Source organism: Rhinopithecus roxellana, chromosome 5 (genome assembly GCF_007565055.1).
Source record: "Rhinopithecus roxellana isolate Shanxi Qingling chromosome 5, ASM756505v1, whole genome shotgun sequence".
NCBI classification, from domain to species: domain Eukaryota; kingdom Metazoa; phylum Chordata; class Mammalia; order Primates; family Cercopithecidae; genus Rhinopithecus; species Rhinopithecus roxellana.
Window position 1 is genome coordinate 153,129,976 of NC_044553.1, and position 72,089 is coordinate 153,202,064.

Below are 72,089 nucleotides of genomic sequence, written 5' to 3' on the forward strand. Positions count from 1 at the left end.
TGGTGGGATCTTCCTCCAAACCCAGAACTTCAGTCTAATCATGAGAAAATGATAGCCAATCTCAAGTTTAGGGACATTTGGCAAAATACCCCACCACTCCTACTTAAAAGTGTTGAGGTCATGAAAGGCAAGGAAACCCTGGGAAATCATCATTGGCCAGAGGAAACTAAGCAGACATGACGACTAAATGCAATGTAGAATCCTGGGACAGAAAAGGACATTAGTGGGAGAGCTGGTGAAACCCAAGTAAGTCCAGGCTGTACTAATGTCCACTTCCCAGTTCTGAGGAACATGCCGTGGTCACATGAGATATACATATTTGCATCAGTGGAAGCAGGGAGAGCGTATATGGGACCTCTCTGTACTGTTTGTATAACTTTTCTATAAATCTAAAACTGTTTTAAAATAGCTTTTTAAATGATACTTTAAGTTCTGGGGTATATGTGCAGAATGTGCAGATTTGTTACATAGGTAGACATGCACCACAGTGGTTTGCTGCATCCCCTTTTTTTAAGAAAATGTTTCAAAAAGAAAAACATTTTTTCTTTTACCTGTAGGTGATTTTTCCCTGTAGGTGAGCTCACTCCATGGGAGGGCCTGGTGGGTGTTGGAGAAGCAGCTGTGGATAGAGGTGAGCATCCTGGAAGGGCTGCGTGGAGGCATCTACTTATGTGCAGACAGAAGGGTGAGGGACAGAACCGTGTGAGTCAGCTCCTCTGCAGTGAACAAGGCGACCTCACAGAATGTTCTGTCTCAGGCTTCAGTTTGATGCAATCATGGATAAGTCAATCCTTTGTTATGCTCCCAGTCCTCACATTATGTAGCAGGGCACATAAGTGGGGTTGGGAATTGCAAAGGCAAAAGCAGGAGACCAGTTAAAGAAGAGAACGGGGCATAAGAGAGACAATCGGGAGGACCTTCCACAGCCAGGGCCCTGAGGGTCTCCTTGAGGTGGTGCCATTGAAGCTGAGTTCTGAGGGACAATCAGGTGTAGACACCGTGAGTCTCAGAAGTGGGAAAAGGGGAGTGCTGTGCACGGAATTGAGAGATGGTGCCTGTGGCAGCAGCTGGGGAGAGAAGGAGAAGGTGGGTGGGAGGCCCATTCTTTTCTTGGCCACAAGGACACTGAGTAGGGTGCCCAGACTCAGTAATAATAACAGGCAGCACTTGGAGGCTGCATCCTGTGTGTCTGGCACTCGCCTTAGCCCTTTGTGCCCATCGGCTGAGTTAATGCAGAGGTGAACTGAGAGGCACCTGGGGAAAGGGCTGGGGGACAGGAAGCAGGTGACATCTCCGGTCCTCTCCAGCTTCCTTAGACACTTCCTGGCAGACATTGGCCCCAGCAATAACCAGGTAAACAAATAAACAGAACTACAAACTATGATGACAACAATTCATCTGTCCACAGATATTCACTGAATGTCCACTGTGTGCCTGGCACTGTTCCAAGCGCTGAAGAAAAATGAAGAACACAAAAATCCCTGCCCTTGTAGAGGAGACATTGTAATGTGGAAGATAACATAATGAAAAAGAATGAAGAATAAAATAGAAAAGTCAAATGGATTGCAGGTCCACAGTACTGATCCTTCTCTGCCACCCTTCTCCAAGACCACCTTGGTGGGAGTAAGGGGCTCTAAGGTGACAATAGACACAGGAGCCAGACACAAGACACAAGACACTTTTGACTCCCAGGAGAAGCTAGTATGGGCATCCATACGCCCTTCCTGATGGTGACTTTTTATGCAGACATGCAGAGTACAGTTAACCAGCTGCTCCTGCACACGTCTGGATCTCTACTCACACATCTGTGCACATGCGTGACCGCGCGTGCACACACACACACACACACAGCCTCCTGGAGCACTGTGGATTCTGGGTGACTAACTCAGCTACAGCCTCTGGTTGTACTGAGCTGAGCACCCATTGCCTGCTGGGGTGGGGAGAGGGCGGGCACTTTCCCTGCGTGACCCCGTTTAACCCTCTCAGTGCCCCACTGAGGTGGTCCCTGTTGTCCCCAACGGACAGAGGAAGAACCTGAGTCAGGAACCCAGAGCGGTGTCTCCACTAAGTAGAAGCCTCTGTTTCTCTCCCAGCCTCTCCCAGAGGAGCTGTTCTGAAGCGTGTGGATTTGATCAGGATAATCAAGGTAAATGATCCTTGTCTTGATACATCACAAATGTTAGGGTTCAAGGTTGTGAGGGTGGAGAGTGGGTGGAGTCTCTGCTGCCCGGTATCCTGAGCTGGGTGATCGCAAGCAGACACAACGTGACCACCTCTCGGGCCACGCTGGGGGAATGAATGTAATGAGGCCAGGGTTACAGGGTTGTTGAAGGCTCAGGGGAGACCAGGCAAAAAAAAGCTATGACCTGCAACCTCCCTATAGCAGTGTTTCTCAAACTCTGATTAACGTTACTTGAGGAACTTGTTAAAAATACGTATTCCTGGCCCTGATCAGATAAATCAAGACAAGTCAGAATATTTGACGCAGAGTCTTTAAGCTCCCCCTTGGGATTCAAATGCACACAGATTTTTGGTGCTTTGCCACCTACAGTACAAGAAAGGGCAGGACTGTCCTGTTCAGTGCACTATGACCTGGGCGCTCAGGCCCCAGGAACTCCCCTACTCCCCCAGCTCCCTGCGGTGCCACCCACCTAGCTTTCTTGCCTGAGGGTGGTCCTCAGACTCCTCCTAGAACAGGCTCTTAGTTATTTAAGTATCCATTCCTCCAATCACTGCAGAGCACTCACCAGGTAACAAGCACACACGCCCAGGCGAGTTCCCCATGCTCATCCCCACGTTCATGTCTCAGACTCTACAAGTCTGCAGCTGCTGCCTAGGACTCTGTAAGTCCTTGAGGCTGGGACCCCTACCACACACAAGAGCTGGCGTGCCCTGCAGGTGGGGAAGTGCTGACCATACACACCCAGGAAGTCAGAATTCCAGATAATGAGTAACTTTTTAGCGGAATTCCAGATAATGAGTAACTTTTTAGCACAAGTACCCATGCCCTATGAATTGTGAGGTATTTTTGTTTGTGAAATCTGACAATTCTACCTGTAGGGAACAGGGATGATTGAGAAGCAGCTGCCCTGATGGCCAGAAGCCAACAGCCTTCCCTGCAGAGATGCGGGAAGTCCAGGGGAGAGCAGAAAAGGTCAGGCACTGCACTGGCAGTGGGAGTGGAGCATGGGTCAGAGGAGGGTCAGAGCCATGAGGAAGGACCCTGGGAGGCTTCCTGCTAATGTGAGGGCCAGGAGCATAACAAAGGATTGACTTATCCATGATTGCATCAAACTGAAGCCTGAGACAGAACATTCTGTGAGGTCGCCTTGTTCACTGAAGAGGAGCTGACTCACACGGTTTTGTCCAGAAAGTTGCAACCTGTGCCAGGAGTAGCCAACCTGGGAGTAGCAAAGAGGCTTTTCTACTGCAGGTTTTCCCAGAGCTCCTCTCCCTCCCTCCCCTGGCCAAAGATGAGCTCTGCAGGGAGAGCCGGCTCTAGGGGACTTGGCTCCTAGGCATCCCAGCTGCAGAGATTGGTGGCGCCAGTCCAGAAAGGGGGGTCTTCTGGACCAGGGGACGATGGAGTTGGGCCTCGGGGCACTGGGAGGCCAGTAGGGGTGCTTCAAACTGGCCAGTGACCTGAAGGACTCATATTCTTAAGGATACCCTGGTGGCCACGTAGAAAACAGTCTGGTGGGATGAGGGTGGAAGTGAGGACCAACCAGCTCAGAGGTCACTGAGGGTGTGGCCAGATAGGCTGGGGCCCACATGGGCAGCAGAGGTGGGGAGTAGGGATGTGGAGGGGGAGACCCAGCCCCACGCTGGGGGCCCCAAGGGAAGGTAGAGGCTGAGCCAGGAGAAGAGGCACCACCCACTGACGTCCTGCTTGCTGAATAACTGTGAGAAGCAGGACCAGGAGCGAAAGAGCAAGCGAGGAAGTCAAAGGGGTTATTTGGGTGCTATGCTTCATGTGAGGGTAGCTAAGTACAGGTGCCAAGGAGGTACCTGTGTCAAAATCCCAGGTCAAAATGTTAGTTACCAGACGCCTATGATAAAGACAGTGCCACAGGTAAAACGCAGCACGCACAACCCCTCAACCCTAAAATCAGAAGGCTATCTGTGTCCTGGCGAGGAGAGAAGCACAATTGACCATCCACACCACCAGGATGCAAGCCCGTTATTTCTGATGTAAAACCAGGCTCCTTCCAGGGCTGGCACAGAGAATAGCCAGAGGTGTCAGGAGGCCTCCACCTTCCCCAGCTGGGCAACCTCAGAGGGTATCTCCTTATCTCTGAGATCACTGTGTGTTCATGTCCAGGCTGGGCACAGGTCACCTGGGAGTGGAGCTGTGTTTGCAGAGAAGGAACTAGGGTGGACGTCAAAGCCAACCAGCCTGGTTCAGAATCCTGGCTCAGCTTGGCACTTACCAACAGTGGCAATGAGGCCTTGGGAATGAGCTTCACCTCTCTGCACTTCTGTTTCCTCATATCTAAAGTTGAGGGAGTGATGGGACCCACCTCAGTGGGTGTTCATGTGGATTCCATGGGCTCTTAAGCATAAAGAACAGAGCAGCTATGATGACCATCATCTATGTCACGGGGCCTCCGGGGATGAGGGAAGAAGAGGCAGATCTACTTAAGTACAAGGAAGGTGGAGGAAGGTAGTAAGGCATCAGCCATGTGGCACAGATTGTATTATGAGATTGACCGGTTTTCTTACGTCACCCTCAAATTTCCCTCCTTACCCGCTTCCCATGATTCCTGAGAGTCAAGAGGACGGGAGCTGTAGAATGTGTTAGTCATCCACTGCTGCAGAGCCAATCGCCCATGATTATCTCACGGAGTTCCTGAGAGTCAGGAATCCAGGAGGAGCTAAGCTGGGTGGTTCCAGCTCGAAGTCTCTCTTGAGCTTGCTGTCAAGCTGTTGGCCAGGGCAATCCCAGAAGGCTCACTCATGAGGCTGTTGGTAGAAGGTCTCAGTTCCTCGCCATGTGGGCTACTCACAGGGCTGCTCAAATGTGACTTAGAGAGAGAGAGAGAGAGAGAAAGAGAGAGAGAGAGAGGTTTATTTGTTTAGTGTCCAGGACCAAGAGAGAGGGCATAGAGAGAAAGCACAAAAGAGAGACAGAAAAAAAGAGAAAGGCAGAGAGAGAGATAGAGACAGAGAGACAGAGACACAGATGGTTGTTTAATGTCCAGGACCAAGAGAGAGACAAAAGAGAGAAAGCACAAAAGAGAGGGGAAAAGAGAAAGACAGACAGAGTGAGAGACAGAGAGAGAGAACCCACAGCAGAAGCAGCAGTCTTTTTATAACCCAGTCTCAGAAATGATACCCCACCCCTTCCGCCTTAGAAGGAAGTCACTAAGTCCAGTCCAATGCAAGGGGAGGTAATAAAGCTCTATCTCTTCAAGGAAGTGGTATCAGACATTTGTGGACACATTTGTAAAATGACCAGAGCATTAGAACCTCAGAATCCAGCAGAGTAATTGCCCTAATGGTAGATTATTAATATTTTTAAAAATGGATGGACTAGCTGAAGGAATAAATGAACGACAGAGTGAGAAGGATATTTCTGTCTCATTTCACACACAGGAAAGGCACCGAGCCTCAGAGCAATTAGGATATGTGTGAGGTTGTCTAGGCAGTAAGGGATGGGGGCTGGGCTGGTTTGCCAGAAATCTGAGATGAAGCATGCAGCGTGCAGCAGTTCCGAAATGGAAGCCAGGGATGGCAAGCTATAGCAGCCACTCCCTCCCGGAGGGAGAACAGACTCAATACCACTCAACACCGGGGAGGAAGGGATGACTCAGCAGCACTCAAAACAGAGTCAGGAGTTCTCCCTGCTCTTGCCAAACCCTCTGCAGGCACCTCTTATCCACACAGGGACACCACCAAAGGCCTGGTTGTGCTGAAGGAAATTTGCAACTCCTGCTTCAAATCTACAGCCAGTATCTCCTCCAGCAGCCACCAAACCAGGCAGCACAAACCCAGCCAGAGAACAACATAGGTGTCAGGCAAAAACAGGCTATGGACTCCATCTTTTTCTAACAGAGATCAGAGTCCTCTGGCCTTCCACAGAGAAGGTGGGGCCTTCTCAGGGTTCTCTGGGTCTGGGTCTGCTGGTGTCAGTCAGTATCTATTTCTTCTTCCTAAGAATTCTTTTTTTTTTTTTTTTTTTTTGAGATGGAGTTTTTGCTCTGTTGCCCAGGCTGGAGTGCAATCATGCAATCTAGGCTCACTCCAATCTCTGCCTCCTGGGTTCAAGCAATTCTCCTGCCTCAGCCTCCTGAGTAGCTGGGATTACAGGCACCCACCACCACACCGGGCTAATTTTTGTAATTTTAGTAGAGACAAGGTTTCACCATGTTGGCCAGGCTGGTTTCAAACTCTTGACCTCAGGTGATCCACCTACCTCAGCCTCCCAAAGTGCTAGGATTACAGGCATGAGCCACTGAGCCCAGCCTCCTAAGAATTCTTAAAGGAGCTTACGGTTGACAAAAGAGGTTCAGAGAGGTAAAGTAATGGCCCTAAAGTCACCCAGCAAGTAGGTGTGGCAAAGCCATGGTGCAAAAGAAGCCCTGGTGGGTGACACTCTTTGGATGGCCCCTGCCTCTCTGGAAGGCACCAGCATTGGTTTCTCTCTGCCTCACCTTCCTATGCAGGTGGGCATGCTTGTGCTTGGGCTCCTGCTGGTCCCTCTGGTTATGCCCCAGAAGTACACTCTTCCCTATCTGCAGTCCCAGCCAATGTGTGGACACAACATTTCCTAGGGTGCTCCTTAGCCCACTGCACCAAGTCAGCATTTAGGAATCAGCTGTGGCACCACAAAGGCAACAGTCATGAAAACCACAAACAGCATCACAGTGATCAAGCTTGCAGAATTCCAGTGTCTGATGGACTCTGTAGACTCTGCGTGTACCAAGGTGACTCCAATCTAGAGACAACGAGAGTCACTATTCCTCGGACTGAGCATCTGCTTGTCCCGGGTCCCAGGCGCCTTGGATGTGAATCTTGTCTCTTCGCTTTTGAGACCGGCACTTACAGCCACACTCACATAGGTCCCAAAGGCCAGTGCCATCCAGTACCTCCGCCATCTCCACTCCTGCATTCCACCAGCTTCCCTGACCTTTAGAAATAGTCTCCTGGAGGCCAGGCCTGCTGGCTCAAGCCTGTAATTCCAGCTCTTTGAGAGGCTGAGGTGCGCGGATCACCTGAGGTCAAAAGTTTGAGATCAGCCTGGCCAATATGGTGAAACTCCGTCTCTACCAAAAACACAAGAATTAGCCAGGTGTGGTGGTGGTCGCCTGTAATCCCAGCTACTCAGGAGGCTGAAGCAGGAGAATTGCTTGAACCAGGGAGGTAGAGATTGCAGTGAACTGAGATCACGCCAATGCACTCCAGCCTGGGCAACAGAATGAGACTCCATCTAAAAAAAAAAAAAAAAAAGGGAAAAGAAATAGTCCCCTGGAGCCCCTGGGCCTGACCTCCCAAAAGCCAGAGTGAACTTTCAATCTCACCATGGGCTGACTCCCTGGGTCCATTTTAAGTCAGAGGATCGTGCCTATCCACAGTCAAAAGGAGAGGATGGTGACTGGTGTGGACAAAGCTCCCATTCAGCGGAGACCCCAATCAGTAAAGAAAATCTTTCCCTACACAGATCCACAGACAACCAAAGCCTTAAAAAGGCATCAACCCTAAAGCCTGTGAAATTGTCATTTTCTGTCCTGTGCTCAAGAATGGAAATGCCTTCCTTCATTTTTAAGGAAGGAGCAGGGGATAGTGGTGAGAGTCTGGATTTGGCATCAGATTGGTTTTCCAAAGCTCCAACAGCTGCTGCATTTAACAGCTGGGGGTACGTGGGCAAATCACATGATTAGAGGTACGAAGCTTTTTTCCTCCTGCCTAACTCCACTTCCTGGAGGTTGACGCAGACCAAAGCTTGGTAAGAAAACTAAGGATAAAAGAAGGAGCAGAGGCCAGGCAAGGTGGCCCATGCCTGTAGTCCCAGCACTTTGAGAGGCCAAGGTGGGTGAATCAATTGAGCCCAGGTGTTTGAGACCAGCCTGGGCAACATGGTGAAACCATGTCTCTGCAAAAAATTACAAAAATTAGCTGGGCACGGTAGTGTGCACCTGTAATCCCAATTACTTGGGAGGCTGAGGTGGGAGGATCACTTGAGCCCAGGATGTTGAAGCTGCAAATGAGGTGAGATTGCACCACTGCACTCCAGCTCGGGCTACAGAGTGAGACCCTGTCTCAAAAAAAAAAAAAAAAAAGAGGGACAGAGATTGTTTTTCAACATCATCAGAGATGGAAGTTATACAAAGAGAGGAGACAGTCAGCAGTGGCAATGTCAAAATATTCGTTAGCCAGTACATGGTCTGCCTACAGAATTTTCCATACCTACTGAGAGGTAGGGCAGGATTTAGCAGGATCAAGAGCCCATGGGGGATGCAGAGTACAGGACAGCAATACCCAGATGGCCTCAGCCAGCCCCACTCTTCTTCCTCCCACTCTTAGCTCTTAGGATAACTGTAGAATGTGCTAAGAATGCAGTGCCCTGAGACAAGGAGAAAATGTCAGGAACAACCTGAGCTTTGTCTTCATTCCTCCTAAAACTTTTTTCAGCCATCCAAGTGACTTCTGGGATATAAAAGCCAGGGAAGGGTGTTTTTGAGGCCCCTTAGCTGTGGTGCAAAGTGAGGCACATGCAAACAAGACTCCATCTGCCGGGGCAGCTTTCCTGAGCCTGGGGAACTGGGTCATCATGGATCCTAGGCTTCTGTTGATTCTCGCTGCCTATATCTGTAATGAAGTCGGTTTGCGTGGCTTGCATAGTATTGTGTCACATCAAACTAGCAACTGGCTTTGTGTAAAACCTCTTCCCAGATCCAGGAAACTAAGCAGAAATTAGCAAGATGTTTAGAGTCCTCTCTGAGGAGCGAGGCAAGTGCACAGTGTTGGGAACGTGTTGGGAGTCCTCCCCGCAGATTGATAACCAGTGCGTGGGACTCTGCTTCCCAGAGAGAAGAAAGAGAAGATTTCAATCAGGAAGGGGGTCCCTGCAGTTTCAAGTAGGGCAGGATGGAGTTGGGAAGTGGGATGGAAGCAATGAAATTAACTTGCATTTCAAACCTCTAGGGGCAATGCATAGGCTGGAAGCTGTAATGTGAGCCTGAGCTAAAAGAGTAGGGGTGTTTGTTCACTATTCTGGACTCCATATGTATCTGATCACTTCATAGCTGCTTAAGGAGATTGTCCAGGGGTCGGCTAACTAGACCCACCAGCCAAACCCAGTCCCTAAACAGACAGTTTTTATATATTTCACAAGCGAAGATTCATACATTTTTAAAAGATTATGAGGAAGAAGGAAGAAAAGGAGAAAGAGGAAGAAGAGTAGGGGGAGAAGAGGAGACAGAGACCATACGTGGCCATCAAAGTCTAAAGCACTTACTATTTGCCCCATTATAAAAAAAGTTTGCAGATCCATGGAACATAGGTCCTGCTCCCTTCCATTAAGGCCACTGTCCCAAAACTGCAGAGACAGTGTGACTCTGAGAGTGGGAGCATTATTTGTTTTGTTTGTTGCCGGATGCCCAGTGCCTAGGATCATGCCTGGCACATAAAATCACTCTGTAAATGTTTGTGGAATAAAGGAAAAAAAATCAATGAATGAACAATGTATAGAAAAGTACGTGGTAACCTATAAAGTCCAAGTATAGGACAAATAAAAATATATACTTTATTTATTTATTTTAATTTTTTTGAGATGGAGTCTTGCTCTGTTGCCCAGCCTGTCGAGATGGGGTCTTGCTCTGTTACCCAGCCTGGAGTACGGTGGTAGGATCTCAGTCCACTGCAACTTCTGCCTCCCGAGTTCAAGTGATTCTCCTGCCTCAGCCTCCTGAGTAGCTGGGACTACAGGCATGTGCCATCATGCCTGGCTAATTTTTTTGTATTTTTATTAGAGATGGGGTTTTGCCATGTTGGCTAGGCTGGTCTTGAACCCCTGAACTCAGGTGATCCACCTGCCTTGACCTACCAAAGTGCTGGAATTACAGGCATGAGCCACTGGGCCCGGCCCACATACTATTTTAAAATCCACTGCACCTGTTCTTATTCTGGAGGAGATGCTGAACTCTGCCCTTGGACAAGGCCCTCAGTGTGTCCTGGGAGAGCCTGACTTGAAGCCACATTATGCAGAGGCAGGGCAGATCGCAACCCAGGGAGCTGGAGACAGAGGAAATCTAAAGGCAGAAACCTCCTACAGAAGTTGCTCTTCTGCTTAGCCTAAGAAGCAGTGCTTCTCAGGCTTTCTGGTGCACATAAATCATCTTGGGTTATTATTAGTATCCAAATTCTAAATTAGTATGCCTGGGCTGTGCCCCAAGAATTAGCATTTCTAACCAGCTCCTCTGTGTTGCTGCAGCTGCTGGTCCCTGAATCACACTTGCAGTACAGCAAGGATGTCAAAGCTCTCTTCCTCAAAGGGGGGAGCATCTCCTCAGACCCTAGTATCCTCCTCATTTCCTCTTTGCTTCCTTTTGTGGGGCTCCAAAAAGTCGTAGGAGTGCCCTGGGCTCTGATGAGAGAATATTCTCAAAGGATTGCTAACTCGGGAGGAAAACAGGCTCCAGCGATCCTGCAGCCACGGGCTGGTGGGGAGATGACCCACAGGACGCCCTTCCGAAAAGGATGAGCAGTGGGCCTGGAAGATTTTGGTCTTAGTGCTGCTTCACTTTTCTGTCTTAATTGCCCTGTGGTTTCATCCGGCCATGGGACTCCACAATGACATGTGCCATCCTTGTATGAATGCTGCTTGCAGAACCAAAGGAAGGGCCTGTACCAATGCCTGGGGCAAAGCAGACCAATGAAGACTTGTAAGAGTCCAGAAAAGAGGCTGAGAGAAGGTCAGGAATGGGGTACACGTGGCCTTGGAGCATCCACCTGGAGCTCCAGGTGACCAGCAGCACCCAGAACAATTCTTTACCCTCTGCAGGTCCTCCAAAGCATCCTCAGCAGGATCTGCAGAAGGTCAAAAATTTTCTGCTTTCACGAGATGGAGGTTAAGACTAAGTCAGCTCAGCTATAAGCAAAATGATGCTCTTCCCTTTGAAAACTGGCACAAGACAAGGATGCCCTCTCTCACCACTCCTATTCAACATCGTATTGGAAGTTCTGGCCAGGGCAATCAGACAAGAGAAAGAAATAAAGGGTATTCAGTTAGGAAAAGAGGAAGTCAAGTCTCTATTTGCAGATGACATGATGTATATTTAGAAAACCCCATCGTCTAAGCCCCAAATCTCCTTAAGCCAATGAGCAACTTCAGCGAAGTCTCAGGATACAAAATCAATGTGCAAAAATCACAAGCATTCCTATACACCAATAACAGACAAACAGACAGCCAAATCATGAGTGAGCTCCCATTGACAATTGCTACAAAAAGAATAAAATACCTAGGAATCCAACTTACAAGGGATGCGAAGGACCTCTTCAAGGAGGACTACAAACCACTCCTCAATGAAATAAAAGAGGACATAGACAAATGGAAGAACATTCCATGCTCATGAATAAGAAAAATCAATATTGTGAAAATGGCCATGCTGCCCAAAGCAGTTTATACATTCAATGCTATCTCCATCAAGCCACCAATGACTTTCTTCACAGAATTGGAAAAAACTACTTTAAATTTCATATGGAACCATAAAAAAGCCTGCATAGCCAAGACAATCCTAAGGAAAAAGAACAAAGCTGGAGGCATGACGCTACCTGACTTCAAACTATACTACAAGGCTACAGTAACCAAAACAGTATGGTACTGGTACCAAAACAGTTATATAGACCAATGGAACAGAACAGAGGCCTCAGAAATAGCACCACACATCTGCAACCATCTGATCTTTGACAAACCTGACAAAAACAACCAATGGGAAAAGGATTCCCTATTTAATAAATGGTGCTGGAAAAACTGGCTAGCCATGTGCAGAAAGCTGAAGCTGGATCCCTTCCTTACATCTTTTACAAAACTTAACTCAAGATGGATTAAAGACTTAAATGTAAGACCCAAAACCATAAAAACCCTAGAAGAAAACTTAGGCAATACCATTCAGGACATAGGCATGGGCAAAGACTTCATAACTAAAGCACCAAAAGCAATGGTAACAAAAGCCAAAATAGATAAATGGGATCTAATTAAACTAAAGAGCTTCTGCACAGCAAAATAAACTATCATCAGAGTGAACAGGTAACCTACAGAATGGGAGAAAATTTTTGCAATCTATCCATCTGACAAAGGGCTAATATCCAGAATCTACAAAGACCCTAAACAAATGTACAAGAAAAAAACAAACAATCCCATCAAAAATTGGGCCAAGGATATGAACAGACACTTCTCGAAAGAAGACATCTATGCAGCCAACAGACATATGAAAAAATGCTCATCATCACTGGTCCGTAGAGAAATGCAAAGCAAAACCACAATGAGATACCATCTCATGGCAGTTAGAATGGGGATCATTAAAAAGTCAGGAAACAACAGATGCCAGCGAGGATGTGGATAAATAGAAATGCTTTTACACTGTTGGTGGGAGTGTAAATTAGTTCAACCATTGTGGAAGACAGTGTGGTGATTCCTCAAGGATCTAGAACTAGAAATACAACTTGACCCAGTAATCCCATTACTGGGTATGTACCCAAAGGATTATAAATCATGCTACTATAAAGACATATGTACACGTATGTTTATTGTGGCACCATTCACACTAGCAAAGACTTGGAACCAAGCCAAATGTCCATCAATAATAGACTGGATAAAGAAAATGTGGCACATATACACCATGTGATACTATGCAGCCATAAAAAAGGATGAGTTCATGTCCTTTTCAGGGACATGGATGAAGCTGGAAACCATCATTCTCAGCAAACTATCACAAGGACAGAAAACCAAACACCACATGTTCTCACTCATAAGTGGGAGCTGAACAATGAGAACATATGGACACAGGGAGGGGAACATCACACACTGGGGCCTATTGGAGGATTAGGGGCTGGCGGAGGGATAGCATTAGGAGAAATAATATAATGATGTTATATAATTACGTCATTACAAACATAAGTGACAAGTTGATGGGTGCAGCAAACCAACATGGCACATGTATACCTATATAATAAATCTGCACATTGTGCATATGTACCCCAAAACTTAAAGTATAATTTAAAAAAAGAAAGAAAGAAAATGATGCTCTTCTGAGGCTGGAGAACTTGAGAACACTCAGGTAATGCTCTGAGGAAAGACGACTAGTCATCCCTAATATCCACTCTCTTTGCCTCTCTCATGGTAATGGAACTCTGAAGTTTTAGCTGAGAGGTGACTACCTAGAATCTTGACTGCACTGCACAACCTCCTTTGTAACTAGGTGTGGCCATGGGACACAACTCCGGCCAATGGAACACAAGTGGAAATAACAGGCAGTGTTTAAAGCATTCCTTTCAAAAGAAAGGTTGTGCCCTTCCCTTTCCCTGTGGCCCTTTCTATGGGCTGGAAGGTGGATAGCAGTAAGCCATCTTAGCCCAGACACACAGACATGGAGGGGCAGCTGAGCAGCCAGACAGGAGGATGTGGTTTCTGACAATGTGGAGCCACCCTATCAACCCACTGCCTCCAACTGGACCTGCATGAGAGGGAAATGAACTTCAGTCTCATTTTAGCCACTATTTCTTTAAGATTCTGTGTAACTTAAACATATGTATTGGCCAGGTACAGTGGTTCACACCCATAATTCCAGTGCTTTGGGAGGCTGAGGTGGGAGGATGCCTGGAGGCCAGGATTTCAAGACTAGCCTGGGCAACACAATGAAACCCTGCCTCTACAAAAAATAAAAACTTAAAAATTGGCCAGACATAGTGCCGTGCACCTGTGGTCCCAGCTGCTCGGAAGACTGAGGTGGCAGCATATCTTGAGTCCAGGAGTCAGAGTCTTCAGTGAGCAATGAGCAGTGATTGAACCACTACACTCCAGCCTGGGTGACAGAGCGAGACTCTCTCTCTCTATATATATATATACACACATACACACACACATACACACACACACACACATATATAATATATATAAAATATATAATATATACATAATATATAAAAATATATATATTATATATGTGTGTATATGTATATATAGATACACACATATATATAGACAGAGATATATAAAGATACACACACATACACACACACACACACACACATATCCAATTCTGAAACTGGGAGCCTGAAAGTCATTTAAGGAAGATGGACCCAGACAGTTATTGGTCATCTTAGTGCCTTACAGTCAACAAATATGTAAGTACTCTAAAGATACAGCACTATCACAACAGACAAACAAAAACTGCTGTCCTCGTAGAGCGTACATTTAATATAATTTCATTTCATGTTGATTACCATTTTGTCAGGGAATATTACTTTGCATCTTAGACACCAGGAAATTAAGCTGTAGAGATTTCCCATGATTAGTTTGAAGTGAGTCAGTTGGTGAGTCAGACATCAGAGATTCAAGCCACGTTGGCTGGTGCCAGAGCTAGAACCTCCCCACTGGTCCAGTGGCCTCCAAAGCATGTCCTCTAGAGAGGCCTGTCACAGCCATCGTAGATGGGGACAGTGACCATGAGGAATCAAGAAGAAGGATTTTTTTTTTTTGAAACAGTCTCGCTGTGTCACCCAGGCTGGAGTGTAGTGGCGTGATCTCAGCTCACTGCAACCTCTGCCTTCTGGGTTCAAGAAATTCTCCTGCCTCTTTTTTCTTTTTCTTTCTCCCAAGTAGCTGGGATTATATGCATGCGCCATGATGCCTGGCTAATTTTTTTTTTTTTTTTTTTTTTTTTTTGGTATTTTCAGTAAAGATGGAGTTTTGCCATGTTGGCCAAGCTGGTCACGGACTCCTGACCTCAGGTGGTCTGCTCACCTCAGTCTCCGCTGGGATTACCAGCATGAGCCACCACTCCCGGCCAAGATTTATTTATTTATTTTTTTGATGAGCCAAAGAAAGACCCCGGACTAGCTAAGAGAGAGGCCCAAGGATACCTGAAGGCCGGGGAGGAGGGACAACCACTTGTTCGGGTGAACCAATAGCAGAGGCTCAGCAGGGCAGAGGCCAAGGCTGAAGACGCCCCCACAGAGAGAGCCTGAGGACAAGGGGTTCCTCACAACACCTGTGCTCCCTGAAAGCTCCCATCCTCGCCTCTCTCTAGGTACCCTACTCTCTGGAGTTGGTGAAGGGGTGCCCAAAATGCAATTGATCTACAGAAAAATAGAGTCCTGTATTTTAAAAATTTATCTAGGTTTGTATATGGACATTCACATCACACAGACAGACACACACGCAGCCACACACACACACACACACACACACACACACAGACACCAAAGAAAAGTGCCTTAGAAATACACCAAAAAGTGGCCGGGTGCGGTGGCTCATGCCTGTAATCCCAGCACTTTGGGAGGCTGAGGAGGGTGGATCACGAGGTCAGGAGTTTGAGACCAGCCTGACCAACATGGTGAAACCCCATCTCTACTAAAAATACAAAAATTAGCCAGGCGTCGTGGTGTGTGCCTGTAGTCCCAGCTACTCAGGAGGCTGAGACAGAAGAATTGCTTAAACCTGGAAGGCAGAGGTTACAGTGAGCTGAGATCACACCACTGTACTCCAGCCTGAGTGACACAGCAAGACTCCATCTCAAAATAAAAATAAAAAATAAAAAGAAATAAAAAAGAAATACACCAAAATGTTAGTTGGGGTCCTCTCCAGGTAGCAAAGTGCTGGGGGATATTTTCCAAAGTCCTTCTTTATATTCGCTGAGTTTTTCCAAGTTCTTTTTTCTTTTTCTTTCTTTTTTTTTTTTTTTTTTGAGACGGAGTCTCGCTCTGTCGCCCAGGCTGGAGTGCAGTGGCGCGATCTCGGCTCACTGCAAGCTCCGCCTCCCAGGTTCCCGCCATTCTCCCGCCTCAGCCTCCCGGGTAGCTGGGACTACAGGCGCCCGCCACCGCGCCCGGCTAGTTTTTTTGTATTTTTAGTAGAGACGGGGTTTCACCGTGTTAGCCAGGAGGGTCTCGATCTCCTGACCTCGTGATCCACCCGCCTCGGCCTCCCAAAGTGCTGGGATTACAGGCTTGAGCCACCGCGCCCGGCCTTCCATGTTCTTTAATGAGTATTTAAAAAGCAGATAAAAACTAATATGACAAAGGATTTTTTGTGTGTTTGTTTGACGTTTTAAGGAAGAGATGAGAGCTATTCCCATAACCAGGTTATTTGAGTGGGTCCAACAAGCCAGTGTTACCAGAAATTATCATCTGGTCATTTCCAGTCTGAGAACAGAACACTTAGTTGTCCTGGCATTTCTCAAGCAGGGGGAGGAGTTCTCTGCAGGAATAAATAAGCCTCAGCATTCATGAAAATCCACCACTCCAGACAGACGGCTTTGGTATCCACCAGCTACATCCAGCTCCCTGAAGCAGGTAACCCAGGATGTTTTACATTCTGGGAGCGGAGGAATCTGTTTTTCCAGGAGAGTTTTAGGGGGCAGCCTGGAGCGTGTGAGGGGTGAGCCGAGGCCAGGAGGAGGTGTGCTCAGGTGTTAGGGGCCAGGGGACTGCTCTGGGCTGCCGCTGATTCCCCGTGCCTTTTTTAGAGGCATCCTCTGTGTCTGGGTTTTCACACCTGCAAAGGGCGGAGGTGTCCTGGGGCCTCTATGATCATTTCTGCCTTGATACTTACAGATTCTGGTTCGAGTCCGCTATGCATCTGGCCCTCAGGGAAGAGGTGCTGTCCTCTTGCCTGGAGCAGGGTGCAGCTCTCAGAACATGTGGCAGATGTGATTATTGCACTGGGTCCCTCTAAACAGAGGCCACAGGCCTCACGGTGATTTCAGGGTCTCCATGGGGCTGCCTCGGGGGCTCCACTTCCCCAGAAGGACCCCTGGCCAAGTCAACAGATGGGCTGTGTCTCTGTCCAGCAACAGAAAAAACAAACTGCTGGGAAACAGCCAGCCCTCCAACTTGCCCAAACAGAAAAGACAAGCCTTTGTCCCTGAAATAATTCTGGAGAAAAATATTGTCTGACATTTATCCAGAGAAATGGTTGCATCAGCCTGAGAGTAAACAGTTGAAGCAAACAAGCTACCTCTGTCCCTGGGCTTGGCCAAAGGCATTTCCACTGGCCTCCCCTCCTTCCCCTCCTTCCCCTCTCTCTTGCCTTCTTCTTCTTCTCCTCCTCTCTCCACCTCTCTCCCCTCCCCTCCCTTCCACTCCCCTCTCTTCCCTGCTCTTCTCCCCAGCACCCAAGCCGCTGCTTTTCTCTTCTGAATTCTAGGACTGAGTGGGTGGAGGCTGAAGGTGAATAATCTTGTTTGCTGCAGTCACCGGCTTGGAACTCAGCCCTTCCAGGGTATCTTGTGTAGTAGCTCATGGCTCTTCTCTGGCTTGTAGTTTCAGGCGTGGGGTAGTATGGGAGGTTGTGACTCCCGGTACATCTAGTATGAACCAGGTGCCTTCATTATTTATCTCACCTGAGCCATTTAACATGTTGTGCAGAGATGGAAGCAGGTTCAGAGAGGTTCAGTCACCTGCTTGCCACTACACAGCAATCAATGGCCAAAATAAAATGCTAGTCCAAGTCTGGGAGAATCCAAAGCCCTCTCTGCCTTCTCCCCACTAGGAGGCCCTTCCAGGCTTATGGTGCACACAGATGCCACGTGGCAACCTGGCAGGGGCAGAAAAGAACATTTGCCTTTCTCTGGTCTTGATGCCGACCATTGTCAGGGCCATCTAGGCTCCAGACATTGTACCGGGGACGTTCATTTCTCTCTCTCAGTCAATTCTCACTACGACCCAGCATCACACCGTGGAGGCCTGCGAAGGCCACACCACGTGTCATCTAGAGGCTGGGAGAGTCACTGTGGCCTCTGACTCTGTCTAGGGCTCCTTCATCCCTGGGTTGTACTTTGGTGGCAGTTGGGGGACTAGGGGAAGGGAGCCCCTGCTTTCTAATCCCCTAGGATGAGGTCTGCTCACCAAGCAGGAGAGGAGCAGGCATTCTGATTGGACTGAACCTCGGACCCCCCATCAGCTTCCAGACCGAGGTGCCAGGCAAATCTGGCTGCCCACTGGACTCCTTTACCTGTTTGCTGTATGGCCTTGGGCAAGCCCCCTCACCACTCTGTGCCCAGTTTTTCCACTGGAAAAAAAAAATGGCAACAATTATGGCACTTACCTCAAAGGATGAAAGGAAGCACAGTGATGTGTGTCGGGGACCCCAGAGAGCACCCACCTGAGGGAGGTTCCAAAGCTAGCAAGAGGCAGCAGAACAGGGACCAGGATGCAGGCCAGACGGGGGGCAGTGGGAGGTGGTCAGGGCTCCATCTGGCCCTCTGAGACTTAAAGAATCTTTGCTTTGCAGAGTTGAAAATGGAGAGAATGTTACCTCTCCTGGCTCTGGGGATCTTGGTGGCTGGGTTCTGCCCTGCTGTCTTCTGCCACCCTAACAGCCCACTTGACAAGGAGAATCTGACCCAGGAGGACCAAGACCGGGGAACACATGTGGACCTCGGATTAACCTCCGCCAACGTGGACTTCGCTTTCAGCCTGTACAAGCAGTTGGTTCTGAAGGCCCCTGGTAAGAATGTCATCTTCTCCCCGCTGAGCATCTCCACTGCCTTGGCCTTCCTGTCTCTGGGGGCCCATAATACCACCCTGATGGAGATTCTCAGAGGCCTCAAGTTCAACCTCACGGAGACTTCTGAGGCAGAAATTCACCAGAGCTTCCAGCACCTCCTGCGCACCCTCAACCAGTCCAGCGACAAGCTGCAGCTGAGTATGGGAAATGCCATGTTCGTCGAAGAGCAGCTCAGTCTGCTGGACAGGTTCATAGAGGATGCCAAGAGGCTGTATGGCTCCGAAGCCTTTGCCACTGACTTTCAGGACTCAGCTGTGGCTAAGAAGCTCATCAACGACTACGTGAAGAACAGAACCAGGGGGAAAATCACAGATCTGATCAAGGACCTTGACTCGCAGACAGTGATGGTCCTGGTGAATTACATTTTCTTTAAAGGTGAGTGCCTGGCTTGGGGTTCAGAAGAGGTGGATGTTTAGTTTCGAGCCTCAGGACTATTTCTGTCCTGACTCAACAACAGTGTTATTAGGCAAACTACTGTAGAGGAGAGTGCCCACGGTGTGGGGGCAGCATGGGCATCAAGGCCCCGCCCTGCCCATAGGCATCGCCGTCTCCTGTGGGGTTTTTCCAAATTACGGTTTGTCCTTCCAAGACATAACTCAGTGGGGCCCATCAGCCCTTGGTCTGAGTCAGTGTGGTGCTTTTCACTCTGATTTATACTTGTCCGGCAAACAGAAAGAAGGAGCTCTCCTTTCAAATCGCTCCAGGGCATGCAGGAGCTACAGCTCCCTCCTTGGAGGGTCGCCGCTAGACTGGGCCAGGAAGCCCCTCTCTCTGGATGCACCTGGGGCTTCCACCCTGCACATGCGGGAGGAGATGGTCCAGCCAGGGGTCTTGGTGTCTGGAGGCAGCCAGGTGGGGCTAGGGCCAGCTTCACAGGGGAAGATAATCCTCAAGGAGCCTGGCCACTTCCAAGATTCTACGATTCTGCTCTGCTATCATCTTTAACTATTTTTAAAAATGTGTCATTGACACATAACAAATGAGGGCAGAAATGGCATTGTTCCCATCTGGGGAAGAGCCTCAAGGATGGGCGGTGTCCAAGACATGGCCCTTTGCCAGATTCTAACTGGTCCAGAGCCCAATCCCACTGATAGAAACTCAACGCATGCAAATCTCAACCTGCACGCTCCGAAGGGGCGGAGTGCAAGCAGGTAGCTTCTGTCTCCTGGATCCCGCAGTCCAGATGGGGACAAAAAAAAAAAAGAGATAGGGACCCAAAGAGTGATCACTGAGCCAGAGGGTGGAAAGGTGCTTAGGAGACATGAGCTGCTTGGAGGCAGAGTCCTGCTCGGGGGCTGTTGGTTGATTCCTGGGCAAGCCACTTCATCTCCCGGGCCTGGGTTTTCATCTGTAAATGAATGCGTGGATCCAGATCTCCCTCTAAGACTACTCCATGCCTCACATGACATTTGTTCTTTGAGTTTCCTGTGTTCTCCCCTCCTACCACCCAGCCCTGTGCTAGGACTCTCCCCTCCAGGACACAGTAGCCAGCCCAGCTTTCCCTCCCCACCTGCTTCTACCAATGGGAAACAGGCAGGTGGTAAACAGGTGGGCAGTAGAGCTGGCCCCATGTCTCCAACCTTCCCTGGAAGCTCCCACTCCCCTCATTGTTCAGTGCTCTGGTCCTCCTGGAGTGGAGACCTGCAGGGCCCCTCCCTTTCCTCTGTTGACCTCTAGTCACTCTCCAGGTGCCAGTTTGGCTCCCTGTCTCAGCCTGGTTTACATACAGTGTATGTGATGAGGCTTGGTCACTGCTGGAGCCGCCCTGTAGAAGGTGGAGGGGGCTGAGCATGCATGAGCTTCAGGCTGAGACAGTCCCAGCTCAGAACCCTGGAGCACTTGTTCCCTCCCTTTCTGCTCTTCCTCTTCCACTGCACCCGCTGGACCCGCGAGCATGCGAGGATTGACTCACCCAATGATGCTAGAACTATGTATTCAGCTGAAAGTAAGAGAGAGGGGGCATCCAACCGGGGCAGAAGATGGGAATTCAAGAAAGGAAGGTTTCCACTAGAAAACTGTTTTCTTCTTTTCTCTTAAATCCAGATAGAAAAAGAAGGGAAGGCCATTACAGAAGAGATAAGTCGAGTCAAGCAGAGATCGGATACTAAAGACACTAGTCTAACCAGACATTCGGGCCCTCAGTTGAATAGTTGAGGATGTCAGAAGATGTTAAGGAGGCAGAATCAGAAAACTTGGTGACTGGCAGACAGAAATGGGGGGAGATGGGGCCAGATGTGAGAAGATTTAAAGGCTTGTAGAGCCTGGATGGTGATTTCATCCAGCAAACCTATCCCTCTCCCCATACTGGCATACAAGGCAGCAGTCGGGGTCCCCATAGCACCCGTCTTCCTGGCAGGGACCCATGCTGGAGATCTGGCCAGCTGAAAGGCCCCAGAGGAACTCGGTGCCCTGGGTAATATGAGAAGGTGCTCCATGGTACTGCCCTCACATGGCGGCCACAGAAGCACCTGAATGGCTGCTGCAGTTCATGACGGGGACACCTGTTCAACTGAAATATCTCCTACCCTGAGATGGGTCCTTGCTCCGAGGGGTCTTTACAATTAGATTTGTCCCCAGTCATTCCATGTTGGGAGGTTGCAGGGACCAGAGAAGCTGAGATGGTCTTTGGGGAGGGGGAAGGAAAGATGGACTGTTATTTTGGTCCTAAAAGTCCAAAGGTGGGGAAGTGTCAAGAAGGAAGATGAGGGCACAAGAGAATGTAAGGCCACCAAGAAGCTGGCTCTCATTACAATTATGGAAAGGAAAACCAAAATAAAGAAAGAAAGGGAAGAAGCTCCCATTTATTGAGCACCTACTCTCACCAGCCATACACATGCAATATCTTATTTAATCCTTGCAGCAGCTCTGAAAGGTGGATGGTGGTGTTGCCATTTGTTAGGTAGGAGACATGAAGTCCAGAAAAGCAAATAATTAAACATTCAAAATTGGCCTGGGCCCATTTGAAAATTCCTTTTTCTGCCTCATTTTAGCCCTTAATGTAAAGCCATTTGTGACTTTATCAGCTTTTACTAAGCACCTCCCAAAACCAAGAATGGAGGTGACAGATTGTGGAGCCCACAACCTAGAGAAAGAATTGACAATTTTTTTCTGTAAAGGACCTAGTAGTAAGTATTGGGCTGTGTGGTCCACATGAGGTCCCTTTTGCAGATTCTTCTTTTCATCTTCCTCCTCTGCTTCTTCTTCATCTTCTCTTTCCTCTTCATTTTTTTCACAACCTTTGAAAAATATAAGCACCATTCTTAGCTTTAGGTACACACAGAAATAAGCCGAGGCTGTATTGGCTTACAGGCTCTAGTTTCCTGACCCCTGTTCTAAAGGAGGAAAATAATTGTACCCAACTAAATTCATGCAAATCATGGGCCTATGTCGTAATTCCCAAAGAACGAGTTTCATGGAATTTTCAACATTTTAAATATTTTACTCCATTCTTCCCTTGCTTGCATAGTTTCTGATGAGAAGTCTGCTGTCATTTTCATCCTTATTCCTTTTTACATAAGGTGGAGTTTTCCTCCCTCTGCCCCTACCTCTACCTCTTTCAAGATTTTCTCTTTCTCTTTACTGTGGTAAATAGGCCTTTAGTGAGAGGAATTATGTCAGTCTAGCTAGGAGTCAGACTGCATTTCATGTTTGTGATAGCTAGAGGTGCCAGAGGCAGTTTCATGGAATTTTACCTTTGCAACACTGAAAACCTAGGCAGCCTCAGAGTCAGAATACCCACAATTGAATTCTCGGCCAGACAGACACCAAATCCAGGGCAAGTCTTAGCTGGATATTCATGGTCTGTAGAGGTGGACATGAGCTACATATGAGCTGAGGACCATAGCCAGCTCATGGCTTTTGTGATGTCCAAAACCCCCACCCCCTAAGATGTCACAAGTGTCCCTAGGCTTTTATTCCCATGGTCTCTCCTGGCTCTGAGTTCTATCTTCCACTAAGATTCTCCCTGTTCCTCCCCTCATTCACACTGATCGGCATCTCTTCTGTCTGCCCTCATCAACTCACATACAGAACCCAGTCTCTTTCCTCCTGTTTCCGCCCAAAGCCCTCCCACAAACCACTGTTATATGTTCACATCCCTGTAATGCCAGTGAGTAACAATTGCTAACGAAACATTTTTCCTTTTAAGGAACAAAAACTGTCCCATTTCTCCTCAAGCACCAGCCTCCCAAGTGTTGTCATGCCTCTTTCCCTCACTTTCCCTAAACCTTCTCTCTCTCTCTCTCTCTCTGTCTCTTGCACTTCTTATTCCCAGATTCCTATTGATTTCTCATTTAGCACAAGAAACTAGGTCTTTCTTTCATGGCTCTTTTCCCAATCCAAGCCTGCTGGGCTCTCCCTCACCCCCAATAACTTTTACTATTGCCAAACTACTTCTCTAAACCAAAGCAGGGTCACTTCTGTGAGGGACTCTGGGCACTTCCACTGCTAGGGAAGCAGAGTCAAGGCAGGGTGACCCTTGCACTCATACATCTCTCAACTGCTTGCTCCACCTTCAGCCAAATGGAAGATGCCCTTTGACCCCCATGATACTCATGAGTCAAGGTTCTACTGGAGCAAGAGAAGGTGGGTAAAGGTGCCCATGATGAGTTTGCAGCATGTGACTACACCTTACTTCCGGGACGAGGAGCTGTCCTGCACCGTAGTGGAGCTGAAGTACACAGGCAATGCTAGTGCACTCTTCATCCTCCCTGATCAAGACAAGATGGAGGAAGTGGAAGCCATGCTGCTCCCAGAGACCCTGAAGCGGTGGAAAGACTCACTGGAGTTCAGGTGATTCTTCCTGGCCCCCAAAGACCCCACATCTCACCAAGTCAAGGTCTCACCAATGTCCAGGGACAAGGGCATAGTGGTGGGAGAACTCGTACAGGGGCAGGTGGAATTTACACTTACTTTGCCCTGTGCTGCCTGGGTGGCTTTGGGCTTGATTTTTTTTTCTTCTTCTTCTTTAAGATGATGACATCAGACAGGACAAGGGGCTGAGGCTTCCTCTGACTCCAGTATGTTCTAAGTCATGAGAAATCTTTTGCACAGTCCCAAACACTCATGCATGGTCTCTCCTGGTCTCAGTCTCTTGAAGGGAGAGAGAAACAGAAGGAATTGTGATCAGTTGAGGGCTGTGGTGAGATGGACACTGAGAATCAGCTCTGCACTGGTGAACCACTATATTTATTCATTTGCTCAGCATTTGCTGCATGATTAACTGAGCACCTACTATGTGTCAGACACTAATTTGCACCCTGAGAGTAAATCAGTAAATAAAACACAAGATTCCCTGCCCTCTTGGAACTTACTTTGTGATAGGAGAGGAGAGAGGCAATAAATAAATATAACAAATAAGTTACGTGATATGTTAGAAGGCGAGAAATTGAGTAGGGGGATAGAAACTGAGTAGAGGAGGATGAAAGGATCAGGAAAACTGGAACTTGTGTTAGCTTGTGATTTTAAATAGAGTGGCCATTAGGTGATGTCTGAGCATCCATGTAACAGAGGGGAGGGGTGGAGTTGTGTTGGTATATCAAGGAAAAGCATTCCTGGCAGAGGGAACAGTCAGTGCAAAGCCTCTGAGGTGGAAGTGAACTTGATACGTTCAAGGAAGAGCGAGGCCAGAGTGGCTGGAGCAAAGCGAGTGAGAAGAGAGTTGAGAGAGGTCAGGAATCCCCAAAGGGGTGGAGCAGCTTATGTAGGGCCACGTAGACCCCTAGAAAACCTTGTCCTTCCTCCTCTCTGTGAAATGGAGAGCCATCAGGAGGTTTGGAGGAGTGCGACGATCCGAGTGTTGTTTTAAAATACTAATCCTGGCTGCTAAGAGGAGAATAACTATAGAACAGGTGTGGAGTCGTTGACACCTGCAGGAACCAGGCACAGACACGAGGTGGGAACCCACTGTGGCTGGGACCCAGGAGGGAGCCATGCATGTGAGAAGTGGTTACATTCCAGATAAATCTGAAGGTAGAAGAACAGGCTGGGCACATGGAATTGAGCTGACCGATTTCATGGGGACACAGTGAGGTGGCGCAGTAGTTCCAGGCCTAGACCCTGCAGTGGGCCTAGGGAGTGCATGTGGGCAACTGTGCGGGGTAGGGAGGGAGGAGCACCAGCCTTGGGTTCAGACCGTGGTGGCTGGTGTGACCTGGAGCAGGTCATTGCTCTTCTCTGGAGCTCAGCTATCTCCTGAATAGAGAGAAGTGTCCTTTCCCCACCACCCCTGTTTTCACTAGGTGATTATGAGAATCCAGTGAGATGTTGTATGTGGAAGCCGTAATAAACCACCAAGCGCGAGGAAGCTGCTTCAACACAAACTGAGGCTGCAGCCCCTGCCCCAACCACTGTCCAGAAGGCTGGAAACCTCTCGGGATTGCCTGACCCTTAGCCCCTCCTCACTCTAGACCCCAGGAGACCCCAGAACACGGGAGTCCTACCCAACCCATCCATTTACTTCCAGACTCCTTCCTCCTTTAGCACCAAATAGCCACCAGGGAGCAGGGCTCAGCAAATAGTTCTGAATGGCAAGAATTCTCCAAACACTTTAGATTTACCAAATGCTTAGATTTACAAAATGCTGTGGTCCACACACTCCTGGCCCACAGAGAATGCTCAATAGATATTGGCTGCATGAAGGATGGAACGAAGGGACAAGCATATGAATGAATGAATAAAAATAGAAATAGGACACCTTCCTCCTTCATGGGACTCAGAGTCTAATGGAAGACAAAGCCTCCTGTATGATTGCAAGACCAGGCAGACAGTGACAGGCGTCTTAAGAGGGCTATAAGCTAAGGGAGGGGGAGCTCACAGATGGGAGGTGTGACTTGGGCCTCTAACAGCTTGCTGCCTGCTCTATGCCAGTCCACACCTGGCTTGAGGGACAGTGCCCACTGGCAAGGCAAGATGGGAACCTCCAGTTGATTGTTTCAGGATCCCCAAAGCTCTTCCAATACAATCAGACTCCTCAGAGGCCCCGAGGCCCTTTTTGACCTGCCTCTGGCTCCTGGCCCACCTCATCCCTCACTACCCCGCTCCCTGAGACAGTGAGGTCACCCACCACCCTGTGGAGCAACTCCTCCTGCTCCCACCTCCTTCCAGGTTCTTCCACCTGCCTCCTGCCCACCTCTTCACCTAGCTAGCTCCCTTCCCACCTTTGGGACTCAGCCTCAATGCCACCTCCTACAGGAAGCCTTCCTGGTGCTCCCGTGAAGCAAACTGCCATGCAGCCAGTGCAGCTGACCTGGTCCAGGACTCTCAACACAATCAGGAGTCCCTGCTGGTGTGAAGGTGCTTCGACCGCATTGCAAACTGCAGGGAAAGGGCAGCACCAGGCTCGAGCAGGGCCACAACTCCAGACTTGGTGCGCTGCCTGGAGCCTTTCACACTTGCAGATCTGAATGAATAATTAGTGAACAAGAAGAGTAAAGACAGGAGTTAAGAAATTGAGGAACAGATTATTTATTTCTAGTCAGAAGGGGGTGACTGTAGAGGAAACCAGGGAAGACCATGCTGCAAGATGGGAGGCAGGTAGGCACTGATCAGCAGAGAGGTTCAGATACTTTTTATTTTTTCTCATTTTCTAGACATATAGGTGAGCTCTACCTGCCAAAGTTTTCCATCTCGGGGGACTATAACCTGGAAGACATACTTCTCCAGCTGGGCATTGAGGAAGTCTTCACCAGCAAGGCTGACTTGTCAGGGATCACAGGGGCCAGGAACCTAGCAGTCTCTCAGGTGAGTCTTTAGACTTGGGTCAATTCATCCTTTGAATCCGAACTTGAATGGTGAAGGCCAAATGGACTTTTGGGTATTCTTGAACTTGGGTTAATGCAAGTGCATTTCTCATTATACACTCACCCTGCTTGGGACACCCCCAAGCCAAGAAGAGCTAAGTGATAGCCCAGCTCCTGTTGCTGTGTTAGGGGCTGGTTCTCTACAACAAAATGTCACCCAGGCTTGGAATCAGAAAGCCATGGACACCATTCCACACTACACCATTTACTACCCATGGAGGCAAATAATTGAAGTCCTCCACCCCCAGCTTTTCATGTGTAAAATGGTAGTGATAGTTCTTGGCCAGTATCCAGTGCCTGGATACTTACTGTGGAAGCCACAAGAAACCACCAAGGGCGAGGGAGCTGCTTCAACACTCACCTGAGGTTGCAGCCGCTGCCCCAACCACTGTCCAGAGGGCCAGACGCCTCTTGGGATTGTCTGGGCAGATAATGCCAATAGGTAATAACAATGACTGTCTAGCAATTGTGATGAAAATAAGCTCAGAGTATGAGAGAAGATGACTTGGGATACTCAGTCTGTGTTACTCAAAGCAGAGGTGCCAAGGCAGGGTGGCCGTGCAGCCCTTTGCTCTTGTCTGCCCTCTGTGCTCACACAGCACTGGGTTGAGGGCTGTACTCCACCTTTCAAACAGCAAAGTAACAGAACAGTGTGTGTAGAGGAGCAGACCCATATGATTCAGGAATTCAAGGCCATGAAAAGTACTTAAAAACCCCAAAGATGTTTAAGCTAGAGCAGGAGAGATGCTGAAAGCCATGCTGACCTGGCCGAGGAGGTTTCTGCAGCAGCTTCTTGTGGTCAAGAGCTGCCAGGATGTTGCTTGGAAGAAAAATACTTTACATTGCTCTTGCTCTTCCTCCCAACAGTAGTGGCTGTTTTGGGGGCAACAGACTCTCAACTCGGACAGAAAGGGATGCATATGAGTTGCTCCATCCTTTACCTCGATGGCTCTGGGCAAATCACACACAGCATCTGGGTCTCCATTTGCATATCTAGGCATCAGTACTGTGCGAAACTAGTTGGCAGGGGAGTTGAGAGGAGCAAACATTCAACAGTGCAAAGACAGGCCAGTGCTAGGTGCTCAATGCACATTAGTCCCCTTAGCGACACACAGGCAGGTTGCTGACTTCCTGCCCATCTGTGTCTCCCTGTGAGTAATGTTCTGCTCTCCCCACAGGTGGTCCACAAGGCTGTGCTTGATGTGTCTGAGGAGGGCACAGAAGCATCTGCTGCCACAGGAGTCAAAATCACCCTCCTTTCTGCATTGGTGGACCCAACAATCACTGTGCGTTTCAACAGGCCCTTCCTGATGATCATCGTCCCTATGGACACCCAGAACATCTTCTTCATGAGCAAAGTCACCAATCCCAAGCAAGCCTAGAGCTTGCCATCAAGCAGTGGGGCTCTCAGTAAGGAGCTTGGAATGGAAGCTGGATGCTTGGGTCTCTGGGTACAGCCTGACCCCTGTGCACCGAGTGGCCAGGGTATGTCTGGCCCTGTCTGCTCATCCTTGGAAGGTGACAGCAACTGCCTGTGTAGCTCCCACATGCATAGGGGCCCTATGGACTCTTCACTCTGGAGGGTCCTGGGTCTCCTGAGAGCAATAAACAGTTTCCTTGGACACGTTGCTTGTGCCTTTCCATGCTGACTGCCAGACTCTGTACCTCTGAGGCTACTTGTGCCCCAAAGCCAAGCCCCCTGACCTCCCATGCAGGCTCAGCTCCACCCCAGAATCTGGGCTCCTTCTGCCTTCAGCTGCAGCAGCCTGCCCAGGACCACCTAAGCTTGTGACTGAGCTCACCCAGACCTCAGACCCAGGGCTGGGAGGGGAACCTACTGCTCTAAGGCTAATTCCTGCCTCCCGGGCTTCTGGGTGCCCACTTTCAGTTTCCCTCTTTCCACCCCCAGGGCCTAGGCTCCACCTGGCTGTTTCAAGAGCTCCTAGCCCTGACCACATCTAGCACAGCGCCCGGACCCCTCGCTCCTGCATCTGGGCAGGGCTTTATCATGGGACGTCCTTCTTCTGCCCTTTAGCACCCCTAATTTGGGGGAAGCAGCTACTTTCTGGGTTTCCAGACTGAGCCCCTCAACTGCCTCACCAGTTCCTAGCCCTGGCTGTGTGAATGATCTCCCTCAACAACCAGAGTGCAGAGCTGAGGACAAATGAACCACCAGCGCACAACCGCAATAAAAGCAATCATGTAGTCAGGCATTTAACCGAGGGTCTCAGGCACCTTGCAATCTCTATCACAAAGTCTATAATGATAATGTTGACAGCAGCTGAATACTTGAGGTTTTGATGCCAGACAATCTGCTAAGGTCTCTCCCTGAAATAACCAATTGAATCCTCCTGATGTCCCTATAAGATAAATGCTCTCAGCAGTCCCATTCTATGGATGAGGAAACTGAGGGACAGAGAGGCTTAGTAATTTTCCCAAGGCCATGTAGCTAGTAATTATCGCCTGTAGAATGTTAGCCTATCATTCCTGACACCAGAGGCGCCCTCTTAACCACAAAGTGATTTCCGTAGGGATTGCCTTCATGGAATGTACAACCTGATGGCAAATAGATGGTGAAACAAGTCTGTGAAAGCTGAGGGAGAGCACCAAATTCAGTTTGGGAAGTCAAGAGAAGGCTTCTTGGAGGAGGCAACTTCTGTGCTGAGGTCAGGGAAAGAGAAGGTGGTTAAGTGAACAGAGGGGACAACACTTCAGATGGAAAAAAAAGCAATGGTAGCATTCAAGAAACCAAAAGAAATCAGATGGCTCTGGGGCAAAGAGCAGAGAGGCTGAGGGGCTACAGAGAGGAAGGGGCCATGACAGAGCCGCTGGGCTGCAGAGGGGCTGGCCACTGGCAAGGATTCCTAAGTGTTTCCTTAGAGCCACTGGGAGCTTTAAGGGAGTTTAAACTCAGATGTGATGGAAGCAGCTTTGCACACTAGAAAAGTACTCTGGCTGCTGAGTAGAAAAATGATTCATAACCCAGGACAAGGATGTGGGGTGGACATTGAGGGGTCTCTGTGGGAACTGGCGCAAAATAGGTCAGAGCTGGGGAGAGAGAGCAGGGATGTTTCTATTGAAAGACTTTGAGGAGAATGGATGTGAATTTATGATTGCAGGTGGGGTGGAAGGGAGAATAACTGTATTTGGGTTTGGGCCCCTGGGTGATCCCCAGTTCTCTGAATAGGAAATCCAGCAGGGGCTTGCTGGCAAGGGAAGTCGATACATTCAGATTTGGACCTCCCATGTCTGAGGTTCCTGGGAGACACCCCAGGAGCTTGTTCAGGAAGCAGCAAGGCTGAAGTCAGGAGAGAAATCTGGGCTGGAGGGAAGCATTCAGGATCCTCCCCTGGGATGGGCAAGTGAGTATTGAGGGTATCTGTCCCCTCAAATGAGTGCCATGGAGTGAAAAGAAAAGGGGAACCTCAAGGACTGGCTAAGAAAGGACAGCCCACCAAGAAGAGTCACCAGCGTGGGGCAGGAGATAAGAGGACAGGGAGAAAGCTGTTGCCACAGGACCAAGAGGAGAGACTTATCCAGGGGAGAGGGGAGAAAACCTAGAGACAAATGATGAATGAATGGAATGAATGGGTCCATGGTATTTAGTGATCTAAAACTACTCAGGATCACAAATGCAATGTTAGCAGAATTAAGGGAGGATCACAGTGGGCTGGAGAGTGAGCAGGAGAGGGAGAGAGGGAAGGCAAGACAGCGTGCAAATGCCTGTTTAGACTGGCCTTTAGGGAAGGAGAGAGAGGGGGTGGTGGGTAGAGAGTGCTAGGCTGAAGTTAGCTGCAGTGCTTGATAGATGTGAGAGCCCTGAGCAAGCTTGCATAACCGTAGAAAGGATTCAGGAGGCAGGGTGACAAGCAACCAGGGTTGCAGAGTGGCACGACTCCTCAGCTTACAATTCACAGGTGGTTTAACACCATCCTAAGGTTACAGTTCACAGGTGGTTTGACATCGCCTTCAACTCAGAGTTGCAGAATGAGCAGTCAGCCAGGCTGCATGAAGCATCCATGGAGAGGGCACAGGTGAAGGGCAAGGATCGAGGGTCAAGGCTTCCACTGTCATGGGAATGCAGGGAGGGCCTGGCGAGGGGGCTGGTGAGGGTATGAGGATCGGTGACCTCCTCTCCTCCAATGACTGATGATTTCTAGTATAGGAGGCAAAGTCACCTGCTTAGTGATATTTCCCAGAGGTTGGGGCAGAAAAAGGAACAAAATGGGACAGAGAGTGGACCAGGGTGTCACAGCAGGTCAGCCAGGCTCACTGATGAGCACCTTGGAGGTCCAGCTCCAGGAATTCTTGGTGGTCCCAGGCTTTACAGACAGTTGTGGAATCCCCCGTCGGTGGACTATTTCTCCATTCTTACCAGCCCCCTTGTGGGCTTCAAGAAGGCCAAGTGCTGATCAGAAGGACAGGAGTCAAGGGGGCTGGAGGTACAGACTAGAGAAGGGTTGACGTCATGGACTTGAGATCAGCACTGGGGGTTACAGATGAGGGCAGAGGGAGTTGATCACTGGGGAAGACTGAGGATGAGGAGATGGGGTCCCTAGGAGGTCCAAGATGACCTGTGAGAAGTGTCATATGAACTATAAAAGCTACTTTTCCCCCTGAAGAGGATGTTTTCGCATTGACTCTCAGTTTTCTCACTGTAAGGTGGAAACCATGATAGGGTGCGCATGTCTGTGTGCATCCGTGTGTAAGAAGTCAGCAAGTCACTGAAATGCTTGCTCCTGAGTCTGAACATTCCTTTGACAGCAATTTTAAAACTCCTGAGATGATCTTTTCCATGTGAACTAACTCATCCAGTCTGGCGTGGCTTCTTGTCCCTTGACTGGAGCCAGATGACATAGCATTGGACAAGGCTCTGACCTGACCAGCTCATGCCCCCAGTCCCTCCTGGCCTCAGTCCAGGTGTCTAAGGAGCCTTACCACAGCCCAGGGTTCATTCCCTTCTGTGACTTAGGTCTGGAAATTGCTGGCTGAAAACTGAGTTCCTCCCTTAAGGGAGTATCTGGGCCCCAGATCTATGAGTGTGGGGCTTAGTTTCATTCTTCTCCCTCCCCTGGGAGCTGAGGGCACATCCACCTGCTGATCACTAACTATTGCCCTTAAACTGGCTTCCTGACACTAGCTGCAGGGACAAGCCAGCCCCTGTCCTGACTTATTACCTCCCTCACTAACCAGAAGTGAAGTCAAAGCCTGAGAGGCACTGACACCAATAAAAGACACCTACTTACTCTCTCATTCAGCCCACGCGAATTGCCAACCCTCCAAGTGCAGGCCCTGAGCTGGCCCTGGGGATTCCAAGGTAAAGAAAGTAGACCTGAAATTTGCCCTCATAGAATGTTCAATTTGTTGAACAAGACAGAAAACTGAACATGGACGTGACAGCAGCCCTGAGGAGTGGAGTACAGGATATCTGGAGAGGGCAGGAATCAACTCCAGACTAGAAGGGTCAAGTTTGGTCTCCTAGAAGAACTGTCCTCAAATGCAAAATCCTGTACAGTGAGGAGGAGACACTAGGGAGATGTACCAGCAGAAAAGGAGAGGGAGTGCGGTGTGGCCATGGAGCTAGAAGAAGATCCTATGGTCTGGATGACCGATGTTTGAGGGAACCATGGTCATCTGTGGAGCTAAAGAGAAAAACATGAACAAGAACATGCCTTGGAAACCATGTTAAGGATCTCAGAGTTTATTTAAAGAGTGGTGAGCCACAGTGAATATTATACACAGGGAGGCGTTTTGATTAGATTTCACTAGAAAGACCACCCTGGCTGAGCAGGGAAGAATGGATAGCGTATTGAGTGTGGACTTGGTGAAAAGAAGAGAACAGAATGACCAAGAGTTTCAGCTTCGCTAGGAATTGGGAGAGGACAGAGAGGAAAGGAGACTAATTGGAGAGAGATTGATTAGACAGAATTGAGGAGACTTCATGGTTGATTGTGTGGGGGACAGAAAGGAAGCAAAGATGGCACCCAAGTTGCTGAGTTGGGAACTTGGGGAACTGAAATCCACATGCCATTCTATGCGCTAAGGATTATGAATAACGTTTTGTGCAGGAAGAATATAAATCCTGATGTGGACATGTGGAGTTGGAGATGCCTGGATGCCATCTAAGAAGAGAAGTCCAATAGAGAATGGGCTCTATGGATCTGAAGTTCAGTAGGGAAATTTTGGCAGGAGGAATGGAATTCAGGATTTCTTCTTGTCAAAAATGTGAGGACACTCCTGCCAAATGGCTTCTAATTTTCCCTGTGCCATAGAAAGAGATGTTATCTGCTGAGTCCATCATGGGGAAGCAAAAATCCCAGAAGTCTGGAGGAGGAGAGACTGAGGACACATCAGGAAACCTCGATGTTCTAGCAAGCACTAATAAGGGTCCCATAGGGTCTGGAGACCACTGTGTCACTAACCTGTACAGGTGTGTGGCTCCAGGGATACTCGGCGGTTCAGACATAGACAAAAAGGGGACAGACTGCAAGTAGCTACTGGAGCCAAAATTTCCCCTGGCGACAGGACAGAGAGACCATGAGTGGCTGACATAGGGAAAAATGAGTATATCTGAAAATACTGAACAGAGAGTCATTCAAATGATGGGATTTTCATGTTCCAGGCCAGGGACATCAAGGAGCCGTAATAGGAGGAGCTGATGGGTGATAGAGCTGATGGTGATAGAAACAAGATGGTACTTTGAAGTTGAATAGGGAATGGTGCATTGAGGTTGAAGACACGGGATGATTCATATATTGCTAAAAGGGTTCCTTCCACTTGCTCAACATCCATTTTACATAGATCTACCAGTTGGGAAATGGGGAAACAATGCCCACAAATTCCATGCAGCTGATTCTCCTGTCTACTCCTCCTTTCTTCTCTGAGCCCTTCCTCTTGCCACACAGCTCCCCATGGTGACTTTCAAGTCAGCAAACCTTCAAAGCCCAGTTCAGACCTTGGTTACATGACTTTGGCCAAATTACCTGGCATCACTGTTACTGCCTCTGCTCTTGAATGATGGGAGAACATCTACTCTAGAGGACCATTATGTGGATTACAAAGAATCATAATAACAACACATGTCGAAGACCTGGCTGGGTTCCACAACCCTGCTCCACTGCCTACAGCCTCTGCTACACCAGAAACATGCATGACTCCCTCTTGGGCCCACAGGTGCTACTAAGGGCTGTGATTGATGTGGCCAAGAAGGGCACAGAGGAATTAAGCTTCAATTCTCTACAAAGAAAACCCCACTGACCATTGTGCATTTCAACAGCCCTTTCCTGATGGCCGTCCTCTCCCCAGATACCCAGAACATCCTCTCTGGGCAAAATTATTGACCACAATAAAAACATGAAACAAAAATCACAACTTGTAAAGCAAACTGAACCAGTACATACAAAACAGGTAAACTATGCCCAACCATGACTTGTTACATGTACTGCCTACGTCCAGAATGTATTGATAGCAGCATGTTCAGACCTATGTGATCGAAGGCAAAGCCACAGAAAATGCTTCTAAGAGTGACTCCACACAGACTCAAAATGAGTTTTATAGATAAGAACACTGACTACTCGCTTAGTTTACAAATCCTGGCCACGCTTTAGAAGTATCACTCAGAAACCACCATAGAGTAGCTCCAGCCCATGAGATGCTGTATTTCCCTTAACTACCCTCTTTCAAGATTTTGCTGCACTGCCAGGATGGTGTTCTCCCTTGCTCAGAGAGTTTAATAAACCCAGCTTTGTTTGAGAGGAGTGAAGCACTGGCAAATGCTACAATGTGGATGAACCTTGAAAACATTATGCTAAGTGAAAGAAGTCAGGCACAAAGGCCACGTATTGTATGATTCCATTTATGTAAAACATCCAGAACAGGTAAATTCACAAACACAGAAAGCAGATTAGCGGTTGGCAGGGGTTAAAGGAAAGAAAGAATGGGGATGACTACTCAATGGGTAAGGAATCTCCTTTAGGGATGATTATAATACTTTGAAACCAAATGGAGGTAATAGTCACACAACATGTGAATGTACTAAATGTCACCAAATTGAACACTTTACAATGGTTAATTTTAGGTAATGTGAATTTTACCTCAATTAGAGAGAGAGAGAGATTAAATGTCATGTATAGAACTTATTTGGATCCTAATTGAAACAAACCAACTATTAAAAAAAAACAATTAGGGTCACGGTCACACACCTCTTCTGACATGGGGAGGGCACTGAGGATCAGGGTCTCTCTGCCGCAGGCCACTTGCAGTGCCATGGGATGTAGCGTGGGGCACCATGATCCAGTTCATGCCCACCGGCCCAGTTTTTCCACCGTCACAGGGAGATCTCTGCCCCTTGGGGCTGAGAAACCCCAACCTTTCCCCAAGATGAAGTTGCAGGGTATTGAGGTACCAACCAGAAGTCTTCTCACAAAAGGTCTTTGATGGCACAGGAATGGGGATCCTGCCAGTAACAGGGAAACTGACATGATGGAACTGGTTGAACTCTGAACTGTGACCCCTGCTACAAGAGAAGGGCAAATGGGTAATCGCCAACCCAACCAAAGCTGAAGAAGAGCAAACATGCCCAGTGCCCAGGGAAGAAGAGGAGGAGGTGTGGGTACTGACACTTCCCCTGCAAGCCCACCATACCCTTGGCGAGCCAAGCACAGAGCAGCAAAATGTATGTGAGTGAGTGAGCGCAGGGTCTGGCCATTGCACACAGCCAGGCATACTGGCTGCTGTGGCGGGGTGGGCAGCTCTAAGCACTGGCACAGGTGCTGGCTCCATGCAAGGCTGTGGCTGGACCAGATGTACCACATGTGGCTTCCGTTATGGGCACCCACATCTGGACAAGGGGAACCTGGTGGCACCCAAAAGCTTGGAGACACAAGGAACCAAAGAGCCCCAAAGAGGGTGTCACAGCCCTGGCTTGGGGAGCCCCTAGGTCTGGGCTCCCCAAAACAGATCAGTTCTTCTCTCCTTGTTGCGCACAATGTGGTGAGCAGTGGGCCGTGTTTCCGCTCTGTCTGTGTTACAGTTCTTTCAGTCCCACTGAGAAATTTGCTTTTTTTCTTGAAGAAAATGTACGTCCCTTACCCCCATCCTTACTTTGTATCCTGGCTTATAACAGGCCATCCATTTTTGTAGCAGACTTTTCAAAACAATCGTATAACCTGGTCCCATCTTTCTAGGGCCTGAATCTGCTTAAATAGCAGAAAGAATGAAGCCTCCAACTCTTACGCAGCCCGGCTAATCACAGAAGTGTGTCCAGGCTTGAAGTAACTTGAGTTTTAATTTGTTTTTTCTTGTCAGAGTAGCACAAAATTTAAATGGGGAAAGATATTTACTATTTAATACTAAGCTTTAAAAAGAAATCTGCTATCATTGCTATGTATCTTGATGCAAAGACTGTGATGTTAATAAAAGAAAGTACAGAAGACACTTGACATTCAAAGAAAAACTGATTAGGAATCAGTTAGGGAAACAATGGCTTGATAACATTAAGAAATTATTGTTTTTAAAAGTGTGATATGCTATTACAATTAAGATATTTTCCCAATTTTTGTACATAAAATGAAATATTTTATAGGATTTGCTTTGAAATATTCCACAGGGAGAAAGAGATTGGAAGGTATCAAAAAATGATATTGGTCTTATGTTGAAAAGAACTGAAGCTACTGATGGGCGTATAGGGGTGCATTATACCATTCTCTCTATTTTTGTATAGGTTTGCATTTCTCCATAACAAAAAGAATCCTCCAGAAATCCCACTCTTGGGTATCTACCCAGAAGAAAAGAAGTCATTATACAAAAGGATACCTGCACACACGTTTATAGCAGGACAATTAGCAACTGCAAAAATATGGAAGCAGCCAAAATGCCCATCAGTCAACAAGTGGATAAAGAAACTGTGGTCTATATATACCGTGGAATACTACTCAACCATGAAAGGAACAAAGGAATGGCATTCACAGCAACCAGGAGGAAACTGGAGGCCATTGTTCTAAGTGAAGTAACTGAGGAATGGAAACCCAAACATTGTATGTTCTCACTTATAAGTGGGAGCTAAGCTGTGAGGACGCAAAGACACAAGAATGATACAATGGACTCTGGGGACTCTGGGGAAAGGATGGGAGGGGTGTGAGGGGTAACAGACTACGAATAGGGCGCAGTGTACACTGCTTGGATGATGGGTGCACCCAAATCTCAGAAATCACCACTAAAGAACTTATTCATGTAACCAAATACCACCTGTTCCACCAAAACGTATTGAAATATAAATAAATAAATAAAATTCTATTGTGGTGATGGTTATATAATTCTGTCAATATACTAAAAATATTGAATGGCACACTTTGAGTGGGTGAAATGTATAATATATAAATTATATCTCAATAAAGCCATTAAAACAATCCTTGAGGGCAGGATTTGCCTTATTCCCCAGTACTTGATGCATCATCCTCAGATGCAGTAAGCATTCCATGATGAATGAATGAATTAGTGAATGAATGAACACAATGAATCTCATAATAGACCCCTGTGGTGCCATCCCTGATGTGAACATCAAGAATTGAAGGTTTTAGGAAGTCAACAAGAGGTGACCGTGTGGCTATTGATGTCAAGACAGTGGATAAGCAGAGCAAAAATATAGTAATAACAGGCAAAGCTGGAAGAAAATTAGTTCTGGCTCAGACCCGTTATCTCCTGGGAATCTTATCCGCACTCAATCTGCAGGTCATCTTGTGCCATCCCTGCCTCCAAGCCAGCTCAGGAAAGACAAAGCGTTTGATTCGCTAAGGCTTTGCAAACACTCTTTCTATTGAGTACATATATATATATATATTTTTTTGCTATTTAAATTCTGCCTTTTATTAATGCATTTTTCTTTTTAATTTACTTTGAACATGTTAGTTACCATTCACATTGTTAAGTAGTTATCATTAGAGATGTGCCTCCATGTCATTGAAAATTAAACGGTTTCATCTATAAAAAATCATAATTGGTGTTTACATTCAATATTAATGCATAGCATTTTTTTTATTTTTATTATACTTTAAGTTCTAGGGTACATGTGCATAACATGCAGGTTTGTTACATATGGATACTTGTGCCATGTTGGTGTGCTGCACCCATCAACTCGTCAGCACCCACTTGGACTCAGGAAGGGGAACATCACACACTGGGGCATATCATGGGGAGGGGGGAGGGGGGAGGGATTGCATCGGGGAGTTATTGAGTACATATTAACTTTTCTGTTCACATTGCATGAAAGGGGAAAGTTCTATCGACTTTCCCAAAGAAGCAATCATTACATTGTAACTAGCCATTACAACTTAAAAAGTATTACAGCCCGAATGAAAAAGCAATTATGACATTTAAAAATACCGTAACTCAAGCTCCTTGGAGGCAAGAACTATGACCTGGGCATCTCTCTGCTCCTGTGATGAGCACAGTATCTGACACAACAGTTAAGTGTCCATAATGTGTGTTGGGCAAAAGAATGTGACCAGGAGAGGGCGGAGCATTGCTCCAATTTGCTCAGCCTTTTGCTAGAACCTCTGTGTATATCACTAGGCTTAACTTTCCTGTCAACCTTGAGCAGTAAGGAGGGCGAGGGAAGAAACTGAGGCCTGGGAGTGTCAGGCAGAACAAAAGTGGTGGAACCTGCACCCAGGACACCCACCCCAATTCCAGGACACCCATCCCAATTCCAGGGCACCCGCCCCAATTCCAGGACACCCGCCCCAATTCCAGGGCACCCGCCCCAATTCCAGGACACCCGCCCCAATTCCAGGACACCCGCCCCAATTCCAGGGCACCGCCCACGTTCCGCAGCTCCTTCTTCTCCACACACGGATTTCCACATAACCCTAATGGAGGGCAGGTTGTTTTCCTCTGTTGGTCTTTGCCAAGGGTGGACACTGAGCCAAGGGCAGCCTTATTCAGTTTGAGTTATTCCCAGAAATCCAGCCCATCACAGCCCTCCCTGAGGAACGCAGTTTTTCAAGGGCCGTTAAACCTGCCGAATCTCCCCAGCTCCTCCAAAAGCTCACGGAAAGCATTCACTTTCAGGTGAGTTGGGGGCTGTGGGTGGGGCTAGATCCCCAATTCTGCAGCTGACTTGTTGAACTTGCCACAAGTTAGATCATCATGCTACACACACCTACACATACACACACACACACACTCACGTGCCCAGTGTGCAACAGGAGCTGTGCATATAGGCAACAATCTGGAGTGGTGCTGACTCACCCTGCCTCCACGGCCTCAAGCATGCTCTTGCCTCTGCTGAAATCCCCAAATCCCTTTCCTGCCTCTCTCTTGCTCCATCTTCCAGTTTCAGTTCAGGTGCCACCTCCTCCAGGAAGCCTTCCAGGAACTTCTACCTTCCACGCCTCCTATAGGCTCCTCATTCACCCTTTGCGGTTCGCCTCTAACTGCCATCGTCCTTTCCTCACTGAGCTGTAATCAGCTCCCCGCATTTCCCTGCAATCACTGGCACGCTCCTTCTGGCTGCCAGTCCCTGTTGCCCTGACTGCTGAATATTCATTCAGCGAGTGAGTCAGCGAGTACATGAATGAGCGTCTCTCGGGGCCTCAGTGTTCCTGTCTGTCCAAGGCCTAGGTTGGACCAGGGCATCCTTTCTGCTCAAAAGCTCCGTGGTTGTGGGCCCTCAGAGGAAGCCCTGCTGTTGCTAGGTTCCAACTACACCCTCGTCAGCAAGGCACAATGGAACCCCACCTAGAGAATGCGAACGTGGACAGAGCACTGGACCCGAGACAGCTTGTCACCAGCCTGGCCATGCAGCACACACCACCCTGCGCAGATCTCTGCCTGCCTGTCCCACAGGACCCGAGCCTCCCCAAGAGAGCCACTGTGTCTCTCTCATATTGTGTCCCCAGCGTCCAATTCAAGTCCTGACGTGTAGCAGACGTTTTGTCTATGTTTGTTCAATGAATGAATGAGTGAATGAATGAAGGTTAAAGGTAAGACAATGAAAGTGCAAACCAGCAAAACCAAGATATTCACCAAAGCAGATCACCAGGCAAATGGGTAAATGGAGATGGTTGGTTCTCTGTCAATAAGTAAATCACAGGGAACAGAGGCTTTCCTGGAGGCTGAGGCTGAGCTGATTGTTTCTTACACAGATGAGGAAGCTCAAGTTCAGAAAGGCCCAGGGCTGCCCAAGGTCCCATGGAAAATCGGAGGCAGGACAAGGGGTTGTGCTGATGGTCGATTCTGTCAGTTATTAACCCAAGCTGAGAGTGGACATGTGAGGCCAAGCACTTGTGGCACAGAAAGCTAGGAACGGCCCAGTGTTAGGTCCCAGAGAGGCAGGAAAATGCCTGTGCTCTAGGTAAGGCTGAAGCCCTAGAAAGAGGCCCCCCAAAGGTTAGCCCATGAACGATTTGTTTTTTTCAACAAATGTTGTTGAGAGAGCACTCTGCCCTGAGCACTAGGAATGAACCATGCATGAGACAGAGTAGAATCTGCCCTCATGGAGCTTGTCTTCTAGTGGAGAAACCAGACAAACATGTCCTATCATGCCAGATGGGCATCAGGAAAACCAGGCAGGGTGAGGGTGGCAAGGGCAGAGGTGGGGTCTCTCTGGGGAGGTGACCTTTGAGCCGACAACTCAGTGAAGGAAGGAAGTGAGCTGTGGAAGGGGTGAGAGCAAGGCTGCTCCGGGCAGCCAACGGCAAGAACACAGGTCCTGAGTGGGAAGAAGCTTGGGAAGTTCTAGACTAGCAAGAAGGCCAGGATGGTTGGAGCAGAGGGAGGGAGGGAAAGGACGATCAGAGGGAGGTCAGAGGCCAGGCACGGTATCTCCCGCCTGTAATCCCAACATTTTGAGAGGCCGAGGTGGGCAGATCTCCTGAGGTCAGGAGTTCGACCAGCCTGGACAATATGGGGAAACCGTGTCTCTACTAGGAAATTACTTGAATCTGGGAGGTGGAGGTTGCAGTGAGCCTAGATCACGCCACTGCATTCCAGCCTGGGTGACAGAGCAAGACTCTGTCTCAAAAAAAAAAAAAAAAAAAAAAAGAGGAGGTGAGAAAGGGCTAGCAAGGCCCTGTCATATAGGGCCTCCTAAGGTGCGGTGAGAAACACAGGATTTCTCTTGGTTGCTACAGGGCCGTTGGAAGTCTCCAGCAGGGAGTGAATGCATCTGATTTTCCTCTCAAAAGGATCACAGTGGTTCCCTAAGTGGGGGTCCAGGACCAGCTCAGACCCTTGCCAAAATGGATTCCATACTCCACGGAGGCCTGCTGAGTCAGACCACTGGAAGGGAGGCCGCAAGTCCGCTGCCACTCCTGGGGCTCTCTGTGCCGGGTCCTGGGCTGAGTGTGCTCCGTGCACACTTTGAATTTCTGTAGCCTTGTGATGTGGGGATTCTTAGCAGCATCCCACAGAGTGGAAGCCAAGGTCCTGAGAGGCAAGGACCTGCACTCCCTGCTGTACCATGAGGCACCTCCTGGCCCTCCTTTCCTCACAAGCTTCCTGCAAGTCTAAGGTCAGGGATAAGAAGTGGGGCTCAGATGGGCTAAGTGGATGGCCCAAGGTTGTAGATCTGGGATCTGGCGCAGCCAGGATTCATAGAAGGGTCCTCTGGAGGAGGGGCTCTGACTTTGTCCAGAGATCCCCCATGTCTGTTTGTGAGCAGGAAGCTGTGGGGTGGGGAGGAGGGGATGGGAAGGAGCCCCCAGGAGAGGCAAGGAGAGCCTTGAAGTATTTGCTGGGTGCCTGGCACAGGGCAGACACTTTGTGAATATCACACATCATCGTTACCATTGACATTGTGGTTGTCCTCTCTGCCACGCTGCTTTCAGACCAAGGACCCCAGAGGATGGAAGCCCCTTGGTGGTGGCCGCTGGTCACTGTGCTCATGGCTGGGGCTCATTGTGTGGCTCTGGTTGACCAAGAAGCTTCGGATCTCATCCATTCTGGCCCCCAGGACAGCAGCCCTGGGCCTGCCCTACCCTGCCACAAAGTCTCTGTGAGCAATATAGACTTTGCCTTCAAACTCTACAGACAGTTGGCTGTGAATGCCCCTGGAGAGAACATTCTCTTCTCCCTGGTGAGCATCTCCCTGGCCTTGGCCATGCTTTCTCGGGGGGTCCCAGTGGCCAGCAGGACCAAACTCCTGGAGGGCCTGGGGTTCAACCTCACTGTGGTGCCTGAGGTGGAGATCCAGGAGGACTTCTGGGATCTGATGCTCAGGCTCCCTGGGCAGGGTCCCCGGCTCCTCTTGACCATGGCCCAGCGCAGGTTCAGTGGCCTGGGCACAAGGGCCAACCAGAGCTTAGAGGAGGCCCAAAAACACATTGACGAATACAGAGAGAAGCAGACCCAGGGGAAGCTCGGGGCCTTTGAGAAGGACCTCAGCAGTGAAACCACAGCAGTTCTGGTGAATCACATGCTCCTCAGAGGTAAGAGTGTGTGTGCCCAACGCAAATCTCCTTCCCAGAATCCCAGAACCCAGGCTCCAGCCACACCCGAGCCCCACCCCTCACAGCAGCTGGAAAGTGTCCCCTCCTGACTTAGATATAGATGACACTCAGTGAGCGTCTGCCCCTGAATTCTTGATGTCTCTACTTGAATGCCTCCAGTAACACGGAACTCATCCCCTTCTCCATGTTAATGACACTGGAAGAGTTTGTTTTTAGAGAAGAGTTTTTCAAACTTAATGTGCATATGAACTTTCTAGAGAGTTTGTTTAGTGCAGGTATCTCGTACCTATCCTAAGTGATTCTGATTTCAGTGGGGTGAGTCCAAGACCCATGACCTTGCGTTTGAAGAAGCTCGCCTCCCTTCCTCACACAGGTGATTCTACTAATGGAAGACTATAAGCTCCCCTTTGAGTAACTCTAGAAGCCACCACTGTATTAAGGAACCTGAATTTCCTTCCTCTGGCAGGCCTTAGGAGGCATGGATTAGAGCAGGAAGAGTCCTAAATTTTTTTTACAGTCCTTAATCTTTTCCAAGACAGTGAACAGGTTGCATGTCCCCACCATTGTATGTGTTTAAAAATACGGTCATGACATTCAAATCCACCGCTGTCAATGCCTGACTTAGTTTAATAGACACATGATGCCATGGTGACCATTTGGGGGCGGGCAGGGGACGCTTGTTGTTATCCCCTTGTTCTCATTCAGGACTCAGGAGGTGAACTCAGTCCTCACATTCCTATAGTGCTCTGTGGATCTCAAAGTGTGTACCCCACAATCTCCCTTGACTCTCACCTGGGTGAAACAGACCAATCTTATCTTAGCAGATATGCCTAAGATCAATGTTCCCATTTTACAGATAAGAAAACAGATTTTTTAAAAAGAAGAAAGCTTATTTGCCTGAGCCAGTGAGGCATCACTCAAATATGCATCTATGACTGTTGATGGTGTTTATTTGTAGGCATGGTTACACATACACACACATATTGACTACGAAGTTCTTATTAACATGCCGGCTCTATGCATATTTAATTTTAATTCTCATCACAATCCGACAAGATAGATATTATCATGTCCACTTGATAGATGAGAAACTGACGCAAAGTGGGGTAACTTGCCCTAGATTTCAAAGCCAGGCAGAACCCAGCCTTCAAATCCACACCTACCTTCAAGACGCTTGTGCCACAGTGATACATTTTTTTTAAAAAAAATTAACCACCTCCAGGAGAGATTAAGGAGATGAGAGAGCATCTGTGTTTATGTGATTATAATCTTATTATACTATTGTAATGGTTTCTAATAGTATTAATCATTTTCAAATGAGGACAGAAGCTCAGGGAGGCTCCAGGCTCAGCCCCAGGGCCACACAGGTACTAAGGGACCTCTCAGGAGTGAGTTATTGAGTGGGGCTTGGCTTCCTGAGTGTGGACTCCAAGATTTCAGCATCCAAGGTGCTTTCCCCACTCCCACAAGCTGCCAGAAGGGTGACCCCAAGCCCGTTCTCAGCTCTCTGTGAGGATGACATTTGTGTCGCTCTTCCCTTCAGCTGAGGGGATGAAGCCCTTTGACTCATGTGCCACCAGCCCAAAGGAGTTCTTTGTAGGTGAGCACAAGGCTGTGTGGGTGCCCATGATGAAGGAGAAGGCCAGCCACCGCTTCCTGCACGACCCTGAGTTGCAATGCTCTGTGCTGCAGATGGACCATGCTGGGAACACCACCACCTTCTTCATCTTCCCCAACAGGGGGCAAGATGAAGCAGCTGGAAGATGCCCTGCTGCCCGAAACACTGATTAAGTGGGACAGTCTGCTCAGGACCAGGTAGCCCGCACACAGCAGAGCCCTGGGAAGGCCGGGCCCCACCTTCTCCCTCAGCCACTGTAAAACGTCCCCAGGGCACAGTCACCTCAAGGGCGTTATCATCCCAGGACAGTCACCTCCAGGGCACAGTCACTCCAGGATACTGTCCCTGCTCAGAGCACTGTTATCCACCAAGATGCTGTCACATCACCCAGGACATCTCACCTCCAAGACACTGTCATCCCTCAGGATATTGTCACCTTCCCAGAGTACTGTCACATCCCAGAACACTGTCATTCCCCAGGCACGGTTATTTCTAGGACACTGTCACCCCACAGATATTGTCACCCCTCCAAGACACTATTGCCCTCAGGACACTATCACCTTCCACCCATGGCGTCATCACCCCCAGAACACATTGTCATGGCACTGTCACCACAGGGACACAGTTACCCCCTGAGATGCTGTCACCTCTGTGGTATTGTTCCCCCTCAGGGCTCTGTCACTCTCCAGGGCACTGCTATTGCCTCCTTGAAGATATCAGTTTGGGTTCTGGGGAGGAAGGACTGGAGAGACCACTGGCCCAGAAGTCTGGAGGCTGGTCCCAAGTCCCACCTCTGCTGCAGACATAATGACCTGTCATGGGTTCCCTTGGCCTCTCACGCTGTTGAAGAGCCTGGTGCTCTGGCCTCTCCCAGTCTCAGCCTTCTCCCTCCTCGGCCTTTTTTTCTGTGTTCCCAACTCCCCCATGCTTATTCCTGGAACCTACTGAGCTCCCTGCAGTTTCCTGAACTTGCCAGGCTGTTCCTCAGCCCTGGGCTTTTGTGTGTGCAAATTCCTCATCCTGGTGTGCCCTTTCTTGACCCAGCCCTCTCTGGGATTCCTATTATTTATTCATGGCATAGCAGAGCTATCACTGGCTCTTTGAAGGCTTGACAGATCCCCAGAACAGGCAAGGTGTGCACGCTCTGGGTTCCTGGGAACATCATCGTATCACCTGCTATTATAACACGAGAATAACACTGTCCTCATAGGGCTTCCATGTCAGTGTAGTTACAACCCCCTTCCCACACTGAGGTGAATTGCTGATGGTATGCCTTTTAGAAAGCTCACACCCACTGCCCCTCCAAGAATGGGATGGAGCGGGTGTGTGGGGCAGAGGGACCCCAAGCAGGGAAGAAAGTGAGAAACTGTTTCAGGATCTCTACTGCAACCCAATTTCTGTCTCTCCACAGAGAACTCGATTTCCACTTCCCCAAATTTTCCATTTCTAGAACCTACAGACTGGAGATGCTCCTCCCACAAGTGACTGTGGGTGGAGGCTTCCCTGGGCAGCCTGGACTGAACATCTCTAAAGTAGGTTGGGGTCGGTGTGTTCAGAGGGCCTCTCAGTGTCTTTTGATGAACACTGGAGGGAGATGTCCAGGACCTCCTTAAAGACAGGAGACGCTATTTCTTTTAACTTTGCAAGTTGCTATTTGCTTCCTTGTGTTGATTCTGCGACTGCCACCTGCTTTGTCAAGACACTGGGGATCCCAAGGGAAATAAGGAAAGGGAAAGCAGATATGCAAATCATGTCCCCAGGTTGGAAGTGCAGAGGACGCTTCCTGGGGAGATTACTCCTGCTTTTAGACCCAAAGTACAAGTTATGTTAAAAAAAAAAAAAAAAAAAAAAAAAGGTGGGGGAACTGACAGGAAACATGGGGAACAGCTTGGTCCTCAGGGAACTGAAGGTTTCCCAGTCTTCCATGATCTAGTCATCACCCTTCTGTCCAGACTATGTCTCCTACTATACACAGCATCCTGCTCAACTGAACTTCACGGTGTCCTACATGCCCCCACAGTTTTCACCTTCTGACTTTGGCTCAGACTTTTTTTTTTTTCTTGAGATGGAGTCTCACTCTGTTGCCCAGGCTGGAGTGCAGTGGTGCAATCTCGGCTCACTGCAAGCTCCGCTCCCCGGGTTCACACCATTCTCCTGCCTCAGCCTCCTGAGTAGCTGGGACTACAGGTGCCCGCCACCACGCCTGGCTAATTTTTTTTTTTTTTTTTTTTTGTATTTTTAGTAGAGACGGAGTTTCACCGTGTTAGCCAGGATGGTCTCAATCTCCTGACCTCATGATCCGCCTGTCTCGGCCTCCCAAAGTGATGGGATTACAGGCGTGAGCCACCGCGCCCAGCCCAGACTTTTTAATTTCAAACCACCCAAAATGTTCTCCCCCATCTCTGAATATTCAAGTTATATCAATTCTTCAAGGTCTTGCACAAATGTTACCTCCTCCATGAAGGTTTCCCTGTTGTTATCCTTCACCCTCACACGCAAAGCAGAAAGAAATCTCTCCTGATAACTTTCCACTCTTGCTTTCTTTACCTGTCTTATCTTCCCGATCAAATGATGAGCTTTTTCAAAGTCAGTCAAATCCATGTTTCTATCCCTACCATCCCCAGCACAGTGGAGTACACAGCATCGGTACTCAATAAATGCACATGGAATAAACTCATGAATAAACGAGTGATTGAATGAGTGAGGATAAATTAGCAAAATGAAGTGAATGAAAGATTAAGTCAATAATGATTGGGTGAAAGAGTGGTTGGATGAATGCATGAATGAATGGATGGAGAAATGGGTGAATGGACAGATAGGTGTGATATTCAAAATATACTGCAATCAGTAAAGTGCAGATGCCAGCCATAAAAATGGATATAGATGGGGAGACTGGTGATTGGATGAATGAATAGGTGAATAGTGAATAGCTGGAATCATGGATAGAAAGATGCATGGGTAGCAGGGTGCATGGATGATGCATGGACAGGTGGGTAAGTGAGTGGTGCATGGACAGGTATATGAATACGTAAGTGGTGCATGCAGAGGTAAGTAGATGGTTGAGAGGTGTGGAGTATGGTTGGCTGGCTGGCTGGTTGAATGGATCAATGATGGACGGACAACAGTCAGACAGGAGTATGTAAGAGTAGTAGATGGATAGTGAATTTTTTAAAGGGTAGATAGAAGAACACTGACTGAGTAAGTGAGTAGATGGATACATATGGGGTTAAGTAACAGAACAGAAGAAAATTGATCCCAACATAAAGGCCTAGTTTGTCCTTCCTATGGGGTGGCTTGATGATTCTAGAATTTTCCTTGCAGGTCACTCATAAGGCCATGATGACTCTGGATGAGAAGGGCTCTGAAGCTGCTGCAGCCACCAGCATTCAGTTCACCCCCAGGCCTCACCCAGACCTTGACCTCCCACCCTCTCCAGGCACTGAGTTCAGTCGGCCCTTCCTGGTGATGACTTTCCACATGGAAACGGGAAGCATGCTTTTTCTGGGGAAGATTGTAAATCCACTGGGATAACGCCCCCTCAGACATGCTGGGTGACTCAGAGGGAACAGAATGGCCTACACAGCAGGGAGCTTCTATTATAGACTCCAGTTAAATGAAAAGTTGCATATACCTGGGTTTTTTTGCTTGGTTTTCACAGGAACCCGTGGGGGTAAGGTGATCAAGGCTGTTCTCCCTGCACACAGGCAGTAATTGCCATTGAGCAAACACCCACTATGTAGCAAATGCTTTCTATCTCTTATCTCATTTTAAAATGAATTATCACAGCAATCCAACAAAATAAGTATTTGGTTGAACCATATGAAATTGCTTATTTTGGGTTGTATTTTGTAGATATAAAAAAAAAGGCAACTTCTAATGATTCAATCCTTCTCGCAGCTGAGGATCAGAGAATTTCAGAGACGTGCTCCAGCTCACTGAGCTAGAAAGCAGGTGAGCTGCTTTCCAGTCTTATCCATTTTGCTAAATTAATGAATCTCAAACTTTACTGTATGCACAAATTCCCTGTGGGTCTTTTTAGAAAGCAAATTTTGATTCAACAGGTCTGGGATGGGGCCTGAGGTCCCATATTTCTCACAAGGTCCCAGTGATGCTGAGGTTACTGGCAAGGTGGCTACATGTTGAGCAGCAGGTTGCTAAACGCACTTGCCCCCATGATCCCCAAAGAGGTTAAGTTGGTGTGGCCAGCAGGGCAGGGGAGTGGCATTGGCCCCTTAATTCATGTGTGGAGCCTGAGAAAAGTATGAGCAACACGTTTTTGCAGCCTACAGACAAAGCCGGCTTTAGGGCCACCTATTAATGAGTAGAATGGGAAAAATGAGTGTCCTAAAGATTTTTTTGCCCAGTCTAGACACACAGTGCATATTTGTAACTGTCTGTATCCACTGTATTAGTCTGTTCTTATGCTGCTAATAAAGACATACCCAAGACCAGGTAATTTACTTTTTTAAATAAAAGGTTTAATGGACTCACAGTTCCACATGACTGGGGAAGCCTCACAATCATGGTGGAAGGTGAAAGAGGAGAAAGGCATGTCTTACATGGTGGCAGGCAAGAGTGCATGTGCAGGGGAACTGCCCGTTATGACGCTGTCAGGTCTCATGAGACTTATTCACTATCATGAGAACAGCATGAGAAAAACCCACCCCCATGATTCAATTACCTCCCACCAGGTCCCTCCCATGACTCATGGGGATTATTACAATTGAAGGTGAGATTTGGGTGGGGACACAGAGCCAAATCATATCATCCTCCATGTAAGTTACTGCAACTGTGACTTTGGCTGTCATGTGGCTCATGTTCCTGGATTTCCAACTGCACAAAAGAAAGGACCCACACAGGCTTTAGGGCCAGGCACATCTGAGACCAAATCTTACATCTGGTGCAAAGCAGGTTCACTGTGCACTGGTGACCAACTTGCCTGAGTCCAGTGAGACCCACACACAAGTTACATGAAGTGGGCTTATTACTGACAGATGGGCAGCAAAGGATAACAGAAGCCTAGGATTCATTGCAAGCTGGGTCCCCAAGGTTCAGGAAAGCTGCCTGGGATACACAGGGTCTCATCTGTGTGTGCTCCATTTGCAGAGCAGCTGAGGAACCCCAGAAGGCAGCCTTCCCTGGGTGTCTTAGTCTGTTTGTGTTGCTATATGGGAATACCTGAGGCTGGGTAATTTATACAGAAAAGAAGTTTATTTGACTGACAATTCTGCAGGCTGTACAAGAAGTGTGGCGTCAGCATCCACTTCTGGTTGGGGCATCAGGCTGCTTCCACTCATGGTGGAAGACAAGGGAAGCCATCATGTGCAGAGATCTCATGGTGGGAGAGCAGAAGCAAGTGAGAGGGGAGGGAGGCACCAGGCTATTTTTTTCTTTTTTTCGATACAGTCTCACTCTGTTGCCCAGGTTGGAGTGCAGTAGCATGATCACAGTTCACTGTAGACTCAATCTCCTAGGCTTAAACAATCCTCACACCTCAGCCTCCTGGATAGCTGGGACTACAGGCACATACCACCATGCCTGGCTAATTTTTTAGCCATGTTGGCCAGGCTACACCAGGCTCTTTTTAACATCAGTGCTCTCAGAAACTGAGTGAGAACTCACTTATTTCCACAAAAGTGGCACCAAGCCATTCATGAAGGATCAGCCCCCATGGTCCAAACAGGATCCCAGCAGGCCCTACCTCCAGCACTGGGAATCGAATCTCGACATGAGACAAGGCGGGGCCAAACAAACCATATCCACTCCGTAGCACTGGGTTTTATACCCAGGGGCAACGTGACTTGTTGGACTGAAGTGTTGAAGGAGACCATGTTTCTAGGGAGGATGGGAACTGAGCCTGGGCTCTTCTGGCCAGTCCTTCCCTATCTCAGGATATTGCATTCCCAGCCCATGCTACAGTTATTCTTGAGAACTACAAATGAGAAAGAAGTGGGGGCGAACTGGATCATCCAAGGCCACCTGGAGAACTGCCCTGCACCTGGCCTTCACTAGATGCCCATCCTAGAGCCATACCAAGTACAGCAGGCAGGCACAAGGAGCCATGCTGAGTGCTGGTCAAGGAGCCAGGCCTGCACGAGCCTGCCTAACCTTCATTTTCCATTCTACATTTTTGCAAGAAATAAAAATTGTTTTTTTTTTCTCTTCTCCAGTGAGAAGGTGCCCACAAAGCACAAATGAGTCAATAAAATTAGCCTCCCCCAGAAGGGGGCAGCCCTGGAGTCACTGGGGGTAATACCCCTGAGAAGGTGGAGTGAGCAGCCCTAATGTACAAGAAAACAGGTGTCTTACATTTTGTTTTATGAGGGTTTCCAATGAAAGGATCCCAAACTCAAATGCCTATTGGGCCAGGTGGGCAGTAGGCAGTGATTAGAAACAGAAAACTACAGCACAAGTTCAGTCATGACCTGGGCCTCTGTGAGGGAACGAAGTGCCGGTAGCTCGATCCCTCTCCTCCTCCCTTCCTCACCTAAGGGACTCTGTCCCCTCTGTCTCTCTGATCTGGCCAACCCCACGCTCCCCATTCACACTCTGAATGATGATCTGGTTCAGTGCCCTGGCATGAGCCCAGGTGCCCACAATACCAAAGCCAGGAGGGGGCTGTTAGCTGTCTGACAATGTGACTTTCAGTCCTGTGATCCCAAATTCCTGAAACGAGGAAGCTCAAAGGCTGGCCCACTTCCTGGAACAAGCAAGCACACCAGCAGCACAGGCAACGTCAGAACAGGAGATGCTGCCGCACACAGGAGCCCAACGCCATCCCTGTCCTCAAGGAGCCCGTGGCAGACAGGCTAGGACTGTGCTATGCACAACCAGCCAGAATGCAAGGCAATTACAGCTATGACAGAGGGGCCCAGAGGACAGATTTCGGTTCACAAAGGATGAAGGAAGCAGGGTAGCATGCCAGAAAGACTCCAGCAGTGGGGGGTACCAGGTGCAACTGGATGCCACCACGAGCCATGTGAACGTGAGGAGGTTACTTTCTCTCTCTGAGCCGCAGACCCCCATCTGTAATATGGAAGCCATCATAAGGCTGCCACCTGCCAGATGCTGTTACAGAAGGTGACACGTACTCATGCAGTCCTCATGGCAACTCGACGTGGGGGCTCCTTGCATTCTACAATTGAGGAAACAGGGACTGAGAGGCTAAGAAATTTCCTCTTCCAAGTCCCCTGCATGGAAGTGATGTCTCCCTCCCAAATCTCATAGGACCCTCTACACTTCTTCTGAGCCCTGAGCCCTCTCTGTAATGCATTTTGGTTTTAATGTCTGTCCTTCATGCCTGCAGCAGATCAAAACATGTCTGAGCCAACTCTGGATCTTTTAGGCTCCAAGGCGGTGGGTGATCAGGGCCTGGCTGGCTGGAATACCATCAGACCTGGGTTGTTCTCATAATAGAGCAGAGAAGAGAGATGGGTGGAGAAAAGGAAAGGAACGATAAGACACACAGAGACACACACACACACAGACATACACACAGACAGACATACACAGAGACACAGACACAAACACATAGAGACACACACACAGAGACACTCACAGGAACACACACACAGAGACACAGACACACACACAGACAGACACACACACAGAGACACACAGACACACACAGAGACACACACACAGAGATACACACACAGAGACACAGACACACACAGAGACACACAGACATACAAACAGACAGACACACACACAGAGACACAGAGACACACACACACACAGACACACACACAGAGATACACACACAGAGACACAGACACACACACAGGCACACAGACATACACATAGACACAGACACACACACACAGACACAGACATACACATAGACAGAGACACACACAGACACAGACATACACATAGACACAGACACACACACAGAGACATAGACACACACACACACAGAGATGTAGACACACACACAGACACACACAGACACACACACACAGACACAGACGCACACACAGACACAGACGCACACACAGACACAGACACACACATAGACACAGACACACACACAGAGACACAGACATACACAGAGACACAGACACACACACAGACATAGACACATGCACACAGAGACACAGACACACACACAGAGACACACACACAGAGACATAGACACACACACAGACACACACACACAGACGCACACAGAGGCACACACACACAGACATACACACACAGAGACACACACACAGAGACACAGACACACACACACAGACACACACAGAGACACAGACACACACATAGACATAGACACATGCACACAGAAACACAGACATACACATAGATACACAGACACCCACACAGACACACACAGAGGCACAGACACACACACAGACATACAGACATACACAAAGACACACACACAGACACACACAAACAGACATACAACCACAGAGACACAGACATACACACAGATACACACACAGAGACACACATACATAGATACACAGATACACATGCAGAGACCACACACACACACACATACAGACAGATGTACACAGAGACAGACACACACAGAGACACAGGCATAGACACAGACACAGACACACACACAGAGACACAGACATACATAGAGACACAGACACACAGAGACACACACACAGAGACACACACACAGAGACACACATACAGAGACACAGACATACATAGAGACACAGACACACAGAGACACACACAGAGAGACACACACACAGAGACACAGACATACATAGAGACACAGACACACAGAGACACACACACACAGAGACACACACACAGAGACACAGACATACATAGAGACACACACACACACAGACACAGACATACATAGAGACACAGGCACACAGAGATACACACACAGAGACACAGACATACACATAGACACACAGACACAGACACACACAGAGGCACACACACAGAGACACACACACAGATACACAGACACACAGAGACACACAGACACACACACAGCACACACACACAGACACACACAGACACAGGCACACACAGACACACACACAGAGACACACACAGAGACACACGAACACACGCACAGAGAGACAGACATACACACAGATACACAGACACATACATACACACAGAGACACACACACATAGACACACACACACAGACACACACACACACACACACACACACACACACACACAGAGCAGGCTGGGAAAAGAGGCAAAGCAGAGCCCCGGGGACGTGGCCGAGAACGGCAGCAGGGAGACAGGAGAGAAAATTTCACAGACCCCCCAAAGCAGAGCAGAAGAAATTGTTTCCAGAGGCCATTTAGAGCTGCCCCCCGGCCTCTATAGCCCTGTCACTTCGCAGGTCTAGAGGTCCCCTTGCAGCTGCCAGGACTGGGAGGAGGGAGGGCAAGCAGGGCAGGGCAGACAGGGCCTGCTGGAGAAAATCTCACCAAACCAGGCTTGGCATCCGTGTCCCCCATGGCCCTGTGCCTGAGTGGGGGATGGGGGGATGGTAGAGAAAAGTGGTCCAATATGGCTGGTCTGCACACACCACAGATGTCCACAGGCTCATTAGGAGAGGCCAGGTGGGTCACCTGAGAGCCCCAAAAGCATGGCCTTTAGAACTGCCAACTCTATGCTCTCCAAAAGGGGGCTCTGCCTGCTGGATCCCAGGTTGGTCAAAGTAAAACACAAAAAGCTTGCATCTGCTCTGGAGGAAATATATTGTGAAGCAAAGCAATTCCCCCAAATGTCTCTCTGATTTTTCTTTATTGTAGTAAAAGCATTTAACACAGATCTTTAACAATTTTTTTTTTCCACGGACAGGTTCTTGCTCTGTCATCCAGGCTGGAGTGCAGTGGTGGGATCATAGCTTGCTTCAGCCTCGAATTCCTGGGATCAAACGATCCTCTCACCTCAGCCTTCCAAGCAGCTGAGACTACAGGCATGCACCATCACACCTGGCCAGTTAAAAAAAAAAGTAGAGCTGGGATCTTACCATGTTGCTCAGGTTCGCTTTTACGTATTTTTAAATGCATGATACAGGATTGTTTTCACGCACGAGGTTGTACAGCATATTTCTAAAACTTCTCCATCCTGTATAATTACAAGTTTTATCTGTTGAATAACGCTACCTCAGTTCCCCCTCCCTCCAGCACTTGGCAACCAGCATTCTGCTCTGCTTCTATGAGTTCAGCTGTCTTAGAACCTCACGTAAGTGGAATCATGCAGTCCTTGTCCTTCTGTGATTGGCTTATTTCTCTCATCATAATGTCTCCCGAGTTCATCCACATTGTCTTCTATTTCAGAATTTCCTTTTTTTAAAGGCCCCATAATAATTGATCATATGTATACAGTGAAGAGGCCATCTACAGAATGGGAGAAAATATTTGCAAAATATACATCTGATAAGGAGTTAATATAAAAAATACATAAGGAACTCCTACCGTCAATAGCAAAAACCAAAACAAATAACCCAATTAAAAAACAGGTAAAGAACTTGAATAGAGACCAGGCACAGGGCTCATGCCTGTAATTCTAACACTTTAGGAGGCTGAGATGGGAGACTCACCTGAGCTCAGGAGTTTCAGACTGGGCAACATAGCAAGACCCCATCTCTACTAACAATGAAAAAATTTGGCCAGGCGCAGTGGCTCACGCCTGTAATCCCAGCACTTTGGGAGGCCGAGGCAAGCAGATCACCTGAGGTCAAGGGTTCGAGACCAGCCTCAAAATGAATAAACCCTGTCTCTACTAAAAATACAAAATTAGCCGGACATGGTGGTGCATACCTGTAATCCCAGCTACTCAGGAGGCTGAGGCAGGAGAATTGCTTGAACCTGGGAGACGGAGGTTGCGGTGAGCCGAGATTGCGCCATTGCGCTCCAGCTTGGGCAACAAGAGCAAAATTCTGTCTCAAAAAAAAAAAAGAAAAGAAGAGATTAATCAGGTGTGGTGATGCATGCCTGCAGTGCCAGCTACTTGGGAGGCTGAGGTAGAAGGATCACTGGAGCCCAGGAGTTCAGGGATGCAGTGAGAAATGATCACGCCACTGCACCCCAGCCTGGGTGACAAAGTGAGACCCTGTCTCAAAGCAAAAAAAAAAAACAAAAACAAAAACAACAAACAAACAAACAAAAAACTTGAAGAGACATTTCTCCAAAGAAGACATACAAATGGCCAACAGGTATGTGAAAAGATGCTCAACATCACTCACTGTCAGGGAAACGCAGATCAAACCACAAAGAAGTATCACCTTGTTAGGGACCATTATTTTAAAAAATATTGGTGGGGTGGTGAAGAAATTGGAATGCTTGTACGCTGTTGGTGGGAAGGTAAAATGATGCAGCCGCTAGAAAAACCAGTATGGCGGTCCTTCCTAATATTAAAAATAGGACTACCGCATGATCCAGTGTCCCCACTTCTGGGTATTGATCCAGAAGAATTCACAGCAGGATCTGGGAGAAACATTTGCTCTCCGTGTTTATCGCAGCATTATTCACAAGAGCCAAGACTGGGAACCACCCAGAAGCCCATCAGCAGATGAATGGATTACGAATTCTTCTCGTTCCTTTTCTCCTTCAGTCTTCACCACCCAATGTTAGAGAGGAGAAAGATTCCTAGAGTATCTGCCCCTGGGCTTTTCAAACAATGCTTGAGGGGAAGACCATGGAGGACGATGGGACAGAGGGGGTCTGCTGGGGGTATGGAAGTCCTTATCCTGCTCCAAACTGGGCAAATCTGTTGTTGAAGATTTTATTTTGTTGACTATTTATGTATTTACTTATTTATTTGTTTTTGAGATAGGGTCTCACTCTGTCACCCAGGTTGGAGTGCAGTAGCACCATCACAGCTCGCTGTAACCCCTGCCTCCTGGGCTCAAGTAATCCTCCCACCTCAGCCTCCTGGGGAACTGGGACTACAGGGTGCACCACCACATCCAGCTAATTTTTGTATTTTGTTTTTTTTTTAGAGATGGGGTTTCACCATGTTGCCCACGCTGGTCTCGAACTCCTGAGCTCACACAATCTGCCCGCCTTGCCCTCCCAAAGTGCTGAGATTACAGGCCTGAGCCACCAACTCTGGCCAAAGATTTTAACTGAGCTGCTAAAAATATTTTAAATTTAAAACATCCTATGATCATATTTTATAACTCACTATTTCCCAGGGAGGAGAAAGTGGCTGTTAATGTCCCCAGGCCTCATGACAAAGTGCATAAGAACCTGGCTTGGGAACATGGGCCTCTGAGTCAGGGGGCCTTGGGATCTTGCCTGAATGCTGCCCTCGTCTAGCTGTGTAACCTTGGGCACGCTGCCGAAATGGCTTCCTCCGTCCCTTGTGGATTGGGATAATATAGCCTCCTTCATGGGGTTGTTGATGCAGTAAAACGAGTCACTAACCCCACAGCTCTTAGCAGCATGTGGGGCACAGGCAGCCTGGGGAGGCACCAGCTGCTGTGACCTTCACAGAGGACCCTGGAGATGTGCTGCTTAGCTGCAGGACCACAGACAGCTCACTTCTCTCGCTCATCCACTACCTTGTCATGTGTTTGGCGAGGACATGGGTCTAAAGCAGTGGGTCCCCACCTGGGCTCCACAGTGCAGTCATCTGGGAGGTGTTGCAGTGACACTGACCCCAGCCCTCACTCCCACAGTCTCTGACATCATTGGTCTGGAGGGGGCCAGGGCATCCGTGTTTTGTATAAGTTCTTTGGCAATTCTCTTGCACAACTGCAATCGAGAACCACTGCTCTGGCTCATTATAAACCCCTTCCCAGTTCTGAAACTCTGAGGCTGGACTGAGCTTGATTCCAAAAGTCTCTGAAAAGCACCTCATTCATGTGTTTGGAGCACTGGGTTAGGTCCCTGGCCTAGTGACATCTCATTGCCTGGGAAAGGCTTGATGTGGCTGCAGCTGGGAGTTTTCAAATGAGATGTCTTTCTTTTCTTAATATTAAACTGCTTGTCTCCATCTTGCCAACTTTTCAAATACACTAACGTTGTAAACAGTAGCCATACAGCTGAAATGTATTGTCCCACAATCTCTATAGGTTAAATACGAGAAAGAAATTGTCTTTGGGCAACTCTAACTTACCCTTATGTTGACACTGGGCCATGCCCATTCTACTCTATCTTTGCCTTCAGTTTAATACTTTTTTAAAAAGGTTGGAGAAATTAATAACTTTCACATATACAAAAAAAACGAAATAAGAGGGAAGGAGAAGAAGAAAAAGAAGAAGAGGGACAAGAAAAGGAAGAAAGAGGAGGAGAAGCAGGAGAAAAAAGAAAGAAGAAGAAAAGGAAGGACTGCTTTTCGTACAATAGCAATGATGATGGCAAATGAAATACTAAGTAGAAACTTGAGAATTATGCAAGCTCTAGGCAGAGGAAAAATCTTAAAAGCTGCAAAAGAACAAAAGGAACGCTTGAACTTAAAAAGGCACATTGTGGCCTTGGATAGGAATACTCCACATCATAAAGACGTCAGTTCTTCCTAAGTTGGGATATAAATTTAACAGAAACTTAATAGGAACACCAATAAATATTCTTGGTCTTACACACACACACACACACACACACACAACACACTAGGGGTGGGAGGTGGACACGCTGGAGCAAGAGAGAAACAAAATGATTTTAACTAGACAAAATGATTCTAACATGCATATGAAAGCAAAATAAGCAGGAATAGTAAAATTCTGAAAAAAAATAAAGACTATTGGAAGAGGGCTAGACTTATAAGATGTCAAAACATTCTGAAACCTCTAATAAATTATAAATAATGAAATTATAATTTATTAATTATATAACAGATAATTAAAATTATGGTCTGTGAATAAAAAGACTGATCAATGGAACAAAATAAGAAATCTGTAAATGGTCCCAGATACATACTAGAATTTAGAATATTATACAAAAAGGTATTTGAAATCAGTGGAGAAAAAGTGGATTTGCCATTAACTAGAACTGAGACAATAAAGTTGTCATCTGGAAATAAAATATTGGATCCATAATTTTTGTTACTAATCATTGGAACTGTTCACAAGGATTCCAGTGTTCCTCTCCTGACCATGTGATCTTCTTTGATTAATGAAATATGGGGGGAGCACGTCTCTTCTAGGAGGAAGCCTTTAGGAGCTAGGGCAAAATTCACCATCTCTCTATGCCTCTCCTACAGTGACCAGCAATGTTCCCAGTGATATGTTCTGTCAGCCTGGGTCCCTAAGCCCCCTGCTGATAAAAAATGAACAGAGAACATGAGTAAGAAATTAGCTTTTGTTTATTTCAAATATTATGATGTGGAGATTCTTTGTTACTGCAGCACAAAACATCTTATCCTAACTGATGCAGTCACAACATCACATTTCATAGACATCAAAAATTTAAACAAAAAACAACATAACCTAAAAGTACTAGAAGTCACCAGAGAACCATTTAAAACTTTGGAGTAAGAAATACCTAACAAATAAAACCCAAAGGCCATTTTTTCAAAGATTTTTAAGTATGTCCAATTTTTTTAAGATTCTACATGACAAATACTATGGTAAGCAGAATGGAAATAAAAGGAAAAACTGAAGGAAATACAGTTTAGAAAGAGGATTAATTCCATATATTTGATTGTATATATATTGCATATATATAGTATAATCAAATATATGGAATTAATCATCATATGTATATACAATTTATATATGAGCAAAAATATTAATTGATTGTTCATAATAAATGAAATAAGTTGCCTCTCAAACATATAAAAATATACTCAACCTTAGGTTAGGAGAAAAGCAAATTAAACTACAAATGAAATCTTGTTTCACCTGTCAGATTGGTGAAGATTTTAAAAAAGGCATGCTGTACAGGTAAGAGTGTGGGAAACATGAATTTTCATATATTCCTTGGGGAAATACAAATTGGATATTCCTCTGTGGAGGAATACCTGATAATATCTCTCAAAATAAGTGCATATGCCCTTTGATTCATAAATTCGATTTCCAAAACTTTATTCCACAGGTAAATCTAGACAGGTGAGAAATAATATATATACAAAATATTCATTGCAGCATCATTTGAAATTGCAGGGAACAAAAGGTAAGAAATAATTTTTAAAAAAGCAAGAGTAAAAAGAAAGCAAATAACAACTCAAATACTCATTAATAAACAGCTGTTTATATAAGAATGGTCATGTATATGATGAAATATGTTGCAGACAAAAAGAATGAGCAAATTCTTTGTGATCTTATATAGGAAGATCACCATGAAATATTAAACCCATAAAAAGAGCAAAGCGAAGAACAGAGTGAATATTATGCTGCCTTTTATATGTGAATAAAATAATTCTGGAAAAAAGTTCAAGCTGCTTATAACACTTTTGTCTTGGGGAGGTGACCTGGGTGCCTGGGAGAGGTTTGGACGGAGACTTTATTGTATTCCTTTAATTAATTTTGAATTTGGAACCATATTAATTACATTACCTATTTAAAGAAAAACTTTAAATAAGAGAGAGAACGAAAAATGTCTCTGAATATAACTAACCCTTCTAGAGTTTCCCAGCACAAGACTACAGCTAGGACCCATCAGACAACGAAATTAAGTGTTTATGTGTTTCTGAGTATTGGAAACAATTATGTAACCCTAGATGCAACTGAAATCTCATACCAAGAAGGTTCAAGGCAATTGGCCATAATTTCCCGCTGCATTGAGCTTTGTATATTTCAGAATTGAAAGACATTTCTTTAGAAAAATCTAAGACCAAAATTTTTTCAAGAGGTCAACTCTAATTCCATTTCAGCCAAGAGGTTTCCCTGCCTTGATTAAAGTTGTCAAATTGCTCCACAATGGCAATCCTGTTTTGTGTCCTCTTATCTTAGAAGATCCCATAAAGATTTCACTCACAGCTTCCTTCCCAACAGAGAAAGCTTAAAAAGGTCTTTGTCCAAGTGGATTTTCTATTCTTCTAAACTGGTCATTTCGAGTCGTGGTGGCTCGTGCCTGTAATCTCAACATTTTGGGAGGCCAAGGATCACTTGAGTCCAGGAGTTCAAGACCAGCCTGGTCAACATAGTGAGACCCCCATCTCTACAAAAAAATAAACAAAATTAACTGGGCATGGTGGTGCATGCCTGTATTCCCAGCTGCTTGGGAGGCTGAGGTGGGAGAATTGCTTGAGCCCAGGAGGACGAGGCTGTAGTGAGCTGAGACTGAGACACTGCGTTCCAGCCTTGGAGACAGAGTGAGACCGTCTCAAAAACAGAAACTCAGTCATTTCATGGTAAGAATTACCAACCCGGGATCACCTGGGAAGGGTGATGATGACACATCAGCTACCTATGACGCTCCAATGGTGGGTGGGGGACAAAATTGGGCCTCCCTCTCAGAGGGAGCCCAGCCCTACATTGCACATTCTGGGAAAGTTGTACATTGGGTCAGCCTGAGAAGAAGCTTTAAATCAGGAAGATCTAGATTTGAATCCATGCTTCATTTGGGGATTTACGCAGAAAGAATCCCAGGATTTCTGTCTTACCACACAGAACTCTTTCCTTCTCTAAGTGCCTGCCTGTCTGTGGATGACATGGTGAAGTTTGAATCATGCAGTTGATCTTTTGGAAATCTATCATGCAGCAGCCTGCATACACTTTCCACTGGCACCTCATCCACCGCCCTACACGAAGCACCTCCTCTCATTCATTTCTCGCCTTCTCAAACTGCCTCCAGCTTCCAGGATACATTCCAGAATGAATTCATCATATTCAAAATGTCATTACGTTGTCTTTCTCTTAGAAGGCGTGTCTCATTAGTTGCCCTGGCCAGGTAATCTTGCTCTCTGACAAGCTCCCATCAGCCCTCGCTGGGAAATTCCCAGTCCCTTTGCCAGGAAACTTGGATCTGGAACAAATCTAGATCCTCCCACGTTGCCCCTAAAGAGGCTGCCTCCAAGTCAGGCCCACTCCTTGCTGAGCTGACAAGCATAAGCTAAGAAAGGGCCATTGCCAATGAATCTCACATTGCTGGAGAGAGAAACTAGTCACCTCAAAGGATTTCTTGATCTGTGAGCCTCAAGAGAACCTCGAACTGTGGCAGTTTCCTATGGAAACACTGGTTAATTGGCAGCATCATGAGTCCTACAGAGGCAAGCATAAGGCCCTGGGAATGCTTCTCCTGGTGGAGAGAGGATGATCTGGGTAGGAGAAGTCTTTCTCCAGACTATCTGTCATGAGAAAGAAGGACCTGATTGGTTTCAAGGGGACTTGTAGAAAGATGCAGGACCTGGAAGCAGAAGAGTTTTATAATGGTCCAACTGCCACACAAAGGAAGGGGTGGTTTGGGGCTGCAGTAAACACCTTCTCCCTGAATGATTTTAATCCAGGACTCAAGAAACATGTGTTGAAAATATACTAGAGATGGCTTGAGATGAGGTGGGGGAGCTCATGGTCAAAACCAAGCTTCCTGGATACACTCTCAGCACCCACTTCCTAAGAGCTAGTGTGAGAGTTAAAGCAGATGGCACTCTAAGCCACAGCTGTAACCACAGTTAGAGTGGCAGGGTGATTTCTTGACATACAAACTTAGGTTTTGCCACCTTCACATTTCCCCTAACCTTTCCCAAGAAGTAACCTGGTCTGAGTTTGTTTTATTTTATTCTTTGGCAGTAGGGAGAGGGGTGAGGAGTATTTGCATTTTAAGGTTGAATGCAGAAAGCCATGTTCTTGGAGAAATGAGGTGGGAGAAGGAAGAGCAGGAAGAAAGAAAGGTAGATTTCCCAAGGCTGGGGTGCTCTGCGGCTCCACTGGGAATGAAGACCTATTTCCTGCTTGCTGGTCACTCAGAGGCTGTCAGATGGCCTGGGTCCCCTTATCTCAGAAAAATCACCCATTTCCAAACTTGGCACAACAGTAGTAGAGCCACCTGCTATTACAGAACCCACAGCACCTAGTTGGGGTGCTTTGGGCTGCAAGTAATAGAAAACCCAAAAACAAACTGGTTTAACAATAGAAAGATATATATTCTCACATAACGGTTTGGTGAATCATTTCATCTCATAACTGCCTGCCTCTGGGTGCCAGCCTGCTTACCCTTGTGGATGCCACATGGCTGTAGCAGCTCCAGCAGTCACACACAGACACAACCATATCCGGGAGCAGAGGACCCTCTCTTTTGGATGTCTCTGTTCTCTTCTCGAGCTCCTGGCCTCTCGAAGTGCTAGGATGACAGGCAGGAGCCACTGCACTCAGCTGCAAAGAAACCTTTCCCGAGACTTCTTCTTCCCCTCTAATGAGGCACAGCAGGGTGACACACAGATTTTAAAATCACCCCTGGCAAGAGGCTGAGATGACAACAAGGGATTCTTGTTAAAATGGACACTGGAGAATCAGGCACCATAACTCTGACAATAAAGCTATGGACAAGCAACATCCCAGAAGCATCATAAGACAGAAGAATTGGTCAAAAGCAAAAAGTTTAATAAACCTCAAATAAGCCTCCTGTATTCTTAAACTATGTAGGAGAAAGCAATACCCACCCATACCCAGTTTCTGATAATGACTGACTATGAATTTCCAGCTAATTAGATGGGGACTCAGAGCCAGATTAATTTAAATTCAAAAACATAACAAAATGTAACATTTCTTGTGCACCTGAGTTGGTGGGGTAAAATAAGTATCTACATTGATGATGATGATGATGATGATGTTGATGATGATGATGATGGTGATACAAAGCAGAAGATGTTGCTTTTCTGACGTCTAAACCTATTGATTCACATAATGTTACCTCTTCCACCCATAGGACTCTCTCAAGTTGTTTCATCCACCAGGCTGAACCTACTTGCTCTGAGCTGGTATTTCCGCCACTCCATTACTCAGCCTCTGCCTTCTGCTTTCTGCCTAGGTCCTCTGGGTCAATGCTGTTTTTAACATATGTGTTTGGTTATGGATGCAGTATTTCCCCCATTCCCCTAGCTCCATCCCCTATGTCGGTTCCACTCACTCCCATCTGTGGGCGTTTTTGACCCAGTATGGTGTCCAAAAGGATAACACAAACTCTGATTTGCTCGCTTTGAGCACCAAAATCTCAACTGAACTAACCATGTAAGGTGGATACTTAACTACTCCTGCATACCAAGGTGTTCCTGTAACACAGATAAACCTCATAACCACCCCAGTGGTCACTAGTTTTGCAAGAAAGTCTGAGGCATGATCAGCTGCACATGTTTTACCCTAAAAACTTGCTACATAAAGGGCATTTTATGGAGAGCAGGTGTGGATCCACCATTTCATAGCCATTTCAGACGTGGCTTCTGTTCATAAGTCCTTATTAAATGTTCCTTTCTGAGAAACTGGGTTTCTTAGCTGCTTTCTTCAACCTCTCAGCTCCCTCGGCCTTTGGAGGTAGGTTTGCATAGATCTACTCACTACAGAATAACGGGCATCTACAGGACAAGGAGAACGCCCTTAGAAGAAACCAATGCTGCTGACACCTTGTTCTTGAACTTCCAGCCTCTGGAACTGTGAGGAAGTAAAGGTCTGTTGTGTAAACCACCCAGTCCATGGGGCTTTTTATGGCAGCCCTGGTGCGCTAGTATACTGCTATCATTCATCCACTCAGCAAATTTATCATACTATGTGCCTCCTCCCTGTCTCTCTCTTTTTTTTTTTCTGAGATGGAGTTTCACTCTTGTCACCCAGACTCGAGTGCAATGGCATGATCTCGGCTCACTGCAACCTCCGCCTCCCAGGTTCAAGTGATTCTCCTGCCTCAGCCTCCCAAGTAGCTTGGATTACAGGCATGTGCCACCACGCCAGGCTAATTTTGTATTTTTTTTTTTTTTTAGTAGAGACAGGGTTTCTCCATGTTGGTCAGGCTGGTGTCAAACTCCCGACCTCAGGTGATCCACCTGCCTTGGCCTCCCAAAGTACTGGGATTACAGGCATGAGCCACTGCGCCCAGCCCTCCTTGTCTCTTTTTAAACTTTGCAGCAGCTGGGTGGGGTGGCTCACACCTGTAATCCCAGCACTTTGGGAGGCCGAGGCGGGCGGATCACAAGGTCAGGAGATCGAGACCATCCTGGTCAACACAGTGAAACTCCATCTGTACTAAAAATAGAAAAACTAGCCAGGCGTGGTGGCACGCACCTGTAATCTCAGCTACTCGGGAGCCTGAGGCAGGAGAATCACTTGAACCCGGGAGTTGGAGGTCGCAGTGAGTCAAGATCACCACTGCACTCCAGCTTGGCAACAGAATGAGACTCCGTCTCAAAACAAAACAAAACAAAAAAACAAAAAAAAAACAAAAAAAAAACAAAAAAAAACTTTGGGGATGGCTTTGTCTGATTTGTTAGTCTCTCTGATGTGTGTCTGGTTTGTTCTAGCTTGCTTGCTTTCATCTTTCTTTTTTCATTTTGTTTCCTTTTTTCTTTTCTCTCTCTTCCTTTCTTTCTTTTCTCCTTCCTCCATCTCCCTCTCTCTCTCTCTCTTTCTCTTATGCAGCACCAATAAGGAGTGCTACAGAATAGATCGTATGTGGCAACAAACAAACAAACAAACAAAACTTCACTTCCTAAAAGGAACTAAAATGTATTGCTACCGGGTAACTTCACTGACACTTTCTGTGTAACACATTGAACTTTCTCATGGCACTACTGGCTTGGAACCAAGGCTATTTAATTACTTCAAACCACTATTATAAATTTATTCATGGCAAGTAATGGAATGATATATTCTCAAAGTCCCTCCTGTCTTCTGAGTCCATGACTCAAGAGGTTTTGTGGGTGCCAAATGAGATCCAACAGAATGTCTCACGCAGAACCTAGCACATAGTAGGCTCCATAAAATGTAACTATTATTATCATTATTATTATTACCTCATGTTTGTGCCATCCCCTCAGACTTAGCACACAGGAGTTGCCTCAGGAAATTTATTTCTATTATTTCCAAGAAAATTAAAAAAAGAAATAAAAACACGTTCTCTTTCAGCTCCTCCAAAGTAAAGTAAATATGCCAAATGACTTCCAATGACATGACATTTTTATCCCATGCGGTGTTGGAAAGCCACCTACCACGTTGATGCAATGCCTTCATGTGCATACCAAGATTGTTTTCAAATCTTTCTTTAATGTTGAGTCTTGACAAAGAAACTGAACAGGAAGTGGAACAATAAGTAAAAAGCTGCCAAACCAAGAAGAAACATCCTGTACTGGTGGTAACCCTATCATAATGGCATTCTCTCACACAGTGGAAGAGCAGCCTCACTAACAAGTCCTCAGGGGCTCAGAACAGGTTGCCCAAGAAGCCATCACCTTGGAGAATTGGCCGCCCGGCCTATGCTCAAGGCGTCTGCAACGGCTCAGCTCCTCTGGCTCCCCAGGCCCCACTGCCACTCTGGGGCCTCCTCCTGCCCTTCGGAACTCAGGGTTCCCCGGCACCTTGGCATAGCTGTGGTCCAGACCCAGACCTCTGGGGCCAACCCTGAGGCTGACCAACATCTGGACAGAGATGCTCACTCATGGGCTGGCAGAAATCAACATTACTTCTGTTCAGTGCAAGGGCTGAAATCAAACCGGAAGTTTCCCACATGCTGCAAATAAAATAAGAGGGAGGAAGCAGGTGAAATGTTCCTCCCCTGTTTTATTTTGAAAAACTATCAAATACATAGAAAAATGAAAAGGATAGCACAATTAACAACCGTATACTCTTCTCCTAGATTTACCAGTCATTAACACTTCGTCACATCTGCTTTGTCTCCTTTCTCTTTCTCTCTCACACGCGTGTACGCACCCAGTGTATATGTGTATGTGTATACTTTTTTTGCTAAGCCATATGAAAATAAATTACAGACATCAAAACACACTACATATAAAAACACATGCACATATATACATATAGGTATTTATATGCCTACACACACACACACACACACAAATATATACACATATCTGTGATTATACATAGACCCACACACACACACAAATGTAATACAGAACACAGAGGCAGGCATCTCTGTCTCTGTAGGTTGGGTGCTCAGGGCTTCCCAGTCAACCCTAAATATGGCCTCTAACTAACATTGTTCAGGCCCCGTGAAAACAGAAACGTTCCTCCACAGGTCTTGCCCATGTCATCAAAACAAAAGATAAGTGTGTCCAGATGCTGGGAAGGATTGTGGGTTGTGTCTCTGTTGATTTTGGAGGCAGACAAAATCTGAGTATGAGGAGGCTTGAGTGTTTGAGCAAGACGAAACACAAATACTTTGACTTCCCAAGTCCTTCCTCTTAGATAGCAAGAATGCAATAGATTCTTACAGAATGATATGTCATTTTCCAGAAGCACACACATTCATTTTCCTGCCTCTTTTTGTGCTACAATTTGTGCTTCTGGAGCTACTCACAAACTAGCATGATATTCCCAAACAGTTGTTCATGACAGCTGAGGAATATTTTTTCACATTAAAGAATGCATATCACCAAATTTGTATAAATATGGATCTAAACAAACCACACATCAAGTGTGAGATGGACTACTCACCTTGGCAATGACAATAAAATTGCACGTGGTTTTATAGTTATTAAAATATTTAATAAGATTTAATTAAATTTATAAGTAAAAGTTGCTTTATTTGAATAACACTGATTTTACATGTTGTTTTTATTATATATTAATATAATCTTCATTTTTCACTTAATAAAAGATTATTTAAAATATTTTGGGAAAATCATAGTTTGAAAGTTTTTTGATTTTAACTTTCTGTATTTTTTTATTTTTTCATTTACATTTTCATGAAAATATATTCACATTCTGTATAATTTGATTTCAATTATTTTATTTTTTAATCTTTTAGCTCATTACTGTCAATAGAAAATAATATGTGGTAATACTGATTATGGCAATATAATTGGTGATTTCACTAAAATGAAGGAGTCAAATATTTCTGAACTAAATATACGCTAATTTAAAAATTTTGTGTTTATACGTTACATTCCTCATCCAAACTTTGACAGTCCATCATCACAACAGCCAGATATGAACTATAACTATCAGATTTAGTTTTTCTTAAATATTTTGCCAACTTTTAGTCATATGAAAATCATAGCTTTATAGATGATTTGTTCTGTCATTGTACAAGTATATTTGAGAAGGTAGGATAAAACACATGTTATTTAATGGTTCCTTAGTTTTGTTTACAACTTTTTTGGTTTCGTTTTCTAAATAATTTTTAAAAATATAAATAGAGATGGGATCTTGCTATGTTGACCAGGCTGGTCTTGACCTCCAGGCTTCAAGCGATTCTCCCATCTCAGCCTCCCAAAGTGCTGGGATTACAGGTGCGAGCCACCATGCCTGGTCAGTATACAACTCTTAAATGTTTACACACATGGTTTGTGACTTCCATTTATACTTTTATCCAAGGACCTCTACTCATAGTCTCATAGGTCCCAAAATGTTAGGACAGACCTGCACACAAAGAACTTTGGACACATACAAACCCACATGCACTTATCTCATTTATATAAAATATAAATGTAAAAACAAATGAGGGCCGGGCAAGGTAGTTCATGCCTGTAATCTAAATATTTTGGGAGGCTGAGATGGGAAGATTGTTTGAGGCCAGGAGTTTGAGATCAGCCTGGGAAACATGGCAACACCTTGTCTCTATAAAACATTTTGTTTTAAAAATAGACATGTGTGGTACGTGCTTGCAGTCCCAGCTACTCCATAGGTTAAGACAGGAGGATCATTAGAGCCCAGGAATTCAAGGCTGCAGTAAGCTATGATCACGTCACTTCCCTCCAGCTTGGGTAATAGAGCAAGACCCTGTCTCAAAAAAAAGAAAGCAAAGAAAAGAAAAGAAAAGAAGAAAAAGAAAAACAAGTAAGTATTGGCAAGCCAAAAAAAAAAAAAAAAAACCCAAATTCGTTTACAGCAATATTCTCCAGAACCAAATAGAGAAATTTGAAAGGTAAGTGGTTTAATGGTAGAGAAATTATTAATATAATAAAATTCATTTTTTAAAAATGCTCCTGACAAATGACACAAAAACACATGATAAAATTTCATATTCATTCTCCATTTAAATTTCCAAAATATTTTTTTAAATTGGGAAAAGTAGAACATCAAACTTAGTGTCACATTCTATGGTGACATATTTCAGATATTGTGCTTAAGTTTGGCAAAGAAAAGGATGCCAGAGAATATTTTCATTTGTTAACATTGTCCTTGAATTCCCATCGGAGGTGCTTCTGCATAAAGTAGAAATAAGATATATAATTGTGGGAGGAAGAGACAAATTCATGTTATTTGCAGCTGGTATACGTCAAGAAAACCCAAGACAGCCATCTGAAAAGCTATTAAAAATAATGAAGTTTCAATAATATGGCCAGATACATAATAAATACGCCAAAGTCAATAGTTGTTTAATATACTAGTAATAACAGATGAGAAGACATAAGAGAAAAAGAGATTCCTTCCATAATAACAATAAAAAATAAAATACCTAGCAATGGCTCTAAAAAGATAATGGAAGAATCCATATGAAGAGAAATATAAAGGTTTAGTGTGGGCTGTAAAAGATTTGAGACAATGGAGAGAACATGATCCCGGATAGGAAGACTCAATAAGGAAAAGATGTGAATTCATCCCAAATTAAATGAAGATCTAATGCAATCGCAACCAAACCAACAGAAGTTTTTTATAACTTGACATAAGTGATTATAAAGTTCCTCTTCTAAAAAGTTAAAATAGCAAATAGTTTTTCAAAAAGGGTAAAATATAGTCATTTAAGTTTCCATTAAGCTATAAAACATTATACATCAATATCAATTAAAAGAGTGTAGTACTTGAGTGATTCAAGAAAAAGAGAAAGTCTATTTGTCTGCAGCTCTTTAATGAGCTTGCCCTTGTCTTCCTCCCTATCTCAAGGTCTGCAAATCTCCTCAATAATTCTCAGCACCAATTCAACAAAAGCACAATCTACACATGTCCCCAAGAGATCACTTGGTTTTTTAAATTGGTTTCTGATGACAAAATGTTATATATTTGGACGGCCAGGCGCAGTGGCTCATGCCTGTAATCCCAGCACTTTGGGAGACCAAGGTGGGCAGATCACTTGAGGTCAGGAGTTTCAGACCATCCTGACTAACATGGGAAAACCCCATCTTTATTAAAAACACAAAAATTATCCGGGCATAGTGGTGGGAGCCTGTCATTCCAGTACTTGGTTGAGGCAGGAGAATCACTTGAACCTGGAAGGCAGAGGTTGCAGTGATCTTGCCACTGCACTCCAGACTGGGTGACAGAGCAAGAGTCCATCTCAAAAAAATGAAAATAAAAATAAAATGTATATATTTGGAAAATTTCAAAAATTAGAGTGATGAAGTATTCATCCCTAGTATCACTACATGGAAACAAAACCTGTTATGTTTTTGTAGATGTTTTTCATGTTTGTTTCTAAGTAAAAATTAAAACACAAATGATATAGCTATTAGCAATAATTAGGATTACAGTGTTTATACAATGTTGGCTTTTTTAATGAAATAATTGTTTTACTCAAAATGGCCTATCATATGGATATCATATAATATCAAGCAATAGTGTGCTGATAAATGTTTGACAACAGGCTCTTTGGGTGGTGGGCTGGGGAGCCCTGTCTGTAGCATTTACCAGATTCTTTGGTGTAAATGCTTCCATCACTATCAATTTCAAGATACTGATGTAACATCACTGAACCTCTATACCATTGGAAAGAAGTACCCATCATCAGCTCTCATGAGACCATGCTAGCCAACTCCAGCACACCACTGATTTTAAGCAACTTTGTTTTGGTGAACATTGAGTTGGGCGAGATATTTTACCATCATAAATAAGTATTATGGATATGATCTTATTCCACAAATTAATAGCTCTGATTATTTCAATAACACAGATTCCCAAAAACTAGAATTCTAGATCCAAGAAGACTATCACTTTGAAGCTGTTTATTAATATTGCTAAATTGCCTTCCCAAAACGTAGATTTACTCCACTATCAATAATATACCTGCCTCACTCTATTCTCCTCAGAAATATGATCATTTCCAAAACAAAGTTGACCAATTTCATAGGCCAAAATGAAAGTTTTACTTGCTCTTTAATTATTTGTGAAATTAGCCTTTGTATTTTGTCAATAAATTCTTTCATCAGAGTCTTTGCTTTTTTTCCCATTCAATTATTAAGTTTTATTGGTTTGTTCTTTATATGTTAAATACCTAATCCTTTGACCTAGTTTGCAAAAAAAAAAAGTTTACATGTTTTCTAACTTTTAAATTTTATTTATTTTTTCTTCTTTTTCTTTTACAGCATCATTAGACTTCTGATAAATTTTATTTAAACCATATTTTGATGCAGAGAAATTTTTAATTTATAGTAGTCAAATCTATTAATATTCTACATTGTCATTTATTTCATTGTTTTTTAGGCTAAAATGTCCTTCTCAATTTAATCTCTGATAAATGTGGCATTTATTTTGAAAATGCCACATTTATCAGAGATTAAATATGATTGGGATGATATAACAATGCAGAGAAAATTAATTTTGACTTCCTCATTATGCAAATGTATTTCAGATGAAGTAACAATTTTAATGCAAAAAACGTGAAATTTTAAAAATGCTGAAGAAAACATAGGACAAATTTGTTTGTATATGTGTGTGTGTGTGTGTGTGTGTGTGTGTGTGTGTGTGTCTTGCCATGATCCTAAATCCAAAACCTGTAAAATAGAATATAATAATTTAAAGTTTTTTCTTTCGTTGACTGTTACACTTGTAGGAATTTGTTTAATAAACCAATAGGACGGTCGCATGCAGTGTCTCATACCTGTAATCCCAGCACTTTGGGAGGCCGAGGCGGATGGATCACCTAAAGTCAGGAGTTCCAGACCAGTCCCAACTACTCGGGAAGGCTGAGACAGGAGAATCGCTTGAACCCAGAGGCGGAGGTTGCGGTGAGCCGAGATCGCGCCACTGCACTCCAACCTGGGCGACAGAGTGACACTCCGTCTCAAAAAAACAAAAAAAGAAAAACGAAAGAAACCAATAGGACAAGTATTACACACACGCGCGCGCGCACACACACACACACGAATATTCAGTGCAGCATTGTTTCAGGGGCAAAGAACTGGAAACAAGCTCAACAAAAGACAAAGGAAATAAAGTATGGTACAGTCATTCTGTCCAGTGCTACCCTATCATTAAAAAACAAGAAGCAGGCGGTGGTCTCTAACTCCAGCAGCCCCTTGAGCTTGCTGAGCTCCCCCTGAAGGAGAAGGAGTAAGTAAGGAGATCGCTATACTGTGGCTTGCACAAAGCCTCCTGCCCGCAAATCCACCCGCAGCTAAGCACCCAGGAAGCCCTTGGCTACAAAAGCCTCTCTCAAGAGCGCGCCCTCTACTGGACAGGTGAAAAACCGTCAAGATCACGGTCCCAGAACTGCGGCATTCCGTGAAATTAGAAGTGATCAGAATCAGAACTTCAGATTCGCTAACTTTCTTTCTAGAGTCTGGTGCCAGAAATTGCTCAAGTCTTCAAATCAGATCTGCGCTTCCAGACCCAGCCATTGGTACTTTGCAGAAGGCAAGGGAGGCCTTATCTGGTTGGTCTTTAAAAAAAACTTTGTAGGTACGTGGTAGGTGTATGTATTTGCAGGGTACATGAGAAATTTTGAAACAGAAATGCAATGCAAAATAATCACATCATGGAGAATGGGGTATCCATCCCCTCAAGCATTTATCCTTTATGTTACAAACAATCCAATTACACTCTTTTAGTTATTTTTTAAATGTACAATTACATTATTATTGACTATAGTCACCCTATTGTGCTATCAAATAGTTTATCTTATTTATTATTTCTACCTATTTTTTTTTTTTTTTTTTTACCCACTAAGCATACCCACTCCCCACTCCAGTCTTACACTACCCTTCCCAGCCTCCGGTAACCATCATTCTACATTCTACGTCCATGAGTTCAATTTTTTTTTTTAAGATCTCGCAAACAAGTCAGAATATGAGATGTTTGTTTTTCTGTGCTTGGCTTATTTCTCTTAACATAATGATCTCCAGTCCATCCATGTTGCTGCAAATGACTGAACCTCACCTTTTTTTTTTTTTTTTTTTTTTTTTTTTTAGACAGAGTCTTGCTCTGTTGCCCAGGCTGGAGTGCAATGGTGCCATCTCAGCTCGCTGCAAACTCCACCTACTGGGTTCAAGTGATTATTCTGCCTCAGCGTCCCAAGTAGCTGGGATTACAAACATGAGCCACCATGCCAGGCTAAGTTTTGTATTTTTAGTAGAGATGGGGTTTCTCCATGTTGGCCAGGCTGGTCTTGAGCTCTTGGTCTCAAGTGATCTACCCGCCTCAGCCTCCCAAAGTGCTGGGATTATAGGCGTAAGCCACCGAGACTGGCCTCTGATTCTTTCTTTATGGCTGAATAGTACTCCGTTGTGTATATGTACCATGCTTTCTTTATCCATTCATCTGTTGATGGACACTTACATTGCTTCTAAAT

General features: G+C 46.3%; 2 protein-coding genes across 2 annotated transcripts; both read left to right on the forward strand.

Annotated features, from left to right (window-relative positions):
- The first annotated feature begins 16,406 nt into the window (after positions 1–16,406).
- SERPINA3 (serpin family A member 3) lies at positions 16,407–28,151 on the forward strand. Its single transcript, XM_030931730.1, has 5 exons — positions 16,407–16,512; positions 18,452–19,102; positions 23,245–23,518; positions 26,317–26,467; positions 27,705–28,151. The coding sequence occupies exons 1-5, from the start codon at positions 16,446–16,448 to the stop codon at positions 27,906–27,908; spliced, it is 1,347 nt and encodes a 448-aa protein (XP_030787590.1). The 5' UTR covers positions 16,407–16,445; the 3' UTR covers positions 27,909–28,151.
- Positions 28,152–41,368: 13,217 nt separating this feature from the next.
- Positions 41,369–47,121, forward strand: LOC104672949 (putative serpin A13). Its single transcript, XM_010376818.2, is given in 5 exon segments — positions 41,369–41,951; positions 43,516–43,712; positions 43,714–43,787; positions 45,002–45,122; positions 46,912–47,121. Coding segments are annotated over 5 exon segments (1,185 nt in total).
- The last annotated feature ends 24,968 nt before the right edge of the window (positions 47,122–72,089 follow it).

What these genes read in the sequence shown, in the direction of transcription:
- SERPINA3 (XM_030931730.1), top strand. Translation starts at nt 16,446, where the DNA reads ATGAAAATCCACCACTCCAGACAGACGGCTTTGGTATCCACCAGCTAC. An exon ending in CATCCAGCTCCCTGAAGCAG is followed by an intron (nt 16,513 to 18,451) that starts GTAACCCAGGAT and finishes TTTGCTTTGCAG; the next exon opens with AGTTGAAAATGGAGAGAATG. An exon ending in GGAACCTAGCAGTCTCTCAG is followed by an intron (nt 26,468 to 27,704) that starts GTGAGTCTTTAG and finishes CTCTCCCCACAG; the next exon opens with GTGGTCCACAAGGCTGTGCT.